Source organism: Acipenser ruthenus, chromosome 6 (assembly GCF_902713425.1).
Source record: "Acipenser ruthenus chromosome 6, fAciRut3.2 maternal haplotype, whole genome shotgun sequence".
NCBI lineage: Eukaryota > Metazoa > Chordata > Actinopteri > Acipenseriformes > Acipenseridae > Acipenser > Acipenser ruthenus.
Window position 1 is genome coordinate 17,719,868 of NC_081194.1, and position 71,140 is coordinate 17,791,007.

General features: G+C 37.5%; 6 protein-coding genes across 12 annotated transcripts in view; 4 read left to right on the top strand and 2 right to left on the bottom strand.

Moving 5' to 3' along the window:
* Positions 1-661: 661 nt before the first annotated feature.
* Positions 662-12,255, bottom strand: LOC117410558 (protein-L-isoaspartate(D-aspartate) O-methyltransferase-like). Of its 2 annotated transcripts, none has more exons than XM_034017181.3 (8): positions 11,804-12,255; positions 9,019-9,123; positions 7,951-7,982; positions 7,015-7,119; positions 6,336-6,456; positions 5,749-5,834; positions 3,559-3,784; positions 662-1,382 (listed from the first exon to the last, which is right to left on the bottom strand). In XM_034017181.3, the coding sequence occupies exons 1-7, from the start codon at positions 12,006-12,008 to the stop codon at positions 3,605-3,607; spliced, it is 834 nt and encodes a 277-aa protein (XP_033873072.2). In that variant the 5' UTR covers positions 12,009-12,255; the 3' UTR covers positions 662-1,382; positions 3,559-3,604. The 2 variants fall into 2 exon arrangements, with proteins under 2 accessions (XP_033873072.2, XP_033873071.2); XM_034017180.3 differs by having other exon boundaries at positions 665-1,382; positions 3,615-3,784; positions 11,804-12,254.
* A 765-nt stretch (positions 12,256-13,020) lies between these two features.
* On the top strand, positions 13,021-20,459 carry nup43 (nucleoporin 43). The gene is made up of 8 exons (XM_034017736.3): positions 13,021-13,254; positions 13,739-13,852; positions 15,151-15,228; positions 15,569-15,731; positions 18,817-18,952; positions 19,204-19,355; positions 19,651-19,767; positions 19,953-20,459. Exons 1-8 carry the CDS (start codon positions 13,135-13,137, stop codon positions 20,180-20,182), a joined length of 1,110 nt encoding a protein of 369 aa, XP_033873627.1. The 5' UTR covers positions 13,021-13,134; the 3' UTR covers positions 20,183-20,459.
* Positions 20,460-21,098: 639 nt separating this feature from the next.
* On the top strand, positions 21,099-34,132 carry LOC117411477 (serine/threonine-protein kinase LATS1-like). Of its 5 annotated transcripts, none has more exons than XM_059025150.1 (8): positions 21,106-21,395; positions 24,033-24,522; positions 25,932-26,082; positions 26,412-27,886; positions 30,462-31,044; positions 31,456-31,638; positions 31,806-31,912; positions 32,093-34,132. In XM_059025150.1, the coding sequence occupies exons 2-8, from the start codon at positions 24,166-24,168 to the stop codon at positions 32,609-32,611; spliced, it is 3,375 nt and encodes a 1,124-aa protein (XP_058881133.1). In that variant the 5' UTR covers positions 21,106-21,395; positions 24,033-24,165; the 3' UTR covers positions 32,612-34,132. The 5 variants fall into 5 exon arrangements, 3 of the variants coding, with proteins under 3 accessions (XP_058881133.1, XP_058881135.1, XP_058881134.1); XM_059025152.1 differs by lacking the exon at positions 21,106-21,395 and adding an exon at positions 21,440-21,561; XM_059025151.1 differs by lacking the exon at positions 21,106-21,395 and adding an exon at positions 21,595-21,909.
* Positions 34,133-35,988: 1,856 nt separating this feature from the next.
* LOC117410721 (katanin p60 ATPase-containing subunit A1-like) lies at positions 35,989-44,764 on the top strand. Its single transcript, XM_034017486.3, has 11 exons — positions 35,989-36,186; positions 37,097-37,277; positions 37,695-37,831; positions 38,989-39,178; positions 39,443-39,570; positions 39,777-39,882; positions 40,338-40,496; positions 43,346-43,472; positions 43,684-43,818; positions 44,071-44,197; positions 44,292-44,764. Exons 2-11 carry the CDS (start codon positions 37,116-37,118, stop codon positions 44,488-44,490), a joined length of 1,470 nt encoding a protein of 489 aa, XP_033873377.3. The 5' UTR covers positions 35,989-36,186; positions 37,097-37,115; the 3' UTR covers positions 44,491-44,764.
* Positions 44,765-45,910: 1,146 nt separating this feature from the next.
* Positions 45,911-54,324, bottom strand: ginm1 (glycoprotein integral membrane 1). 2 transcript variants are annotated; one of them, XM_034017144.3, is made up of 8 exons: positions 53,934-54,324; positions 53,318-53,377; positions 50,625-50,724; positions 49,854-50,005; positions 49,588-49,747; positions 47,982-48,202; positions 47,501-47,664; positions 45,911-47,195 (listed from the first exon to the last, which is right to left on the bottom strand). In XM_034017144.3, exons 1-8 carry the CDS (start codon positions 54,024-54,026, stop codon positions 47,078-47,080), a joined length of 1,068 nt encoding a protein of 355 aa, XP_033873035.1. In that variant the 5' UTR covers positions 54,027-54,324; the 3' UTR covers positions 45,911-47,077. The 2 variants fall into 2 exon arrangements, with proteins under 2 accessions (XP_033873035.1, XP_033873034.1); XM_034017143.3 differs by having other exon boundaries at positions 47,982-48,205; positions 53,934-54,284.
* A 6,734-nt stretch (positions 54,325-61,058) lies between these two features.
* Positions 61,059-71,140, top strand: part of ppil4 (peptidylprolyl isomerase (cyclophilin)-like 4) — a 14,199-nt gene continuing 4,117 nt past the window's right edge. The window contains exons 1-7 of the mRNA XM_034017489.3: positions 61,059-61,189; positions 61,684-61,751; positions 62,736-62,800; positions 64,830-64,947; positions 65,543-65,685; positions 66,791-66,887; positions 69,524-69,640. Coding sequence (XP_033873380.3) covers positions 61,120-61,189; positions 61,684-61,751; positions 62,736-62,800; positions 64,830-64,947; positions 65,543-65,685; positions 66,791-66,887; positions 69,524-69,640 — 678 coding nt within the window. The 5' untranslated portion in view covers positions 61,059-61,119. The remainder of the gene's footprint in view (positions 61,190-61,683; positions 61,752-62,735; positions 62,801-64,829; positions 64,948-65,542; positions 65,686-66,790; positions 66,888-69,523; positions 69,641-71,140) is intronic.

The window sequence follows — 71,140 nt, forward strand, 5'->3', positions numbered from 1 at the left end:
GCATTTGTATTACTTTATCTCTAACTTCTGTAGAATGCTCTTTGCTCATTTTCCTTCAGATTCACAGCCTGACCAATGATCCTTCAACAGTGGGGTTTTTATCCAGAAAATGTGACAGCAACTTTAATGGTTCACAGGTAGAGGCCAATGGTAAGGTAATTGTGTCCTCGTTAGGGCAATTTCTTTCATCGGTGTAAACTGGGAGCATCCACAGCACGGATTGAATACTTATGCAAGCAAGATATTTCAGTTTTTTCTTAAAAATACTTCCCAACATAAAACCAATGTCACCTTACAATAATTGATTCTGAGTTTCAGTGTTTTAAAATAAAATATCAAACAGAACGAGAGTTCAATGTACCATTTGTAATTCAGTAATATGAGAGAATTGGTCAGGGGTCTGAATACTTTTGCAAGGCACTGTATATATATATATATATATATATATATATATATATATATATATATATATATATATATATATATATATATATATATATATATACACACACACACACTGTAAAGTGACTGTCAAGAAAGTCTTCCACTTCCACAGAGGCTTCCTAACATTACATTTTCTTGACAACAAATAAAAAGCAGTAGCCATACACCATTTGCTTTGCTTTCAAATTTATTTGGCAAAGCAGCACAGCATTAAACTGCCAGCAACTGATACACAGCATGTTACACTGTAGCAATACACATTATATATATATATATATATATATATATATATATATATATATATATATATATATATATATATATATATAAAATCACAGTGGCAGCAAATTTAATACTGAAAAAAAATATGTCAAATCTGTACAGGAGATATTACAGACAACTATAGCAACATTCCATATACTGTCTGGTATTGCATTTTAAACAAACAGCAAAACATCAGTTACAGAAAGAAAACAATATCAGCTGTTTTATGTTACGTGTTGCTCTGCATGAAAAAAGCTTGAAAGAAATGCAGTAAAAGTTTCTTACTGTTGAGCATAGCAATATAGATGACTGCATACAGAAATCTTATGCATGTAGTGTCATAAGTGGCACATTAGCTATTTATAATAAAGGCTTTACACAGTCACTGCACCAAAACAGTCCAGTTAAAAATATTTGTCCAAATCAATTTAAATGGAAAATCGATGAATGAGAAATTATTATTATTATTATTATTATTATTATTATTATTATTATTATTATTTTAGCCACAACCCCAGAAAAGTGAAATACAATGCTCCATGCCATTTAAAAAAAAAAAAATCCAAAACAAGTTGCAATGCTGTAATTTATAGTTGTTTAGATCTGGAGAAATCCACTGAGTTAACACTATAAAGCAGGACAAGGACACACTGATGGTGCTTCACAGTTCATCCCTGCAAGAAGAAAGATTAAAGGTATGTCAGAGTAAGCCCCACAAATTACACTGTAATACCATAGTCACTGTTACCATGCAGAAACAAGGTCCTACAGCCAACTGGCATCACATGGCACAAGCATTAAAGCACAGCAGCGTTAAAGTTGCCTTCATAGACAATCAATTGCAGCAGCATTTTTGTATTTATTCAACCGTGCAGACCTGCATGCGTGCGTATGTATATTTTTATGTATATATATATATATATATATATATATATATATATATATATATACATACATATACATATACAGACGTGCTCAAATTTGTTGGTACCCTTACAGCTCATTGAAATAATGCTTCATTCCTCCTGAAAAGTGATGAAATTAAAAGCTATTTTATCATGTATACTTGCATGCCTTTGGTATGTCATAGAATAAAGCAAAGAAGCTGTGAAAAGAGATGAATTATTGCTTATTCTACAAAGATATTCTAAAATGGCCTGGACACATTTGTTGGTACCCCTTAGAAAAGATAATAAATAATTGGATTATAGTGATATTTCAAACTAATTCGTTTCTTTAATTAGTATCACACATGTCTCCAATCTTGTAATCAGTCATTCAGCCTATTTAAATGGAGAAAAGTAGTCACTGTGCTGTTTGGTATCATTGTGTGCACCACACTGAACATGGACCAGAGAAAGCAAAGGAGAGAGTTGTCTGAGGAGATCAGAAAGAAAATAATAGACAAGCATGGTAAAGGTAAAGGCTAAATATTAATGGTTTAGTATTCATTTCAAGGTCCTGCTTTTAACTTCTAAAGCTTTAAATGGCCTTGCTCCCCTATATCTAAAAGATTTGCTGACCCCATATGTCCCTAATCGCTCTCTTAAGCCCCTTTCACACAGGCACTCCAACCCAGGTCTCGACCCAGGTTCTGGCTACCCAGGTCACAATCCCACGTAATGTGAAACCATGTACCTGGGTCGTACCCGGGTTGACCTAGGTCACTGCGACCCACCTCAGGATGTGGGTCGCCATGCTTTGACCCGGGTTGAGCAAGACAAAATGCACGACGGCCGTTCGTAAGCCGACGAAATAACAAACAGCCATGCGTGAAGGTTTCACTTCCACAATGAACATTTCTGTTTAGCCACATTTTTGTTGATTGAGACACACATGAGCCAGATTGCAACAGGGATGAAGAAACATTTGCTCTAATCAACATTTGGGCCGACAGTTCAATCCAGAGAAGCTTGGATGGAAGCGTCAGTATCAAGCTGCTCCCGGGGCATTGATACGTGCATTGTGTACTTGTGTCTGTCACCCAGATCAACCCTGCTTTATCAAAAGCAGTGTGAAATCGTGTACCCGACCCGCATGACACCGGGTCCTGACCCGGGTACAGCATGCCAGTGTGAAAGGGGCTTTAGATCACAGGACAAAGTTTTACTTAGTATTCCACGGACACAGATAAAAGGCAGGTGGGAGAGCACTAAAGTTATGGAATGATCTGCCACGACTTGTAAGGGAGGCACACATTTTTATAATTCAGCATTTGTATTTTAAAAAGTAAAACTTTATCAGCCTATTTTTTGCTACTTATTTTTATTTTAATCACTTATTGTTAATTATTGTTTTTTTAAGTAATAATTTAAATGACTTGTTTTACAACTTTACTGTATGTAATTTAAGGGGGTATTTGTATTTTTTCATTTTATCTGTTGTTTTGTATGTTATTCATTTTTGTTATTTTGATCTGTAAAGCGCTTTGAGGCAATCTATCGCAAAAGGAGCTATAGAAGTAATAAAGATTGATTGATTGATTTGTAATGTTATAAAGTTTAAAACCACTCAGAAGTCCACGTTTAAATATCAAAAAAATTATTTTGTCCATGAGAAGAATCCTTAAACAATTTACCACTGCAAGGCAGCCAACACTGCAAATCCAGGATATAAATTAAAAAATAAACAGCATACCCTCAAACACCCATGTTAAGCATTTGACGCAGTTTAGTTTCCTGATCCTTCTTTAATGATATGTACTACGTTTTTGGGGTACCATTTCCCCCAGAAAAATGTTAAACTCAAAAAGTGCAGCCCGTTGCCATGGTATGGACTGGCAAAAAACGATAACAAGCAGCAAATGCAGCTCTTGTAATCCATTATCTGCTCCATTCCACACCATTTCACCTTTTGTCAACTTTCTGCAGAAGAAGAAGAATAATTGGGTAGTAAGTCACTTCCACCTGGACCACTGCTTGTCTTTGTCTGTCAAAGGCACATAGATCACCCCCATGAGAGGCTTCATTTTGGTGCTGCCGTCTTCCAGCTTATCGTACTGTTCTAGCATCTGGTTTCCACCTGGTGGGCCCACTGGGAGGATCAACCTGCCACCAGGCTTCAACTGGTCTAGGAGCTGAGGCAGAGAGAGCAGTATTGAAATATACAGCACCTTCTAGCAACAGATAACCTTATTATTATTATTATTATTATAACAACAATATAAATACACATTTATTTTAGAAACATTTCTGAAAACAATCAGAAAAAAAATGAAAAAGAAAAGCATCGGATTATAAAATACGCTAAAATATCTATTACAAAAGGAATATATGATTGACTATTAATCTTAGTCTGGAATACAATCAATACAGTAGGAATATGTTTTTTGTTTTTAAATCCGCTACTGTTTACCGATCATGTCGGAAGTGAATTATTAGGGTGTTATTGATAAGACAATACACGTTGTATTATTGTACCTTTTATTAGGCAGCATAAATATAAAATCATAATAAAGTTGTCTAAAACTTGAATATAAATAAAAGTGATTCTTCACTGACAGTGAAGAAAACAACCCTAATACAAGTTATGATGGCAAGCTTTATCTATTTTTCTTGATTTATATTACGTTTATATTACGTTTTAGCTGCATACAAAGCTATTTTTTAAGTTTGCCAGTTATGTGCGAGCTATGCGGAACATTCTCAACATGACATACATGAATGAGAGAGACCGGGGTACAACATTACCCCAGAGCATCACGTGGTGTCTCATTTGTTAAAACATCACTTTCCTTTTTTAACACAGTTGTACATCTTATTGTTATTATGAATTAACACAGTGGTACTGACATTAAGTCACTTTGCTCTTAGTAAATACAAGAAAAATAAAATAAACATTATGCACGGTTGCACTTGCACACACTAAGGAAGTGGCAATAAAGAAAAAACCTACACTAATGTACAAGACGGTAGTGAAAATTCATGCACCACTATTATCTATACCAGGGGTGGCCAAACTTCTTGACCCTACGAGCTGCATACCATTCCATTATTTCTGTATTATGCACTTTAAATAAAATATATTCAGTTATGATGCAAAATACAATAACTGACCCAATTTCACCAAAAACACCACATAAAGACACATTTGTGTAAGGATTCTTTTTGACAAGCTCTTCCCTTGCTCTGAATGCTGGAGTTAAAAAAAAAAAAAATTTAAAAAAGAATTTAAAAAAAAGTATGAAATAGCTTTGTGGATGACAAATGCACTGTATTTATTTTGAAAGAGATTACAGTACCTGCTCATGAAGAGACGTAACATATGTAAATATAATATTAATTTTAGACCTGCACTATAACATTTAAACATGCATTCTCTAGTCTAGCGCCAACAATTCAATTTTATAAAAATATTAATTAATCTGAATAAGATTTGGAACGAGCGATATTCCATGCTTGCCATACAAAACTCGCTTAAGTCGTTAAATCAGTTTCTTTAGTAATGAACACGGACAGGAGCATCTGCCTTAAGTCTGATCCAGGAGGACATTCAGATGAAAATGTTTTGTGATTTGTTTCATAATGACGTTTGAGGTTGCTCGCCTTGTACAGACTACAGTGTGTAAGCGATTTGGTTGCAGATGAGACACAGGTTTACCACTGTTTTCAGTGAAAGCAAACTCTTTCTCCTAGTCTGGTTTAAAGCCTCATACGTTCATTTGTTACTCGTGGAAGGTTTGCTCAATGCCATTGTCTCCACGAAGCGAACAAGCACTTGATTAAAAATGATGAAATTTACTTTCAACTGCACATCCGGCTTTCACTAGGTGATTGAAATACGCATGTGCCATCAAGCGGTGTTGAAAGTCAACAAGTGATGAAATATCATTGCAGTGAACATGCAGGCTCAAAGAAACAGGAGAGAGAACGAGATAGAAGAAATAATAAACACGAATGAATACAGAGAACAAAAATAATAAACTTCTTGTGTTTATTTTTACTTTCTCTCTTTTCACTTTTGTTTATTATACCGCACTTGAACTGCCCAAGAGCCATGGTTTGGCCACCTCTTATCTATACCATCAAAGAAACAACTTACTGCTTGCGGCACAGTTGGTGCTGCAGCACCGACATGAATCGCATCATAGGGAGCTTCCTCTGTGTTTCCCATTCGGCCATCACCCACTGAAAAAAAACACAGTCTGTCAAACTAAACACAGTTCGAAATTCCATCAACACTAGTTCAACTGTGTCCTGATTGCCTATGAAGGAGAAGTCAGCTTTCCCCAATGCAATGAAATTCACATAATGTTTTGGTGAAATGTATTCCTACATAAGGAAGTTTATTCTTGACATACTAAACACAGTTCCCTGTGCCGCATTTCCTGCAGTGCACAGGACTCCTACTTAGCAAGCATCTTAGTTACATTATATACCCAGAGTAATTCTCAAGGGAGAATAGCATTCAAGCCAGCCAACTAGAATAACAAAATGTATTAAAGATATACTATATCTTTACATTTCAACACCATTATTGATGTCATAACCCCTCCTCCACCTACTTAGATCCAAAGTCTAATCATCTTAGTAATAACCCAATTGTTGACCAATTGGGTCCTCAATACTGACCAAAAACTAAGGGCAATAACAATATTATACATGAGTGTTCTACTAAAAAAAACTTACCAATCAGTTTTACCCTTCCTGATGTTATCAAACTGGGGTCATCTTTCTTCACATTGTTTACTGAATCATCAACCAGTTCTTTGATATGATCAATTCCTATGACTTTTCCCTCAGGGCCAACCTGTAAACCAGAACACACTGTATGAATATAAATTGTTGCTTTTTTTCTATGGATGCAGCATTCGCACTGCAAAGCATTTACTCCTACCCTCCAGTGTGTAATGCTTTTAAAATTCCACTCTGTTTGCATCTGAATGATTCACGAATTCAAAAACACCCACTAAAATGTAAATCTAACCACACAAACTGGTCCAAGATGAGTGATAATTGCACCGACAGGATGTTACTCCCTACTCAAATCTGTGTAGGTCTCAATCATCTGACATGCCTTTGTAAGAAACAGTTTGTGCATTTAACTGCATTTGAATTTAAAAGTAAAGTTACATGTATGTAACAAACACTAATTATCTACTAACTCCACAGTATTAGGATATTTATTCTGGGTGTCAGGAGAGGTATTCCACAGGTAGGACTTTGAAATACAGCCCAAACATACTTTGCAACCTTTGGGAATGCACTACCCTGTACAGAGAGAATAGATATGGGCTACGGGTGTTGCATGATTTTACATTCAATTACTAAAAAACAGTTGAATGAAAATGTGTTAATACCGCCTTACCATCCGTGCAAAGCAAACAGAAAGAATTCCACTTCCAGATCCAACATCCAGTGCCTTAGCCCCTTCATATAACTGATCGTGGAGAAGCTCCAAAGCATATGCATGCTAGAGAATACACAGAAACGAAACAAACCACTGTGAATGATTTACTGTTCATCTCTTCAAACCGTCTTCAAGTAGAAGTGATACCGCACTGCAAAACACATTTAACATATTGCTGCCAGTTTAAATTTCACTGTATTAAAAACCTGGAAATTCCACCTTCAGGTGTTAAAGATAACTAAGCTTAGGCTCCACTGCAAAGTTGTTGTGTTTTTTTTTTCTAAATGGAATAAAATATAAAATGTTATTTGTTTTTTAAAGTAGAAATAAAAAAGCTCTGGATATTTTTTATAGGACCTACACCAAAAGCCTCAAACCTGTCTCCTTATATGTATGAGTTAAGAGATACAATATTTATTTAATTCTGTTTTTGCTGAAACAAGCAACTTTTATAAACAAATTGGCTTTTTTCACATTTCATTTGCTCCAGTATTTTCCAATGTTTGCAAAAATTCTGAGTTGTTCTGGCTCCACTCAGAATAACTAAAAAAACACCATAAAATAGTACATTAAATGTCACAAAGAATTTAAAGTAACATTTTAATATACTTACTCTTTAATAATTGATGGAATATTATACAATTAGGAAACACATAACACTTTTTTACTAACTAGAACACGTCATTACCTCTTTATATAGATTTAAACATATGGTTTCGCAGCCCCTTTAACTGTGCTGATCTTGGACAATCGTACTGGGTATTTTTTACTAACATTTGGAAATATGTCGTACACATCTCATAAACCCTAACCCTAAGACTGTGGTGAATACATTGAGATTAACAAAAGCCATACTACATTTTTCTTTCATTTAATGTATGCATTTGAGCTTACCATGTGTGGAGCACTGATAGTTGCCTGGTAACCTGTAAAACAAAACAGACAACTGATTTTGCATGGACCAAAAACATACAAGTACATTTGTAAGACAGACAGTCTGTCAATCATTTCGAACAATTTTTTGGGATGAGTTTGTATTGTGGCAGCTAAAATCAGTATGACTATTTCCACAGCACTGATCAAGTTGACTAAGTTATGTTAGTCAGTTATGGTGAATATATACATATATATATATATATTTGATTGATATATATATATATATATATATTTTTTTTTTTTAAATACTTTCTATTTCGCTTGACGGTGTAGGATCCTACAATCAATTGGTATTGTGGTAATAACCATATAAATTGTTTGCGGTTTTAGTACCCTGGATAGCCCAACAGAGTTGGTACTACACCCAGTTTTACAGCTAGAAAGATAGACACCATAAATAAAATGAGGACATTTTCAAAAAAGATATATTGTTTGTTCCAGTTTAACAGTTCTTCGCCACAGTGGTGAGGACATTACACACACATACACACATTTTTCTTAAAAATATTTCCCAACATAAAACCAATGTCATCTTACAATAATTGATTTTGAGTTTCAGTGTTTTAAAATAAAATATCAAACAGAACGAAATTTCAATGTACCATTTGTAATTCAGTAATATGAGAGAATTGGTCAGGGGTCTGAATACTTTTGCAAGGCACTGTATATATATATATATATATATATATATATATATATATATATATATATATATATACACACACACACATATATTATATATATATATATATATATATACATACATATATATGTGTGTGTGTGTGTGTGTGTGTGTGTGTATATATATATATATATGCATAGGCTACCCATCATAGAAGTCTATAACAGTGAAAAGGTTTTGAATCTCAGGCCAGCCACAGATTAAACTTGGTTTCTGCTTGCTTTAATGTCGAACTGTAACTAGGTCCTGGCAGGGAAGATGGTGCTGAACCTTAGGGAGGTTATCAACAGTAATTCAGGTCTTCTGGAACAAGTGCAATTACATACATGCATATTCATACTTACCTAATGACTGAGGGGAATCCATGTATGGGTTACATTTTGAAAAGTGTGCACGGTCTGTGGCCAACATGACTTCAAAAACCTTGTCTGATTTAATAATCCCATTTTCTGAAAACAAAAGAAAAAGAACATGCATTACTATATTACAGTACAGTGGCAATGGTTAAACATATTTCTGGTATAAGTCTTAATACCACTAACATATCAACTTGCTTCCTAATTCAAATATGAATAATTATATTTAATAATATGCAAGTGTAAATGTGCTTGCAGGCTAAAAACCTGAGCCAGTTAGTGATGCTATCCAGTGAATACACCCATTACAGGTTTTGCCACAATATCCATTGTACATCCCACAGGTATTAACAGTGGCTGGTCTAAATACGTAAACAAATCACTACTGTGCGAGAGAATTGTCAGTACTATTAAAAAAAAGTATGTCCACAGCATGCAGAACAGAACAGTATCTCATAAGTGCAGCAGTGTGGAGTAGTGGTTAGGGCTCTGGACTCTTGACCGGAGGGTTGTGGGTTCAGTCCCAGGTGGGGGACACTGCTGCTGTACCCTTGAGCAAGGTACTTTTGATTGCTCCAGTAAAAACCCAACTGTATAAGTGGATAATTGTATGTAAAAATAATGTGATATCTTGTAACAATTGTAAGTCGCCCTGGATAAGGGTGTCTGCTAAGAAATAAATAATAAATAAGTTTCTTCAGATTCAAGAAAGAGTGTCAACACTGTTTAACAGTAGAGCAATGTGACCTTGATTTTTCTCTATGTGGAATAACTTACTGAAGAGTTACTTTTTGATTAAAGTTGGCAAAATAATTAAAGTATGACATACATACAGACAGCTCTACTACACCCCCAGAGATTCTTCCCCCACAGGTCATATTGTTTTCCAGTGCAGGTTACCTGCTCCATTGAGCTGTGTATTCCAAATCCTGTTATCCTGTGATAACAGGACACAGTCCAGAACTGATAAAAGAATCTTGAAGAGACATCATAACTAATACACTAATCACATGCTAAGTCTGGGTAAATACGACACAATGTCAGATAGGCAAGACTCTTCAAACACCCTAATATGACAAAACAAACAATATGAAAAACCGTCTGTTAAACAGGTAAAATGGATTATGAAGCATTGGTTAGCACTCCTTTAAACCCAAAACTTGTGTACTGGATATACCTGGAACAAATAATTAGCTGTTACACTTGAGGTTTTGAGAAACTTGCCAAATAAAAGCTATACAACATATATAAATGAATGACTAAAAAAAGATAAGAAATCTTTTACATACAAAGTTTGTGCTACTGTTAAAAAAATCTACTATAACTGTCAGCTACTGCATGCTTGACAGCACAAAACACAAACTTTCATATGCAGTGAACAAGACATGGCTGTAATACATATATATAGCACACTGATGATTTGGAGCCAAAGCTGGCACGGAGAATCAAGTATGAGTTACAGGCTTCTTACTTTATATAGAGAACATGCTGATCTCTGACGCACTTTGATGTCTTCCAGCCAAAACTGGAGACCCTACTGCTGCAGAGGTTCATTAGGTAATAACGCGATGCAGCATCTGCTTGTTAGAACTCTTTCCAACAAAACTCATCATTTTGTTTGTTAACAAACTGCCAGGGAACTTCTTGCATGGCTTTGCAGCTAACAGAAACAAATATTTTCCTGTAGTTGATTAGTTTAATCAAAGAGGTTCCAGAACCAAATCAATTAAACCTGAGAGCAGGTGGTATGGTTTGAAGAGTGGCAGTGCTGAGTAAGTAGCCTAGCTGTGTGCATTGCAGTGTCTGCTGGCCACATGACAAACATTGGGGTTGTGTTCTGGAACCCTGGTCAGCTTACTGCATGAGTAGCCTATGCGAGTCAAAACACTAAACCGTGCTTTCTGCTGTTTGCAAGAGTAGCTTTTGTATTAACATTTTATTGTAGTGAATAAAAAGCATTCCTGTCATACCAAAATACATAATCGTCTCATCATTTAAAGATGCAGCTATGCCTCTAATAACAAATCCTCAACTTAGTTTCAGTGCATTTTTTGTTTCTAGTTATTACTGCCAATCCAGTGCACCTACTACAGTACTTAGAATAAAGTGTGTACAAATGGTAAAAACGAATTAAGTTAGCTCCTAAATATCAATATTATTAGATGTCTGAAAAACAAAATTAATAATTAAACAAATACATATGTGTTTTCTCACATTGCAGCATATGTTTAATACAAAATTATGGTATTATTCCAAATACAAATAATAATTCGTAAATCTGTTGAAATGGGGCAACAAACAGATCAAATACCGTGAATTAGTGGCTGACTAGTACTCTGACATGAGAATTCAGCTGCCACTGCCAAACTGGAGCCAATCACTTTTGCAAGCTATGTTGCCTTGTGCAGTTAATTGTGACAACCTGACGCTCCCAACAGACCAAGCACATGCTTTTCAAAATACCACTACATTACTGTAACCGCAATATTGTGGTTTCATTGCGTCATAATCGTGGTGCAGGACACTTCTACAGACAAGACGCGTGACTTTGAAATTAATGCATGAAAATAAACGCTAGTACAGTTTTGAGAGCTGACACGCCCCTCATAATCTAAGTATCCACGAAAACGTGAGCTTTGTTTCTTCCAAGTTGGCGGTGAAAGAATAATAAAACGATACTCCATCAATTCTGAACCTACACACTTCACTCACATATATGCTAAAGCTGTGTTACTCGCTTATTTCGGATTCCCCACTCTGTGGAAAAACTTACTGCGGAGGTTGTTCACGAGCTCAGCTTGGCTTGATCCTCCTGATTTCCAGGCCATCGTTAAACAAACTCTGCGGATCAGGTAGAGAGCGGCTGTCAGCGCCGCGCCTGCGCAAACCGCCTTGCCCACAACACTGACAACCTCCAATGCTGTAGCGCCTACGTCACCAGCCTCGCGTGACACAGCACCCCCTGCACTGCGCTGCATCGCGGCGGGGGAGTGCAGACTGCAAAGCCAGACACCCTATTGACAATCACTGCTTGCGGTTTCGAGTAATTTAATGTTCTGGAAACACATACACAATTTGGTGTAAACAATAATAAAAACAACGTCTAGTCAAAAATAAATAAATAAAACCGTCTAGTCTAGTGGTGATACTGAGGGTACTAGCTAAAAGTCATATCCTGCGCAATTTAAAGACAAGGTGGTATGGTCCAAATCGTAGCTCTCCTGATGTCTGTCTGCAGGCGGAGTTGCTTGTGTGGATGTGCAGTGGTGTGGTTGCATTGGAAGGCATGTGATGTGACATAATTACGGGTGGGATTCTAGAACGACACAGAAGCGCCTTCTGTCTTTAAGACATCATAATATTACCAAAGTACTGTTTTTGTTGTTAGCAAGGGACGCATTTGCAATACAGGACAATGTACTATGAGATAATATATTTAGTTATTATAAGGTGTGATGAAAGGGTGGTACAAATGAATTAACCACACAGATATTTTACAATTACACAGATAATTAATGAACGGCTTTTTAACACATTGTTCATAGTTTAGCCTTCTAGACATTGTAGGTAAATCAGGTTGTTTATCCCAAAGACACCAGCTTCACCCATCCTTGAAGTGAAATGTGCTCGCCACAAATGCTGCACGACACCTTCCATGCCAGCTGTGTAATGCTGGCTAGAAATCAACATTTATTTATTTATTTATGTTTTACAGGAGAGTTAACATTAAATACATATATGCGATCAAGGCTTTCTCAAAAGTAGAAAAATATACATTTATATTTTTAGAAATATGTATTTTATTCTTCCATTTTACAAAAAAAGAAATCATAAATAACGTAACATATGTTGTATGACCACCCCATCCAAATTACAATATTTCTCTCTTGTTTCTTAGTTTCAACAAGCTTACTGAACAATACTACTCGCGTTTTCCAAAATGAATTTTGTTACTGTAGAGACGCCGTTATTTATGACTCTAGCCAATCAGATGACAAAGATGTGAATCGGAAGAGGAGGAACCGGCGGGATCAAGGCAAAGAGAATCTCACAGAACGTGATAACATTTTGAATATTGTAACGTACTAAAGGAAAAGCGTGTTTATGGAGTACATCAATGCCAAGTTCGTGTCTCAGAAAATCAGTAAGACGCGATGGAGACCTATCTCTTCTACATCTCTGCAACAGCCTGAAGTTTTTGCTACTGGATCTTGGGATAATGAGGTATGGACAGCCAAACATGGTCTGAAGAACAAGATTGTTACGTTTCAGGCTAAACCATGAAAATCATTTGACTAACTAAGTACTTACACGTGTGTTGGCAAATAACAACCCCAACAAATACATTTACGTTTAACATACACAATTCATTATAATTATAGGTCTCTACAGATAAACCGACATGAATAAGTAATTTATTTGTAGGTTTATTAACTACAAACTATTGTAGTAACAGAACCTAGAACTGTTTCTTGTAATGTTTTTGTCGGTACACGAACAGTCCACATGACAATTTCTAAACGGGCTGAATGGCTTCTGCCTTCTGTACTATATTAGAATCTCCAATCAAATTGAATGCACGGAATGATAAACTGATGTGTTAAATAAGTCGTGTAAAATCGAATCATGATAATAGGATGGAAACGCTATATAATAATCTAGTGGGAGGGCTATGGAGTCTGGGACTTACCATTTCTGTTCCCCACAGGACAACAAAGTTTCCATCTGGTCTGTCGCAGAGCAAGGGATGCAAGATGATTATGAAGGAGATCCTCAATTGCTGTGTGAATACAAACACGATGGCGATGTCATGGATCTTCAAGTAAGTGTTGTAATTCATTTGTATTGAGTATAGGGACGTTTGCTATTCATTAAAAACAGTAATGGCAGAATGTCTAGCTTGTGATAACAACTTTGTAACACAAGTGAGGATGGTCTGAAAAATAGCAGTTATTAGGCCTACATGCTGAACCATGTAGTTCTTTTTCATATAACATGTGAGCTGTTTCTTAGGTAGCATTATAAAACACACAAGCTGCTCATTTATCTTTTAGATTATTTCTAAAAGTTGCATAAAACTGCTAGAAGTTGAACACAATATTCTAGACACTGAGCTATATCTTACACATGGTTTAATTTCGTATTTATAATTAAATTATGTATTACTGTAGTTATAACTGCATTGCAGTGTATGACCAAAATCAATGCATAGCTACTTGTAGTCCACAAAATGGTTCTTGAATGATAAATGTGATTTATAGTTTCTACCAATACATGATCTTCATTTAAGTTTTGTCTTTTAACAAAATAGTTCATCATTAATGATCATTTCATCTTATTCCTCCTCATACCCATCAGGACCATCACAAGTATATGGGTGAAAGACAAATAAGGTTTTCAAAATTGAAAACAATCAAAGTTTTAAAAAACATCATAACTAAGTCTTACCTTCCTGAACGTACATTTGTCCACACCAGATCCAATTCATTTTCACATTTTTTTTGCAGGATTTAGTTCATTTGTGGCCTAAAAATGGCCTATGGTATGACGATAACATTTTCTTTAGAAAAATTGATATATAATGATGGTTGGGGAGACTTAAAAAATGTAACTGTCAAATCTATATGTATAACTGTTGTTACCTTGGCCAAAACCACTCCCCCCCCCCCCCCCCCATTTTTGAAAATCTTATAAATGAGACTTGTGGTCTAACGGTAATCAGTTTTGCCATAGCTGACTCCTGTCTGTTGATTTAAGCATAAAAGATTAACTTATTTAGCATTTTTTATTACTACACACCATTGGGGACAGTCAAGCCATAGGACATTTTTACTGTTAAGTGATAAAAGTCAAACATGAGAATCAATTTTTGCTAAAAATGAAGGTGTAAGTTAGTCCATAGTGAATAGTTTTATGAAATGGATAATTACATTTTTCAGCATTTCACTGAGTATCACTTATTTTGCAAGGACATGAAAATAGTAGCATCTTGTCTCTGAACCATATACCTGCTTCTCGTCATACATATTGTAATGTCCTTAGTGTAATGTTATACCTGTACAGGCAACATCGAGTGTAGTACATTTTTTTTGTTTTAAATTTAATTACATTTCTTTTTAGTTTCTGGATCAGGAGAGAATTGTTACAGCTTCATCCACAGGGAGTGTGACCATATTTCGTCACTATCAGAACAGCCAGGTAACACATTTGTATTTTCTTTTTTTGCTGTTAAAGCTGATACAACCTGGCAACCAAGCCTAAAACCAGTTATGAATGAGCCTTGTTTCCCATGTGTTTTTCCTGGTCAGGCATTTCAGTCATAAAAACCGAGACAAAAAAACAACCCCCCACTTTACTCTGTGTTTGTATTACGCTTGCACATTGTAATGTACAGGATGCATATTATAGTCATTTTTAATACATAGCAATTAAATGCATTAAACGTCAGAGAATCCCCTTCTTGTCACAAACAAATTTTGCAGACACCACTTTCATATCATCAGGATAATTGTGTAAATTTGAAGTATTGTGTTTGTAGACCTTGTCTGTAAACCAGCGGTGGGAGCGAGCACACTACCATTCTTGTGACAATGCCCCCTGCACCGGGGTTGTCTGCAACAGCCCAGAAATCGTCACAGTGGGGGAGGATGGGCGGATCAACCTGTTGAGAGTGGATCACAAAGGCATTGTGCGCACTATAGGTACGTCCAACAGATTTTAGGTTGATTCTAATTTGTATGTCGAATTGTTCTTTAAGAAGATAGAGACTTGTATTGGTTGCCAGCAGGCCCATATTATACATAAACGTTTTATAAATCCCCCAGGTCGTCCTGTTGTATCAGGTAAGGAATCACTTGTGGAGCCTTTATCTCAGTATGTAAATTTTTTCTTAAAATCACATGTTTGTCAGTTACAATCTTATATTCGAGACTCTGCTAATTTAATTACTAAGTTACTTCTGAAGTGTGGCTAGTCACATTAGATATTGAGTCACTTTATACAAATATCCCACAGGATGAAGCTATAGATGTTATTTTTCAGACTTTAGAATTACGTCCAGGGCCCAAAACACCACCTTCTGAGTTTATAGTTCAATTGGCAAATTTAGCTTTAAAGAATCATTTATTTTGTTTTGAGGATTCATTTTATCTACAAATCAAGGGAACAGCTATGGGTTGTACAATGGCCCCTGACATTGCAAATTTATATGTTGAGAATTTTGAGAATCAGTTTGTGTTGAATTCAAACAAAAATGGTTTATTTTCTAAAATATTGATATGGTACAGGTATATTGATTATGTGTTTTTGACATGGAAAGGGACTGAAATAGAACTTAAGGAATTTCACCAAATTCTCAATCAGTGGCGTTCCCATTTGAAATTCACCCTTTAACACATTTTTTGGTCATTAAAATATCTAAAAGTGATTTGGGTTATAAGACGACAATTTACAGAAAAATAACTGACAGAAATACTCTTCTTCTGGCATCCAGTTTCCACCCTAAGATGTTGAAGGATAATTTACCTGTAAGCCAATTCTTTAGACTTCGGTGCCTCTACTACAGTAAGGAAGAATACATAGATAAAGCAAAGGAAATGCAGGCAAGGTTTATAGAGAGGTTATAGAAAATGAATTGTTAAAAAAGCTTTGAAGAGGGCACTGTATCCACACAGAGAACATTTACTACATCCGAAAAACAAAAGAAAAAAAATTAGTTTGTTGTCACAAATACTCAAGTTTATCGTATAAAATCAGGTGTATTATTCAGACACTGGCATGTTTTAGAATTACACACTATTTTTCAAGTTCGTCCATTTTTGCATTTAGACATAAAAAAAACATTAAAGATTTTGAACAGAAACAGAAGTAAACCTTTTTTGGTTCCGCGCCACAGGGACATCCCCATGTGGGAGATGCTCCTGCTGCGCAAACACTTGCACAACTTCTTTTCAAAATCCCAACACAGGTAAATGTATTATATTGAGAGATTTTACTACATGTTCTTCTATGAATGTTGTCTGTCATACAATGCCCTTGTTTGTTCATTATGTATGTCGGTAAAAAACACGGCCCTTGAAGACCTGTATTAATAAACACAAAAGTACTATACAGAGAAGTGATACCAGCTATCCTTTAGCTGTACGTTTTAATAAAAAACAACATTCCATATTTGATCTGGTATTTTGGGCTTTGAAAAAAATGGTTTTAGAGGTGGCTCAGTTGACAAACAACTCTTGAGAAGGGGAACTTTTTGGATATATTTTTTTTTAATTCAGTTGCACCACATGGCCTTAATGAAGACTTTAACTATGGGTCGTCTTTGTAGAATGTGTGTTTGTCTGTATATATACCTCTGTGCATTATTCAAGTTGCAGAGAAAAAAGTAACTTCGTAAAAGAATATCTAGTGGTATAAAAAGTGGTGTTGACGTACAGATGAGTGTTTATAAAAAAAAGTATGGTCTTTTGGTTTTTGATTCTGTATCTAATTACTCATTATTATTTTCAGTTGTGTTTTATTGTTTTAATTGTCAGTAGGTGGTTTGTGGCGCAGTGATTAATCACCTGTGGAAAATTGAGTGTATAAAAAAAAAGGGTGTTCCTCTATCAAATGAAGTCTACTCATGATTAAGACTCTGTCGAAACACGTTGAGATTTTGTTTGTGCTTTTTTGTTTTCTGAAAAATGTGAAGAGAAAAGCTAAAATAAAAAAGAATAATGGAAATAATTTGTTAAAGTCTTTTTCACTCGAATCAATGAATTGTTCTTTAAAACATTAAACAGTATTTAGGAAATCATCTTAGTTGTCCATATTGAACTTTAATTTGATGGTTCATTATTACAATATAGTGCTTGAACTAACACAGTGAGAAATAAGTAGCTGTCAGTAATTGGTATTACAGAAGGTCTTTTATTTGCTTTATCAACATGTTATTATTATTATTTATTTGATTGGCAGACGCCTTTATCCAAGGCAACTTACAGGTGTTACAGGGCAGTAAAGGGTTACAATGCAAGTTTAATAACATTTCAAACTGATACTTCAGCAGTTGCAGACCAAGGGAATACACTGAACACGTCACACATGCGTCCTTCCAGCTCAAGTGGTAAAGTGGTTCAAGTGGTTGTTTTCTCCAGATGTGGTTGATGGCATATAAACATAAGCAGTGCGTGTATGCAAAAGAAGAACTGTATAGCTCATGCCCAACAGAGAAGGTGTCTATTTTGGTTACTTTTGCCTTTTTTCTTAGTCCGCGAGACCTAGCTTATTTTTTGAGCTTTCCAACACGCCTGATCACCTTAAGAACTTGAGCTACAGAATGTCCTTTTGTAATTTTATCAGAATTAGATATACAGATAAGTGTGGCATGCAGACAGACAGAAATACCTTTATTGACCCTCATATTCTGATACAATCAATAATCTGTGATAGAATGTATTTAGAAAATATTATCAGTTGTACAAGTGGTTCTGTAAAACTGTAAGTCTGACATCCAGACAAGACAACTGGACAGCCTCCATATACCTTGATAGTATGATACACTAAATAACTTATGCCAAAGAAAGCCCTTCACAGTAGGAATAGCAGTTCTCTAGAAATATGCAAACATCTAAAGTGTGACATATTTTATATTTATACAGGTACACCTGCCTCCATTTCCCAATATATCCATCTGCAGGGATAATAAAAGGGAAGAGAATTGTTGTGATTGTTAGAGCTTGTAAAGATTGTATTTAAATGTTTCCCCTGTCCAGTATCATTTGCTTAATTGTATTCTGTTTGCAGACAATGCTGACAGCAGCACAATCCATGCTGTGACTTTTTTGAGGACAACAGAGATCCTGACTGTCAATTCTATCGGGCACCTAAAAATGTGGGATTTCCGACAGCAGGGAAATGAGCCATCACAGATTTTATCCCTGTGAGTTATTGAGTTGAACTTGTAATTGTCAATAAAGTTTAGCATGTTAACTTTTTACATAGATCTTGCAGTCTTGGTTCAAATGAAAATCAAGATACCTAAAAAAATATAAGATAGTGTATTTCCTCTTGCTCTCTGACTTTTGCCATCTGGAAGACTGTTCTCTCCTCATACTGTGCCTTGTAGTTGTTTTAAAAAAGTAGAATTTGCCAAGTACCTGTCCTCATGATTCTGTTATGCACCTTTCCTAGGACTGGAGACCGAGTGCCTCTGCACTGCGTGGACAGGCACCCAAATCAACAGCACATTGTGGCAACAGGGGGTCAGGATGGCATGCTGTGCATCTGGGATGTCAGGCAGGGCAACATGCCTTACTCTCTCATGGAAGCACATTCAGCTGAAAGTGAGTGATAATGATTTTCAATACCCTAATTTACTCTACCTACTGATTTCCATTATGCAGGTACCTGTAATGTAGTATTTATATCCTTGTCTAGGGATATGAAGGTTACTAACATTTAATGGCACACATTTTGTACCATAATGCATTTTTTATTTGATGTTTAGTAATGTATTGTGTTTGTTCTCTATCATTCCCTGTTGTTCCAGTCTTACAAACAAAGGCTCATTTTGCACAGTTGTGATTTATGCCCCTAAAAACTGCCACCTACAAATAAATGCTGTGTTTCATTTCCTAGTGTGGGAGGTCCATTTCCATCCTTCTAGCCCAGACCACCTGTTCACATGCTCTGAAGATGGCTCTCTCTGGCATTGGGAGAACTATACTACCACTGACACCCCATCTTTCCTACAAGGTAAGGAAAACAGTTTAAAAAAAATAAAAACAATTGTGTTTAAAAAAAAAAAAAAAAAAAGAATTAAAAATGTGCACTGTTAACATTGCAACCTTTACACAAGATGTACACATAGGGTGTGCACTGAACATATCCTGATATAATAACTATTACAAATGGAAAAATGTATGTATTTTATTTTTAAGGTGGAAGAAATACTACCATCATGTCACGCAGCACAATTGCCCCAGCAAGCAGTAATCAGTCCTTGATAAGTTCATGGTTAACCTCAGATTCTTCTAAAGGACGCCTGGAGACAACCAACATGCTTCCGAGCCAGACCATGTCTGTGAACAGTTTGGATGTGCTGGGCCAGTGCCTGGTCTGTGGAACAGATGGGGAGGCTATTTATGTCACTAAACAGGTGCCAATGTAAAGAAGAACCAACACAAACATTTTTTGTGTGATTTTACTTCTCTAGTCTTGAGTTGTGTACAGAACTGACTCTTTGTTTAAATGGCCTAAATTACAATAAATGTACTGTCAAAATAAATAAATAAATGTATGTATCAGCACTATCAAACATTTTTAATAAATCTTTTTGCAAAAAAAAGTTTATTTTTCTTTTCTAAATGTGGTATAAATGGTGTATGATGTATAAACCTGTTGTGTTGTCATTTTATAACAAAATAAACTGCATTGAGAAACTTCTAGTCAGTATGTTTGTCTAAGTTTTTTGTTTTAATATTTCTAAAATTTTGCACAATTGGGTGTTTTATAGTTATGGATGATCATATTTTATTCAACATGTACCTACAGCTAACATTTATTTCTATATCTATTTTCAAGAAAGCTTTCCTTCCAAGCTTCATAATTTACCACTATCATTAAAAATTGTAAATATTAAGTACAGTGACATTTAAACTCTTGATAGCAGTACAGTTAACTTTGTGTTTAAAAAAAAATATTGATATCCTTGGAAAGAAAGTTTCACCAAATAGATGTAGAGGCACTGGTCCATTTTGAATTAATAAATATAATTATATATGCAGAAGTGAACTGTTTAGAAATAAAAAGTCAATATATATTTAGCAAGGGATTTTATTCTAACTCAGTTTTAAAGAGCCCAGGTATACAAGATACAAACAGACCTTGTGGAAAAGCTGTCTTGCAATAGTTATTGTGCAGGTAATACTTCCCAACTAAGCTTACAAACTTGTATGAACAAAAAAGCTCTAATACCATGTTTTGTATAGTTGCACTGTATGATCGTAACTTTCTTTTAGTCAAAAGGAAGGAGTCGTCACCAGGGGACCTTCAGTATTAGAGAATTGCTGCTTACAGTACGACGGCCCAAATCGTTTCAATTGTAAGGCTAACATCACTGCACCACAGCTTCTTTTTATCCACGTTAGGCTCACATAGTGATTGCTGAGCTTGCTGGGAAATGGGGAAAAAGCTTCACATCCGGGCAACCACAAGAGTGGAATCCTGGCGTCGCGGGAACAAAAAATAAAAAGACGGTAAAAGTGAACGCTGGAAGAGTGTTATCTAAATACGGTAACGGCGAGGACAGTGTTATAAACAGTCGTAACCACTTTGTCTTGGAATAGAGTACCCCCGTGTAAGCTGGACGCCGGAGAAACTAGGTGAGTGTTGGTATTCTTTGTGAAGTATCGGCTTGCACTGGCCCCGGTTGCTGTCGGTGTTGTAGTGGAAGTAGCTGCGGTTTGCGACTCCGTGTAGTTTTGAGATTGGGGTCTTCTGGAGGAGGGGTTAATGGGGCATAACTGCATCGAGAACACGGGACACATTGTATGTTATTGTTGAGGGGATACGACTCAAGTGTGAGACATGTCATTTTTGTTTTAAGGAATGTACGTGTTGGGAGGGTTCTCTTATTAATGGCCACACCTTAGCCAGGCCCAGAGAAAGGCCTGAGAAAAGATGGGAAGCCTGGGAATGTCCTAATTGAGGCCGACCTGCTCAGCGAGTAGGCAGTGTATTTTTCATAAATGGCAAGAGTTTATTGTTTTTTGTTTGTTAAACTATGTAGATGTCTCCGGAGATGCCTAATGTGTAACAGATCAGAACGATAAATATCAAAGCGGCTTGTTCAAACATACCTGTGTCTGTAATCCGTCCTCTTGTCTGTGTCTACCGGTAGGTAGATTTTAAAGAATTGTATTGTCAGTTTTATTTTGCGCTTAATAACACGTTTGTTACTTGTGTGTCAGACATCCTGAATGGTGGTACTATTCTTTATTGTGATTTGTTTAAATTTGCTCTCAGGAAGGTTTTTGTAGTGACCGTTAAATCCGGTATATTAAAGTACAGCTGCATCTCATGCGCGCTACTTCCACACCACCGGTTGTATTTGTTTGGACGGGTATGATAAATGGAGAAAAAGCTGTAAAAGAAAAAAAGTGTATTTGCAACTCGGAAATTGCCACATTATTAAAATTGGTATAGCCTAAATCTATTTTGAACCCATTGGTTCACCACTGTACCTTTTCTGGTCCTTTTTTCCCACAAAAGTAGCACTTTAGTTGAAAAGGTTTTCTGTTTTTGTTTTTTTGTTTTTTAACATTTTGTTGCAGTGCAAAGTCTCAGTTCTGTATTTGGCATGAATTTGAATTCCCCACATTTAAAATAAATAATACATGTGCTTAATATCAAAATGTATAAATCATTAAAAACACCAGCTAATCAATTGCTGATCCTGTCAAAATGATTCTCAAGTGTTGTGAAATTGCTAGAGGCAGACCTCATTCAGACAATTTCAAAACTTGCTCAGTGGCTTGCATTCTTCTACTTCTGATTCCTTTCACTGTACGTTACCTTCCATTTGCCTGCTGTATAGAGCGAGATCACCAGTGTAATTGGCTGTACATCACCATTTTATGTTTCAAGACTATATGGTCATGAGTCTGTATGCCACTTTGAATGTTGCTTTTGTGGGGGGGGGGTATTCCATCCAAGAATGCTTTCCACCAAAGGTGTTGAATCACTTGTGTGACCTCCAGAAAATTTTATTTTCCAGTCAAGGCTTCTCAGAGAAAAGATCCTATGTAAAGGGTGCAATTACTCTTGTAGGTGTCAGCTACACAGTCCTTTGTGACCAGTGGTGGTGGTGGTTCTAGAATCTTGTTGCCCATTATTTGGTACAGTCATCTGACATTTGAATTGTACAGCTTTGAACTGTTCTTCCAAAACAGCTTTGCACAATTAAAAGAAAAATGTCGTTATAATAAATCCGGCCCGTGGATGCCTCCTGGCAGGGCTGTATCAAGGGCTGAGCAAAAGCGGAACTTCATTTTAATATTACTGCAAGGGGGCTGACATGGGGGATTCTCTGTATGACCTTCATATATTTCTTGCAAGTAGTAGAAATTAAGTGTTTTGCAATATCGATTCTAAAGTACAGTACTTGCTGATTGTGATGATACCTTTTATGCCTCGCTATGGTACTGGAATCCTCATATGATAGACAGGAACACAGAATGACATCAAACAAAATTCAAAAGTAGCATACATTTTTATTTTAAATGCTTCATTGCGTTATGACAAATTTAATGAGAAAAATAGCACTTTCGTTCTGCGATCAGCTTTAGAACCCCAGGTGTGACAGACATGATGGCGATAAGCAGACAGTCCGCCAAAGATTCTTGTGTGTTTGCCTGTTTCGTACATCCGTTTAATATTGCATTCATTGTGGAATAAGCCGCTTCATATGTGTAAATCGATCCAAACATGGAGAGCACAAACGGAGCCAGCGGTAGTTGTCTGGACATATATAGGCGGACCACAATGATTCTAGATTTGCTTTGTTAATTAATTCAGTTTTCAGCAACGACCATGCATGCAAATATACTAATAGGTCTAGTTGCTGCTTCGTCGATTGTGGGAAGCACTTTGCATGGGACGAGAAATAACCATCGGGTTGATTGATAACGGACAAAAACGATACATACCTAGTAATGCTGCAGTTGTCAAAGCGAGCACTGAAATTATTTTTCAGCTGTACAATAGTCTGTCATCGTTAGGAGTCATTTTGAATTACGTTTCAGTTACAGCATATGGGAATGTTAAACTAAACTAATTCGTCTCTTAATAGATAAAACACAGATGCTGTATTATTTTACTAATATTTATTTGGAGGTTACAAAGACATACTATCACAATTGTTACTTCTTTGCCTGCAGTCAAATTTAATTGCCGACCACTGCTCTAGTCTATGTACAGCATGTGTGTAATTCTGTACTAAAGCTTCTTTTTTATTTCAGATGTAACATTTTCTGGAACACCAAATGTGACACGTTGCCAAGAAAAACTGATTTTTGTGACCATCAGTGACATTCAGTTGCTGACCTGTGTGGAGGTCTCCTTGCTAGAGGTTGCTCACGTACATGTTTTTTCATGAAGAGGGGGGAGAAACCCGAAGGATACAGACAGATGAGGCCGAAAACCTTCCCTGCGAGCAACTACACCGGCAACAGCCGGCAAATGTTGCAGGAGATCCGGGAGAGCTTGCGCAACTTGTCTAGGCCGTCCGAGTCTGCCAAAACGGAGCAGGGCTCTGGTAAAGGAGTGACTGAGGACCCCAGGCAGCAGGGCCGAAACAGCAACCCCAAGTTTGTCACCTACCACAAAGCCCTTCAGGAGATCCGCAACTCGCTCCTTCCCTTTGCGAACGAGACCAGCTCATCTGGAAGAGGAGGCTCAGAAGTCAACAGACAGATGCTACAGGATTTGCAAGCAGCTGGGTTTGAGGAAGTGAGTCCTATTTCATATCATTATTGGATTACAAGCATATACAGTGCCTTGCAAAAGTATTCAGACCCCTGACCAATTCTCTCATATTACTGATTTACAAATGGTACATTGAAATTTCGTTCTGTTTTTGATATTTTATTTTAAAATACTGAAACTCAAAATCAATTATTGTAAGGTGACATTGATTTTATGTTGGGAAATATTTTAAGAAAAACAAAAAACTGAAATATCTTGCTTGCACACGGTGCTCTTTTTCATTTGCCATTTTTTGAAACTCATGCAAATTCTGGTGATGATAAATAAGTGCAAGGTATTTTTGTCATTTGTAGCGAATATGAACATCTGATTTTTGTCCCAGCACTTTACAATAACAACAACAGTGCTGCCTGTTTTAATATTCCTGATGACAGGGATATGTGGAAGCACTGTGTATGTATGAGCAACTTACATTTACGTACAAGCTGTTGAAGGTATCAGTATCTAGGTCATGGTGACCTACTTTTAAATTAGTTCTGATCTCTTATTAGTTGGGCTATATCTTCCGAAGCTCTGACCAGAATTTGATGTGACATTTTTATTGGTCATTTGTTGTTAAAAAATATTGCACATTCTGTGAAAGTACAGTGACTCAAAGTATTCAACCACCCCTGCTGGTTTGTGGTGCCTGGGATGGGACACTTATTAGACATTTTACCCTTATAAGACCGCTTGCTTATTAAATGTCTTGGCTAAATCCTAAAAAGTGTTTATTTTTGCGTGGCCCACTGAGTATGCATATCCCGGGCAGTAGGGCTACAGTGAAGCTAGCCAAACAAACCTCTGTATGTATCTAAAGAACCAATTGTGAATATTTATTTGTTAATTTTTATTATTATGTACAGTAATCCGTCACATATCCGATTGCGGTGGGACCAAAGGGCGGGTATGTAAAAAGTCGGATAAATTAATCCTGTTTTAAATACCATTACACAGCCGTAACAATTACTGTTTTCACACAATTATTGTTTTGAGGTTCAGCTTTTATCGAGGAGTTTTACCTATAATCCCTTGTTTAGAAGGGTACAGGGTATTAGCTTGTGACAGGGTAACCATATGGATGCGTACATTTGCTGCTGAGTGACAGGTAGGAGATGGAGACGGAGGTTGAAGTTGATATGCCTCGCAGGCGAACAGGATTTATTTACGTAACACACAGAACAGCTCACGTGACACTGCCAGCAATGGTAGCGTACAGACTACATATAACACAGTGTACGAAAACTTTGGTAGGATCTACAATCTGTCTTCTCTGTTCAGTAATAAACTAACTTTGCTGAAGAGCTTGATCGGGCGGATACGTGACGGATTACTGTATGTGTGATATTATTTATGTTTTAATTTCTTACCTAATTCTGTGTTTTTATTTTCAGGAGATGGTCATTCGCGCTCTGAAACAAACCAATTGTCGAAGTTTGGAGGCAGCCATTGAGTATATCAGTAAAATGAGCTACCAGGACCCTTGGAGGGAGCAGATGGTGGCTGCTGCTGCAAGGCCAGTCAATGCAGGGATGAAAGCACCAGGTAGATTATCACTAACCAGATCGAGTTGCACAGTCTGTGTATACTTGATATCTGCTGTGAGACAAAATAAATGAAGCATGGAGTTTTGATAACCTACAAATTACAATCTATTTTTAAATTCAGATGACTGTGTTCAGTAGTCTACAAAGCTGACTCGTTCTGTCATTATGAAACTATATTTACTTGTTATGTGTAAGGCAATCTTTCTAGGTTCAGAATTTGAGGGTCAGTTTTTTATGTAAACATAACTCAGGTTTGAGTATGTTGCTAGTCTCAAGTTTCTATTAATAAAATGGCATGTCGTTTTTTTAATGCAATTCCTTAAACAGGTTCATGCCATGTCCAGCAGCCGATCAACCGCAAGCAGAGCTGGAAGGGTTCGAAGGAGTCTTTGGTTCAGAGACACGGGCCTCCCCTAATGGAGGGAGTGATGTACCGCTCTGATAGCCCTGGCCCACCGTCTGAAATGGGTGTGCGGCCCCTGTCAGGTTCAGGACTGACAGCTTTCTCCCAGGTTCACCAGGGAAATGGGCAGCGTGTCAACCCTCCCCCGCCTCCACAAGTGCGGAGCATCACACCTCCTCCTCCTCCACCCAGGGGCACCACACCACCCCCAACTTCCTGGGACACCAACCCCTCGACCAAGCGCTTTTCAGGCAACATGGAGTACCTGGTGCCTCGCATCTCTCCAGGCCCCCAGGGGGCCTGGTCAGAGAGTTACCCAGCTCCCCCTCCACCAGGTCAGCGAGGCATCAGCTCTGTGCCCTTGGGCCGGCAGCCTATCATCATGCAGAGCTCTGGGGGGACTAAGTTTAGCTTCCCACCTGGCTGGTCTCAGAATGGGACAGGCCAGCCAGACTTCCTAGGCCCCCCGCCACCTTACCCTATGTCCCAGGGCAGCCGACAGAGCCCCCCTGCCTCACAGATGCAGGCTGGAGGACCAGTCTCCTCCCCCACCTATGCCAATGGTAGCAACCTCCCCCAGTCAATGATGGTGTCCAACAGGAACAGTCACAACCTGGACCTTTACAATATCGCTGGTATCCCCTCCTCGTGGCCCCAGCCTCCTCCCCCCAGCCAGCCTCAATCCTCCCCAGGTAACAGCGGGCACGCTACCTCCTGGCAACACAAACTTCCCGTACGCTCCAACTCCTTTACAAACCCCCAACTGAGTGGCCGTCCGAGCCACCCAGCCAGCTCCCAACCCTCAGCCACCACTGTGACTGCTATCACCCAGGCGCCCATCCTTCAACCTGTCAAGAGCATGCGGGTACAAAAGCCTGAGCTACAGACAGCCGTAGCACCCACTCACCCCCCCTGGATGCAGCAGCCACCCCCACCATCTGGCTCATACCAGGAGTCTCCTCCTTCCCTAGGGTCGTCTCCTGTGGTTGCCGAAGTCCCCAGTTACCAGGGCCCCCCACCACCCTACCCCAAACACCTCCTCCAGCAGCCCAATCAGCCCTATGACTCATCTGCCAAGTCAGGCAGCAGCAAAGAAGACCAGGTTGGTGGAGCTGGAAGAAAGGAGCAAGAGGAGGAGAGCAGCAGTGGGAGCTCTAATGAAAGGGCAGAGGTCACCGAAGGAGCAATAGTGGTGTCTGCTGGATCAGCAGACAAGGAGAAGAAGCAGATCACTACATCGCCGGTGCCAGTCAGGAGAAACAAGAAGGATGAGTCGCGCATTCAGATCTACTCTCCGCAAGCCTTCAAGTTCTTTATGGAACAGCACGTGGAGAACATCCTAAAGAATCACCAACAGAGGCTACGACGCAAAAAGCAGCTTGAGAGCGAGATGCAGCGAGTAAGAAAGTTTATTTTATTTTTATTTTTTTAAAACTGTTTAGCTCTTAAAGATGTACATAGGAAGGTGAAGTTTCCTAAATTGCTAGGAACTTGCAAGGTGGAAGACCCTTTGTTGAAGGGGTGGGGGGCAGTGTAAGGTCGGTATATGATATTCTTATTTGGCCTCTGATGAAATTATGCAGGATATGCGGTCAGCAGCAAGGCATGTACAAATCAAAGTCAGTGAGGGGAAGTGCCTTTCTCAAATTTAGATAAAACTATATATAAAATCTGGAATGTCCTTTTCAGAACCTGGAGATCCATAGAGTACGCAGGACCTCCACTTGCAATGAGATGTTTACAATTTGACTATTCTGGCAAAGATGAAAGAATAAGTAGTTTTTAAGACAGATGTCAATGATAACTCAATAGTGGAGAAACAGAACACTAAAATTGATGTGTAACATCGTAAAAAAGTGGGAAATATAAAAAAAATAAATGAAGCTACTTAATTCTCTTTAAAAGTTGAGTCAGTTGAGAAAAGAGGAAATAATTCCTGTGTGTTAGTCACATCATGTAGAACAGTTGAGACCATTTCAAACTGACATTGTTTCCATTGACTTGTCATTTTCTCAAGGCTGGATCCAAATCTTTAGAGTTCTTTGTTGTTAAGCTAGCTTTGTTACTAGCACAACATAAACATGAAATATGTTTGCTAGAGAAGCACATATTCAGTTGTGACGCAGTTTGATTAGGTAATTCTTAAGTAACAGAATCTGGGGGTAGGCCTACATGGAGGCATTTCTATGAATGTAATTGTTTACATGAGTATATAGTGGAAGTCATGATCCATTTTTTCATGTTATTGAAAAAACAAGTCCTATTTTGTGTCTTAACAGTCTTCATGAGGGAGGTATGTCTATAGGTCCATCTTTTCTTCATGCACACATGGTTCTCTCTTGGAATGGCACACCCACATGAAAATATGTTCTACGTCATCTTCACTGTATCTTCTCTTCAACATGCTCCTTATGTAAGCCTTTTTCTTCTAAAGCACTGTCTCTAAGTTGTTGTTTTTTTAATTCTTTTTTCTGTCTCTGAGCTTTTCTTCCTTTCTCTTCACTCTCACTAACAGCTGGTTTAGATCGTAAATGTGTCCTGAAGCGCTGTGACCTGAATAGCATCCACAATTCTCTGGGCAAGTAATCTGCTGTTGCCATGAGCCTGTTTTATTAACCGCATGAAACTTGCTCCCCCTTTGCATGGTCGTGTACACTATTATTATTATTTGTTTATTTAGCAGACGCCTAGACTAGGGTGTGTGAACTATGCATCAGCTGCAGAGTCACTTACAACTAAGCCTCACCCGAAAGACGGCGCACAAGGAGGTTAAGTGACTCAGGGTCACGCAATGAGTCAGTGGCTGAGGTGGGATTTGAACCAGGGACATCCTGGTTACAAGCCCTTTTCTTTAACCACACAGCCTCCTATAGGAATCCAAAGGAATAGCATGTCAACGAGGAAGAATGGATAGATCTCTTGCACCATGTATGTTTGCACAATGCACATAACTTGTAATTAGTATCTGATGTAATACCCACTAATAGACTAGTCTTTCAATCCTTATGGATGTATCAATGAATCATGATATTTTCTTTACATGCTACATTGTATCGTAATAGAAGTATGTATCGTTTGTATTGTGATACAAGACCAAAACCACAGCATAATTTTGTTATTCACCAAATAGTTTTGAATGAAGAACAAGTTTTTTTTTTTTTTTCCTTGTTGCTATGAATACATATTCTATCATTTGTTTTTTTTCTCTCTCAACAAAATAGTCCATCATTAAATGATTATCATGTGTATTGTGCATACCGCGAAACATCTGGTACTGTGACATTAATGGATTGTTACAGCCCTAGTAATCTTTGAGGAGGATGCTGATTTCAGTTCTGGTCAACCTGCTGCCTAGTTGTATGTAGCTTACAGAACAAGTTACTGTACATTCCTTTTTGGTTACTTAATAAAATTCATGATTATGAAAACTCTTAACTGGAGGGTAAAGCCGTTACTTAAATATAAAAAAGACTTGATTGTGTCATCAACATAATGTCAATAATGTAATGTCAATAAATGCATATAAAATATGACCATGCAGTTTTAAATATTAAGCTCAAGTGTCTTTTATAGCTGTAAAGTATGTTTAGTTTTTTGCATACCCTCCTGTGACTTTACATATAATGTAGCCACACTAAACCTATCACAACAATAATTTGTATGGGCTTGCCTTGGATAAGTTTAAGACATTTATGTACATTGTGCTGTAAGGAATCTTCTATAAGTCACATATCAGTTAACACTTATTTTAACCCTTTAACAAACCAAGGATTTGCTAATCACCATGAATAACCTGAAAAAGTTTAGCACTTGTTCACAATATTGTCTTGCTTACTGTAAAAGCCAGCATCATTTTGTCTTCAAAAAGCATGCAAAACAAAACATTTGTCCTTGAGTTAGGAATATGGAACAAGACTATTTCATTTTAGTGCTGCTGCAGATTCCTAACAGTCTTTGCTTCTTGTGTTATTCAGGTGGGTCTCTCCGAAGATGCTCAAGAGCAGATGCGGATGATGCTTTGCCAGAAGGAGTCCAATTACATCCGGCTAAAAAGAGCTAAGATGGATAAGTGCATGTTTGTGAAGATCAAGACCCTGGGCATTGGGGCCTTTGGGGAGGTGTGCCTAGCCAAAAAGGTTGACACCAACGCCCTGTACGCCATGAAGACCCTGCGCAAGAAGGACGTGTTGTTGAGGAACCAGGTGGCCCACGTGAAGGCTGAGCGGGACATCTTGGCCGAGGCTGATAACGAGTGGGTAGTGCGACTCTACTACTCCTTCCAGGACAAGGACAACCTTTACTTTGTCATGGACTACATCCCTGGTGGGGACATGATGAGCCTGCTGATTCGTATGAGTATCTTTCCTGAGGAGTTGGCCCAGTTCTACATTGCAGAGCTCACCTGTGCTGTAGAGAGCGTGCACAAGATGGGCTTCATCCACCGCGACATCAAGCCAGACAACATTCTCATCGACCGTGACGGGCACATCAAGCTCACTGACTTTGGCCTCTGCACAGGCTTCCGCTGGACCCATGACTCCAAGTACTACCAGAGCGGTAAGTGTTCGATCCACAATTTGTTTTATTGGTTTGTTTAGTTGAGTACACTCTTGAATACAAAAATCAAGGTATATTCTACATAAATTAATTACAGTGGTTTGTTTGGATGTTCATCAACTAAACAATTATGATAGGTGGCCGAGACTCTATTTTCAAAGTCCAGAAATCTAATAAGCAAGTGATTGGGTGCATATTGGTAAAACCCTTGTTACAAGGATTCATTAAATATTTTTCATTTAAATCTGTGCCTGAGTAGATTATTTTGTTTATAAAACTAGGTCTAACTATTGCATCCCCCAAGAGAATACATTTTATTTTTATTTCATGTAATCATTACATGTGTCTGCTGCCTTGTGAGTTTTCAAGGCCACAACTCTGAACTGCAGTGACACTCTGCTCTCTTCTAAGGTGACCATGTGCGACAGGATAGTATGGACTTCAGTAAAGAATGGGAAGACCCAACAAACTGCCGCTGCGGGGACAGACTTAAACCTCTGGAGCGACGAGCAGCCCGACAGCACCAGCGATGTCTAGCACACTCCTTAGTCGGGACACCAAACTACATTGCACCAGAGGTCTTGTTGAGGACAGGTAAATTGTCGAATGTGAGGCTGGGTTTTCAGAAATAAGCGCAAACATTAAGTATCAAGTTTAATTGGGATTGCTTGTTTTTGAAGTTTAACAGTTACGGGGTTGAAGATGCTTCAGAATGTCCACAAGAAACACTTAATAAAAAAACGATTTTTGTTTTCTTTCAGGCTACACCCAGCTGTGTGATTGGTGGAGTGTTGGTGTCATTCTTTATGAAATGTTAGTGGGACAGCCCCCATTCCTGGCATCAGCTCCATTGGAAACACAACTAAAGGTAACAGAAAAATACAAATTGCTGGATAATTGAGGTTACATTGTCATTCACAGCAAAATCCTGGAGGATATGAGGCTGGAATAATATTTTAGTATTCTAAGATAAATAATACAGTTAATTCCTAAATACCAAAATCACAGTCCTCTTTGCTTTCACAATGGACACTTTTGTTTATTGCAGGTGATCAACTGGCAGACAAGCCTTCACATCCCTCCTCAGGCCAAGCTGAGCCCAGAGGCATCAGACTTGATCATCAAGCTGTGCCGGGGACCTGAGGACCGTCTGGGAAAGAATGGGGCCGATGAGATCAAAGTCCAACCCTTCTTCAAGACCATTGACTTCTCAACCGACCTGCGCCAACAGGAGCGGCCTGCTCCCTACATACCCAAGATCACACACTCCACAGACACCTCCAACTTTGATCCTGTGGACCCAGACAAGCTGTGGAGCAGCGGTGACGATGGCGAGGGTAATCTCAACGACACTCTAAACGGCTGGTACAAGAAAGGCAAGCACCCCGAACACGCCTTCTACGAGTTCACCTTCCGACGCTTTTTTGATGACAATGGACACCCCTACAGCTATCCCAAACCCATAGAGTATGATGGCTATGACCCAGAGGACCCAGACTCAGAGCAACATGGGAGGGAGGATGGATCCAGCCAGACAGGACAGAGTCGGGATTTAGTATATGTGTAGATTAAGTGAAAGCTACCCTGCACAAACACACCCCACTGCCAGCTCCTTTGTCTGCTGGCAAAGAAGGAGGGTGAAAATTCCATTGTTGTGTTTTTTTTTTTGTTTTTTTGTTTTTTTTTTAATAGGATTGTAGGGAGGTTGCATCACCTGATGAAGCATTACACTGTCTGGCTCTGGGGAGCCTAGACTGGGATGTCGGAAACTGATTGAAGCACTATAGAGAAGGCTCCGTGAACTGGCTTCTGTTTGTGTCGTAGCTGTATATATAAGGGGGGCTGTTTGAACAAATATGTTCAAATAGTTTAAAGGCAACTAATGCTAAAAAAAAATATATATATATATACTTTATTTAAATCACTGTTTTTCAGAATAGAACCCCCATTCAGCCTTAATTTATTTAAAATATTATAAACTGGTGGTAATGGAAGCATATTCAGGATGAACACTAAAGTATTTACTCCATTTAAGATCTATTATTCCCTTTGCAAAATTACTTAAATTATATTTACATATAATTTACTGTCTCAGTTACACTGGAAGTCAGTGGGGTTAATTTCCAGTGGATTTTGTAAATATGCCAAGCCTTTGAAAGTAAATGGACATTACAGTGCCTTTCTGATGAAATTTCTGTTTGCTTTTACCAAATATATGAAAATGTGAATCACCCTGGCATGTTAATTTCTTTTTTTTTTTACTTTCCGGAGGTAAGATTTAGGAGTCATTATTAGCAGTTTTTTTTTCTTCTTTTAATTTATGCATATAAATGTATTTATAAATTATGTTGTATAAAGAGTTTAATCTGGATGTAAATACCTTTTCTTACCTATCCTGTTGGTTTCAGCGGCAAGCAATGTTAGGGCAGGCCCTCTTTCTTTTCTTTTAATTTTCTCAATGTAGCTTCTCATTCTTGCTCACTCTTAATAGAATCAATGTGTATGGCTCTGAATCTTGTTTCCTAAGATTAATGAGAAAAAGACCATAATACAATATGTCATTCCAGTTTTGGGGGGAGGAAGAATGGGTGGTTTCCAGGGTTGTTTTGGCCACCCCTCTTAATGTCAACCATGGAACGTGCCTTCTACAATACAGACAATGGTCTTTCCTTTAACCAAAGTACTGCAAAATATTTAATATACCTTCCCCATGATGGGAAAGACAGAATAGACATTTTTCTCTGGAGCTGGGAGCAGGGGCCTCTGACAGTTTTCTGTTCAGGGGAAAATGGACATTAGCAGATAAGGGCCAAATGTACCTGCACCTATTCCAACCAAAACTCTCCCCATAGGGCTTGCCTATGTTGGAGTTCAAGCTAAGCGAAACATATTTGACACTACATTTCATAAGACTGAATTAAACATTTTTTTTTTATTATTTTGGTTTAATTCTTTAAATATTTCTGTTGGTCTGAATGTGGCTCTGAAGTTTGATCAATGACATTCCTGCTGTGTGTTTTGTTTTTAGAGTAATCAAGTTTTAGTATAACATTTCTGATGGGGGGAGAATAAAAAACCTAAAGCACAATTTTTGCTTTCAGTGTTGTTATTACCTCTTTGTCTTTTAGAATAAAAAATGCAACTACTCAGTAGAGTAATTAAGTTAAAATATGGCAGTTCTACTGATAATGTAGTATGTAAAGTATTTTGTAAGTACCAGCACTTTAAAAGCAACTCCCCCAAATATTTTATTCAGTGACCTATTGAGAGTTCCAAACAGTATACTGTATATGGTAATAGTGTATTAGCTGTGTTCAGAATTTCAATTTGGCGACATAGATTTGTTACTGATTCCCTTGCAGTAAATGGGAGGGGAGAGCTCACCAGTTGTGATGGAACATCATTACAGTTATTGACAGTATTAGCATTGTCACATTGGTCATTCCATAAAACATCAGCCCAAAAATGTTGCATTTAAAAATCTAGCTCTTTACAATTTGTACCAAACTTGGTGCTTGGGGTTGTTCCAAGCAAAAAAAAATAACAAATTCAGTCTGATCAGTTCATGGGCTCAAAGGTTATAGAATGTTCAAAAAGCTGCAGCCAGCTGGCGAATGTTGGCTGGTTGCAGTTGTCTCCTGTGGATGGCACTGGTGATTTGGGCCAACAGATGTTCTATTGGACTCGGGTCAGAAAAAGCTGGCCACGGCAAGGCCTCAACATTGTTTTCTTGAAGTCATGCAACTAATCCTAGCACTGCGTCGTCTTGCATTGTCCTGCTGGAAAATCGACACTTCCGGATTGGCTTGCAGGAACAGAAAAACTGTTGCCTCAAGGACTTTGTCAATGTATCGCTGAGCAGTAAGGTTGCCCTCAATCTGCACCAAAGGTGTTCTTGTGTTAAAGGAGTTTCCTCCCCACATCATCACACTTCCACCCCACCTGTTGGTTGAACAACTCAACAGTCAGTATAACACTCACCACGACATCTCCACACACCTTGTCTGTCGTCAGCCCTGTCAAGGGCAAAACAGCACTCATTGGGGAACAAAACACTCCACCACTCTCTCTGCCGCCACCTCAGATGTTCTCTGGCCCACATAAGATGGCAATTTCGTCTCTCAGCTGTCAACGTTACCCCTGAATGGCCTCCGAGCATGCAAATCATTTTCATGCAGATGGCGAGCTACAGTCATTCTGCTGATGCATGGGTTATTTCTTCCTGGAATTTCTTGTGCTGTAGCTATATATATATATATATATATATATATATATATATATATATATATATATATATATATATATAATTACATACAGCTGTGCAAAAGTCTTAGACATGTTGCATTGTTGTACTTTGATGCATTGAGCATCAACAATTTACTCAAAGCCTTCACTAGTATATTCTACTATTATAACAACCTTGACTTGCATAAAGAAGGAAAAACATTGAGTGAAATAGCTTGCATCACTTGATTTTCAAGGTGTGGTACCTGAAGCATAATCAACAAGATAATATCCTTAAGGAATAGAAAGAAGACAAGTGTTGAATTGACAACAGAACTGGCAGAATGCACAGGTGTCGTTATAGACATACATTATATATTATTGTATCACTCATCTACTGACATAAAACATGGCATCATATCTTGAAGTTTTAAGTCTAGAAGTCTTAAAACTTGAATTCACAGTGTACCACTAAGATGTGGATTGGCTTACCAGGAAGCATGTGGCTAATAACCTATTCACAGTTCACAGTTCAACTCATGTTGATAGTGCATTGTATAGGTAGTGTAAATACAGTATACTGTATAGGTAGTGTAAATACTGTAAAAGATAAGTTTGTTACTAGACAGCGACTAATTGTACAGCAGACTAAATGTGGCATGATTGATTGAAAGTTGTCAATCTGCAGACGCAAAAAAAATGCAAGTCAGTCCTAGTTACGTCTCCAGGAAGTGACGCCTTCATTTTTTACTTCAAACACAGACAGAGGCGGGGTGAGAGCGCTGATAAGGATAGAACTTAACTTTAAAAACGCATTAACTAATTACAGGACATTGTTTTGTGTTCAGATTAATATTATACTGCTGGAAGTTTGTTGTTTTCTCAATTTATTTTGCATCGTGTAGGCAACTTCAACAGGTAAATTTCTGGTTACTTCCTCTTCTAATCCTTTTTAAAATGGTGCATGTTGAATCAACAGTGTTTGTTGATAAAACTTGCGACCGTCTTTGTAAACCGATTGATTCATCGCTGACTTTTGATTGAGCCATATGTCGAAAATATTATAATTTGTCTACTTTATATATTTTAAAGTTCGTCCATGTTTTTGCAACAAACTTTTCAAATGCATTGTTCGGATTTTGTTTTGAATCCTTCCAGGATACCTTTGTTCAGAACATGAGCAGGATCAAGGTGTGATTAAAATGAAACTGTTCTCGATCTTGTTGTGTTAACATTTATTTTACTTACTGTTTAGATAACGTACACTTTTTTGTTCTTGCATCTCAGCACATGTATTGGTCGGAGTGGTTTTACAGTCGCCCTTGACCCCACTTTATAAACTTATATGACACATGGATATTATATTTTTTAAATTACATATAATGGTTATAAACGATATATGCTTAATATATTAATATGTCATTATTTATATTTTAGTTATTTTTAATCGACAAGACAGCACAGGAATATGATTCAGTTGCTGACACAAATGTAATCGAAATTTGTTTGTGGCCACCCCTGATCCTTAGATTAGTGTGTTAATTATGTGTCTTGGACATTCGCCTAAAATAACTAATGCACGTTTATAATACTGTACAACGTGTCTTTTTAGTACTACAAAATCAGTCATGAATCTGGCTTGAGTGTTAAATTCTTATGGATGACCAACGTATGTAATAGTATGCATTGTTACAGCATTAAGTGCTGCAGTGATTGTTATACAGTGTTCTGTATAATCTAGCAAGTCTGATCTGCAGATTCCATGGTAAATATCAGCAAGTGTGGTTATTTAACAACAATAATAATGATGTGCTCCTGTTTTCCACAGGCAGTAGGCAGTGTTGAAAATGAGTCTCCTTGAAATCAGTGAAAATGTGAAACTTGCCCGAGAATATGCCTTACTTGGGAATTACAACTCTGCCATTGTCTATTACCAAGGAGTGCTTGAACAAATGAGGAAATATCTGTTTTCTGTTAAAGACCCTTTATTACAACAGAAATGGCAACAGGTAATACAATGATACAAAAAAATGTATTTGCATATGAAAATGATGTGATCATTTTACATTGTCCATAACAATTAGCAAGCTACAGAGTTTACATGTGGATGTAGTTTGTTTGCCATAAAAATGTGCTAAAAGTATAGTGTCAACATAAGCTTTGTGGTGCTGAACTTGACAAAAGCAGCCTTGCTGAAAAAAGTACAGGCTGTAAAGGTTTAAATGTTTGTTAAACTAATAAAATCTTCTTAAGTGGCATGGTAGTTTAACCAAAAATTCAATGACTAATCATTTTTATTATAATGAATTGTAAACATCAACCCACATTGAAGCCTTACAGGTAAGATGAAACAGCACAATAAATGGCATATATATTTTTTCTTTTTAAATATGGTAATACATTAGGTCCACTTATTTTTTTGGCAGGTCTGGCAAGAAATAAGTGAAGAAAATAAACATGTCAAGGAAATTATGGCAACCCTGGATGGCTTTAAAGTAGAAAGCACTCCTGCTAAACCAGTGAGTCAAGATGGAGACATTTGGCCAGTGCAAGTTGAACGCAGGTACTCTCGTTTTCAAAGCTAGTTTTGGTTCACTGGCATATGATGATGCAGATTGAATATTATTGAGTAATTATTATTGATCTATCAGAGTTCTCTTTCAAGGTGGTGTGGTCCATCAGTAACAGTAATGGTATAGACATTTCTAAGTAGCAGCATGACCTTTGAACTAGCACCCTTTGATTTAGTTTAATAAGCAGTTAATTGCCTGCTCAATGTCCATCTGATACAATCCATGAATAACAAAGTCCACTTTCTCAGAACATGTGACTAAAAAGTACAGTACTTTTTAAATATCGCATTCAGGAACACATTTGAATAGTTAAATGTGTTACAGGGAACAGCTATTTCTTTGTTTGAACAAAATAACTTCAGCATTAAACCATGTGACCAGATTTTATCCACCGGCAGTGTGATAATCTCAAATTACCTAAGTAGCATAGGGAGATAACAAATGACAAGGGAAAGTAAAGGGCCTTTTAAGTCCCCATTGGAAACCATTGGCAACAATTACAATTATAATTTCACTTAGACTTTAGATCTCGCACTACAACGACAAAGCATTCTAAACGTTTAAACCACAATATGTTCTATGTACTGTAAACGGAACATAAAACATATTGTGTAAACGGATAGTGTTAATATTGGGTTGGGTTTTGTCTTTTTTTTAATTTAGATTTAATTTATTATTATTTATTTATTTAGCAGACGCCTTTATCAAAGGTGACTTACAGAGACTAGGGTGTGTGAATGATGCATCAGCTGCAGAGTCACTTACAACTACGTCTCACCCGAAAGACGGAGCGCAAAGAGGTTAAGTGACTTGCTCAGGGTCACACAATGAGTCAGTGGCTGAGGGGGGATTTCAACCGGGGACCTCCTGGTTACAAGCCCTTTTCTTTAACCACTGGACCACACACCCATAATAACATAATATGGTTAGAAGTGTTCGGTGGCTACTCTAATACAGCTGACTGTACTTTCTCTTGCACTTTGTATGACGGACTGAACTCGATTTGGTAAAGAGCGTGCAAGAAATACACTTAGAGGTAGTCACCGAACACTTCTAAACATACAGTAAATGTATTCCTCAAAGATGAAACTATGAAAGAGTTGTATCACTAATGCTGTTCGCATTTTCTTCCTTATTTTATTTAAAGGCCATCTCCCTGTCCTGTAAGACGACAGCCAGTTCAATACAATGATGCCAAACCTCACCACAACAACAGATTAAGTGTTGCTCAGAAAGGCCAACATTGGCAATCCCCACGGAGTGTAAACAGTGACCGAGTGAGACCTGTCAGGGGAAAAGAGAGAAAGGAGGCGCAGGGCAAAGCGAAAGAGGATAAGGTAAATGGTGTTAGGAATCAAATAGTGTGATATTCATTAACTTCTTGTCATCTTCTCTAACAGCAGTCCAAACCAGTTTAATTATTCTTGCATTTTATTTATTTATTCATTGAAAAAAAGATTATTTTAAATAACTTTAGTATTTGTGAGTCCCAGTAAATGGGGGGCAGGGGTATAGTCTAAACTTTCCAAAGCGCTTATGGATCAGATCATGTTTATAGTAAACAGGTAACCCTAATGAATGTTTGTTTTTTTTTATTGCAGAGAAAATCTGCTGCTTCTGCTGAAGTTTCAGAATCTGAAATTAAGAAATTTGATGGGACCGGATATGATAAAGACTTGGTAGAGGCCCTGGAAAGAGATATAATATCGCAAAATCCAAACGTTAAATGGTAAATGCATTGTTTCATTTCATCTTTTACTTTCAGCATAGTGGGGCAAGGAACTGGATTACTTTGTAAGGGGTCTGTCTATCTAAGTAGTGAAATGTCCACTCTACATTTTTGTTGTGTTGACTCCCAGTTCATTCTCTGCCAAATGGCCATTGGATTTTCTTACGTGCATAGCTGGTGGTCTTAATAATGTAAATCTTTTGCAGGGATGATATTGCAGACTTGGGAGAGGCAAAAAAACTGCTAAAAGAAGCTGTGGTTTTGCCCATGTGGATGCCGGAGTTCTTCAAAGGAATTAGACGACCATGGAAGGTAATGGAGGGGTGAAGGCATGCTGGTAAAATAGTCACAATTTTACGTATTCTTTACATTTTTTCAGTCCACAGTATTTGTTTCTGACATTATATATCCTATTAGAATAAAATAACCGTAGTTTGATCTACTGTCAGAACCTGTTCTACCTAATTTTATATATGATATACAAGTAACAGACTTTATTTAACCTAGTGTACTGTATTAACATTTTAAAATAAAATACATGTTTGATAATGTGTATCTAGGAAAACAGCAACTGATTTATGGTTTATGTAATTATTGGTTTTAAAGGAGCAAGCGGCTCTTAAATGGATATCTGCAGTATACAAAGGTTTGTTACAAGTTGTTTTGTTGTTGGTTATTTTCCCAGTTAATTTTAAATAGATCATGGGTTGGGATTGTTAAAGTTGCTCACTGATTACAATATTTGTTATATAATCTTATTTTTACAGGGAGTGTTGATGGTTGGCCCTCCTGGAACAGGAAAAACACTGCTGGCCAAAGCTGTAGCCACTGAATGTAAAACAACCTTTTTCAATGTTTCTTCTTCAACACTCACTTCCAAGTACAGAGGGGAGTCTGAGAAATTAGTGCGTCTCTTATTTGAAATGGTAAAGACTAATATTTTATTGGTACATTTTGTTTTGAAGGTTAATGATGAAGTGAAAAATAATAAATACAAAATGGCAAGTCCTTAATGTTTAACTAAGAGAAATGTAAATGGGAATAAGGAGCTATGTAATTTTTTTTTTTTAAACTTTTCCTCTTTACTGCTGTAATCCATTTAATGAATGCCCACCCCCCAAAATAGGAGTAGATATTAAAGTTTGTAATAAAAGTCCTGTTTTATACTAAATTGAAATATGATCATTTGAAAGCACATGTACTGCAATGTATTTTATTGTATTGGTGTGTGTGTGTTTAAAAAAAAAAAAAAAATAGCTATAACCAGGTTTTACTGTCTAAAGCAGTGGTTCTCAAGGGGGCGCCCCCTTGGGGAGGCTCGGACTGTATCCTGGGGGGGGGGGCATTAGAAGGTTCAGGGATGTTGTTTTTTTTTTTTTTTAATTTTCCTTTCTATTAAGAATAAAATCAATCCCCATTTTATATATATATATATGTATATGTATATATATATGTATATATGTGTGTGTGTAACAAATTAATGCACTTACCCGTCACGTGATTTCTGACTTGGTCATCAGTTTTGATACAAAGCCCATCTCTACATTGTTACAGTTTATCTGAATATCTGTCAAAGCCTGTGGTTGTTTTTGTTTTTTTTTAAATTCTCTCTAATGCCAAATCAGTCTGTCTTGTATTGTGCAGTTACATAGCGCTTCCTCCAGTTTCACCTGACGAAAATGCAGCCAAAATGAGACAAGCTAGGGTAATGTAACAGTTAATCAGTAAACAGTTTTAAATACTGTGATGTGTTTTATCTGCAACCTTTTGTTGCTTTTGTGCATTTTCATTTGCAAGTGAACTGTGACATTAGGGCCTTATCAAGCACTATATTCTGCAATTTTGAATACTAACTTTGGATACTGTTAATTCTGGAAACCTTTTTTTTTTTTTTTTTTAATCTTTTGATTTTGCTAAATTGCACTGCTTTTTACGTTTTACGCAGTTCTGCGCATGGATAACATTTAGATTTCATTTTGCTGTTGGGTCGTTAATGGGAAATTTTACATACCGCTATTATACGTACCGGATTTAAAAGTATGTACTGTATTACAGTTAACGTGTCATCTCTTTAGTTTTGGAGAATCATATCGTTCTGAATTAAAATATTACTTCTGTTAAATATAGTACTGTACCAACAAAACCAATACACTACATCTAAATGGAAGCCTACTTCTTTTGAAACAGTCCTTTCAGATATGTATTTTTGATATTGTCAGGTTTTTCAGGGAACACAAAGATACACGGGTTGGAATGGGCAAAAATGAAATAATCAGATATGCGTCACACGCTTTTAACCATCGCTGTAGTCAATGTTATAGGGTCGGATATGTGAGTGCTGACTCAGTTTATTTTTAATTTTTAATTACAGCACACATCATAACCTAGCCTATATCGTATAACAGCGGATACTTTATTTGGGCTTTATTGGCTATTTTGATTGGCTTGCCACCAATCTGAGGGTTGCTTACAGTACTCATAGCGATCCCGCCCTCTGTCAGACTGGTATACAGAACATGTTAAAGAAGCGCTGGACAGGAGGAATAATGTGTTGGATATCAAAGTGGATATGAGACTGGCAGTGATGAAGCCAATTTGCTTAAACATTAAAAGTAGACATTTCTATTTAAAACATCTGGAATTGATGAATGCGGTCAGAAACCCAGAGGCAGTGTAAACGTGCCTGCTACTATAGTAGGACTGTTGTTTTCTATGTTAAACATTTTTGTGTGGTGTGGTTTGTTTTTTAACAAGGGTTTAATTAAGTAACAGCCAAAATTGTTTGTGTCAGACTTGTTGAAAGTCTAACAAAATGGTTGATTGTTATTGTTGATATGTTGTAGATACGACTATTAATGCAGGCATCGTGCAGGTATCGCAAAGTCCGGAAGCAAAACAAAATGTTAAAACGTTTGCACCGTATAAAACTGAGCTGATTTTGCCAGTGTTTGCTAGTCTATTAAAAAGTTTAAAATGATTTCGAAGCAAATAAAAGCATTTTCATTTTGGCTTTATTGTTAAAGTTTTCATACATGGCAATACCGCCCTACAATTACTGCATGGTAGTACTGTGTTCGTTCCACTGTGTTATGTTGTGAACCATAGTTTTAAAACTGAGAGATACCAAATGCTTATCATAAAACTTTACTGGTTCTTAAAATTAAGGGCCATATAAGAGTGATAAATACTATAACTGATTAGAAGGCCTTCTTTTTGTTCTCCAAGTTGCTGCAGTGACATTGTAGATGCTATAACGAGTTACTGTAAATGAGATACTGTTTTAGCAGACATATTTAATAAGTAAACATTTATTTAAATGTTTTTGGAATTAAAATTATAAATGCAATACTGTGACTTTTTTTGTGAACATGCCATGAAAAAAATCCCCCAATGTATAAATCCGCCGAATTTAACACCAGCCAAAATCTCCCGTTGTTATAGGTTATATTCAGTTAAAACAAATCTTTATGCTGACACTTCCGGGGAGGGGAGGGCGTCAAGTACCGCAGACAAGAGGAAGTCGGGTGCGGCCCAAAATCTCTACAATGCACCCTTGAAAAGATGTTGCATCTCCTTGTGTCATATATATACAAAAATTTGAGCTGGTGGTTACAGTATGTCCCTTAGCTATTTTTTCAACTTGTTAAAATCAGATTGCAAAATTTCTGTTACATTTACCCACAGCTGTTTATTTGTAATTAGCAGCTGGGTCATTTATAGAGAATTATGATTACTGATGGAGGGTTACTTAGTTCTCTATTTATCGTTTCACTAGGCAAGATTCTACGCTCCTACTACAATATTCGTTGATGAGATTGACTCGATCTGCAGCCGCAGAGGGACGTCAGAAGAGCATGAAGCCAGCAGAAGGGTGAAAGCAGAGCTATTAGTTCAGATGGATGGTGAATATAACTGATATTTATTTGCCTTACTTTTTTTTTTTTTTTTTTTTTTTAAACAAAATATTCAGTCATTTGACATCCTTTTTGGCCAACACTTCTGCTACTGGAGAATGTATTAAGCTCATGAAATAGTTTTCAGTTAAGCTAAATATATGTTCTGTGAAACGAACTCTGTGCTCGTGAGCAGGTGTCATGTAGTTCTGTGTTGCAGGTGTTGGAGGGGCATCTGACAATGAAGATCCTTCAAAAATGGTTATGGTTCTGGGAGCCACCAACTTTCCCTGGGACATAGATGAGGCTCTTAAAAGACGATTAGAAAAAAGGATTTACATCCCCTTGCCTTCAGGTATTCATTGAATATTTCAAAAACCTTTACTTGCACAAATATCACACTTTAACCTACTAGTTATGACAGATTTATCTTTACTAAGATCAAAGTAATTCTAGAAAAATTGTTAATACTTGAGTGTTGAAGCACAGTGAGCTGGGAGGAATCAGACTAGGTAGATTTTGGTAGTTAAAACTGTGCAGTATTGTTTTTGGAAGTGAACTCTGTTTTTCATTTAAATATATACTAAATTGCTTGTTTTGTTTTCAGCTGAAGGCAGGGAAGAACTCCTAAAAATAAACCTGAAAGAGCTAGAATTGGCGAGTGATGTTGATCTAACTAAAATAGCAGAGCAGATGGATGGTTACTCTGGTGCCGACATTACAAATGTGTGCCGGTGGGTACCTACGTTGTGATCACTTAATGTATAAAACTGACACACTTGAGTATTTGTTTGTTCTAATTTTTTTTTTTTTTTTTTTTCTCTCCAGGGATGCCTCGCTGATGGCAATGCGACGTCGTATTGAAGGTTTGATGCCAGAAGAAATCCGAAACATTTCCAAAGAGGAAATGCACATGCCAACCACCATGAAAGATTTTGAAAGCTCTTTAAAAAAGGTCTCTAAATCGGTGTCTGCTACAGACATTGAAAAATATGAGGAGTGGATTGCAGAATTTGGGTCCTGTTGAGACTGTTCAACAAAACCAAAAAAGTTAACAAAATCCTGCCTTGGTCTTTAATAAGCTCAGAAGATCAAGTTGCAGCTAATATTGAGAGAGATATATGTGTAGTGTTACTTGAGAAATGGTTGACTCCCACTCCTATAAATAACATTTTAAAAAGTAAAACTGGGCATCTTGAGGCTGACTCATGGTACCTCTGTAAAAGTACTTAATAAAATATGAAACTAGATGTGTGGAATTTAATAAAGATTTAATAAAGTTATTTAAAAACACAAAAAAACACTGTTTATACTTTTTAACCAATTTAACAAAATGTGTAGCTTTTGAGCCTGACTGAACTGTTATTCTTAAAAGTGATTTTATTATACATGTGCCTTTTGCTTTCAGAATTTTTAGCACTGAAATATTTTTAGAAACAACTTTAAACAGCACTAAAGCCAGAACATGTCATGACCCAGATAATCTCTTCACACAAAAGAAAGTGTAAACTAAATGTAATACTAAAATAGAATTAACTACCCCTTATGTAAATATAGTGTGTTTGTGGCACATCTCTACCTCATTGAATCTGTAACACTGACATGAATTTTATTCTTGTGTGCATAGGATTAGATTATGTAATACACACCCACTCGATATATCGCGGGTGTCGGGGTCCAATATAAATCTGCTATATATTGAGGGCCGCGATATAGTGAGAGACCCATAGAAAAACAAATAGAAAAACAATTACTGTACAACCAGTCCATCGTTTTTTTCGGGGGCGTCAGGGTCCAATATAAGTACTCTACGCAACCCGCTTTTTCTCATTTTTCTTATATAAAAAGCAGCACACCGTTTTAATTCATACTGAGGGTAATTGCTTCTCATCATCTTAAGTCTCCAATAAATTTCATGAGTCTTCTCCTCCTTTCTCAAATGCACAAACCCGCTGCATTGAAATAATCCCATTCTAAACATAGGAGGCTTGTTGATAGGGAGCTGACATCACTGCCGTGTGGCTTTTGCTAGAGCATTGCTGCCACAAGTGAACACCTCGTTGGCTAAAATAAAAACCGCTTCAGCAAGTAGATATTTAATTTGCTTTGTGTTATTGTGCAGTGCGTGCGTATATAACTATGATATTAATGCTTTGTTTTTATTTGTTTTGTATATTTTTGTTTGATGTGCAGTACGAAATAAAACGAACAGTAATTCTAAGTGCAATTACCTAGTATGTATATTGCAGCTAAGGCATGCGCAGTTAGACTGTAAGAATGGGGAGCCAACTCCAGGACTGCGATACATCCGAATCCACAGTATAACGAGGGGTGGGTGTATTTGAACAAATTTCATGACTTTGTAGCTCCCACCCACCACAGTTTTTCTGTAGCCTCTGAAACTTAAAAATGTAATTTCATCAAAGATAATCCAATATACAAAACACTTCAATAAGAAGTTTTATTCTTTTGTGAGCAGTAGCGAATGTTACACCATTGAATACATTTTGGTCATCTTAATTTTCAACAAAACATTTGCAGAAATGTCACACACTATGCCATGCTTCCATTCCATTAACATTACACAAATTAATGGTTCTGGAAAGATATGAAAAGGGCACACTATAAGCATTAAGAACATAACAATGGGTCAAATTTAATTTACATTAACAGCAACACAAAAAAGTGCTATCATAACAAAATATGGCCATGATTCCCAATACTTCACCTTTCATTTAGTCTGTGAATTTGAGGGGAAACACCAGTGTTGACATGAAACTTAAGTAATGAAAGACTTTTTGCATGATCATAAAAGAAAATGGAACATAATCTAAAATTATTTGGAAAGCTGGATAAATCATTGCATCTTTAGTTATATATCCTCTTGTAACCCCCACACCTACCTGCCTATGAAATGCATTTTGTAGAGTGCAATGTACTGTATGCTGCTACTGTACAGGGGATTGCACGAGGAGGTACAGATACATACACGTACTATGTGTAGTTTGTGCACTAAAGTAAAGGTATTAAAGAATGAACTTCTTACTAAGTATAAGGTTATTTGGCTGTTTTATTTTCCCCAAACGATGTTATCAGGTATATCATACTGACAAAAAAAAATAATAATGATAAATTGTGTTTCATCTGGTGTCAACAGTGCAACCATCTTGTGCAGATGTGGTCTATACCATTTCTACAGGTAAGAATGTCTTTCATGGTTGCATTTTGAAAGTGATTTCTGTGATGGAGTAGTTATTCGATAATAATGTATTGGGTGTGATAAACATTGGTATGCAAAACCCATACAGCTTGTTATAATTAGCATTAAGGCATTTTGTACTCTGTACATTGTACTAAATAAATACGGCCATATGATGTATTAAGCTAACTTACCATCAATATTTATTTAAAAACGTATAATAAATCAGAACTGGGAATTAAATGTCGAGAAACTAAAAAAATAACACTGTTCTCTAATTAAATTAATTATCCACATTGTAATTAATGAGATTATTCTGAGTTGGTGGTCCAAGTGTTTCTGTAACAAAAGATCCACTGAAATTATTGACAAAGCTATTTGTTGGTATTGTTGACCAGTACTTGAAATGTGCTCTTTAAGGGCTTGTAATTTCTTCATCTGTTTCCATCTCCAAGTGATCCAGAAGTAATGGTTTACACTCCACAGGCAATTCCAACGGCACCATTGTAACCGGATCAAGTTTTAAAACTCCCCTTTAAGAAAAGACAATGTCAGCATCAGATTTAGGATTAGTGTTATTTAAAAATATATATATTATATATCACAAAGAGATTCTATGTTAAAAATGTACAGAATCATAACAGATGTCAAGAAAAAGTCTCCACTGTTCAGCATGCTGTCAATGTTGGCAGTCACAAGGATAATGCAAAGTTTAATCAAATACAGGCAAGCAGTTGCAAAAATATAGCCTAGAGTACAAAGATTGGTTTGTTTCCATGTTTTAGGTTATATATATATATATATATATATATATATATATCAGACTTCAAATACTCACTTGTGCTCGCAGGTTGGGAAAATAAGGTCGAGGACTTTAACAATGACAGCTGACCCAACAACACCCACCACCACCACCCACATGACCAGGAAGAACAATGGGAGGGATTCAGTCCAGAATCGACGCAGCCTTTCTCTCAGCTGCTCCACCCACCGACACATTGCCTGGAAAGACAAAGACAACCCCAAGTCATTTCATGCCCAGCAAGTCAACATCTTACAAATTATTTATCCTATTCTCCAGTCAGTGGCGGGTTACCTGATTGATAGATAAGTCTCTTTAAAAAATGTATGTTATTGTGTTTCACTTCCCTGTCTCTCCATTTATTTCTTGCTGCTGTATGATAAAATACTGTAAATGTGTATTTGTTTTTGGTTAGGACACTTCTTGTTCAATTGCATACAATTAGCTGCTTTACATTTGTTTATAAGAAATGCTGCATTTAGCAGTCTTGACAGCTCACTTATCTGTGAGTAATTACATTATAGGAAGATAGTGGCTGTGATCTCAGGGGGATCTCTGGCAGTTTGCCAGAAGGTCCATGTTCATCTGCTGTTGTTTCTTCATCATACAAGAAGTCAGGTGCCAGTCTCAATGGAGTCTCGGGTAGCTTGCCAGGAGCTGCCTCTTCTTCCACGGTGGTTTCATCTTGTTTTATGGGGTAATGACTAGTTGTCATTGTTTGAGCAGGACTTTGATCATCTACTGCAAACACACATACATTAATGAATTAATTATTATTAATGATACAAACAAAATAACAACCAACAAGAAATGGGAGTTTTTGTGAACAAAAACAGCATCCCCTGTAGACTAATCAAGGGGTATATCACATGAGATTAAATGGTTTATAAACATGAAGTATGGAAATGTGAAAATCTGTATCATTGATATGTAAAAAGGTTAAAAAAAAAGTGGCAGTGAAAAGGTTATTTTCTATTAAACACCGCCTGTAAAAGACTTCTTGAGAGGATCATAAAATGCAGCTTGTAAATTTCAAAACAAAAAAACTACCTTTCCCTCACATTACAATTGAGTACCAATCAATGGAAATTAATTCTGCATGGAGTGATTTAAAAGCAGCTTGAAAGCAAATTTTCCTTTCACCGGGGGCGCTGACATTTTTACTGACGTACTGCCATACCGAGGATGGAAACTAAACATAAAACTAACAAATACAACTTCATTCACGTGACCTTTCCTTAGACCGACCACTGTACATACTGGGATATGTATTTCTGTCAAGTTAAATCAGATCTTGCCCAGGACTACAATCCCACAATTCACTGCAAAGATTATGCAATAAGGATAAAAATAAGGTCAGATAAATAAATCGCAAGATAAAATACGAGTGTTTTTTGTTTGATCACGACAGGTTCTATATTAAAAACATGTTTCATTCCATTAATATCTAAGAAGTTAAAACATCTTAAAGGGTGTTACACAGAAAATTCAAGTATCTGCACACCCCTAGTCTATCATCTAGAAAACCAAAAAGTCACACCAACATTGCAGCCATCTTGGGTCACAGGTCAAAGTGAACAGTGCCATTAGATTTTGCACATAGAGTTTCCATAACACTGAAAATGTGAAGGTGCCAGGTTCACCAGAGCTGCAATGGCAGGAACTGCTGGGTTATATACCATAGGGGTTGATTAATAAGGTGACAGCCAGTGGGCTCTACTCTATTTTGTATTCTTGGGCTGCATTAGAACATTCTCACCAATTATATTTGCTGCCTCCTATGTACTGGGTTGCTGCATTTATTATTATTCTTTATTTTTCGTAAAATACAAACATAATTGTTGAATACATAGCTGGTAGCAAAAGTAATTATACCAGCATTAGTGGGCAGTCATGTATAATTCTTTGTCCAAGAAAAACACATTATCAGCCCTACAGCAACACTTTGTTATTTACTCCCGTTTCAGATAGAACACATTTCAATTAATTTTGCTTCCTATATCCTTAAAATGACATCAAAGAAATCTTAAATGAGAGTGTACCATGGTCAGGTTGGAAAAGCACATATCATAAATGTATTGTTTGCATTTCTTTTCCAGAAATAACTGCTGCCTGGTTTGTACCTTTTTCCGGAGGGTTTGGAACCGTAAATACGACATCGTTGTCCCTGGGAATGCTGTATAACATGCTTTCCTTCATAGGGTAGGAGTAGCTGGATTCCCTAAGCTTCTGGAATTCCTTATTCATCAAGATATTCACTTCATACATGTCTGTCTGCTGCACCTGTGGAACAAAATGCATGTATATGTTATATGCCAGTACAGAGCATGGGATTTAAGTATATACCCTTTAATGTATTTTTCCCTGCTGCAGAAACAAATGCGTTTACCTGTTTTCCTTCTACTTCAGTCACCTCTTCATTAAACACAAGGAGCTGCACAGCAGACTCGCCTTCTAAAGGCCATTGGCGAACCAGCACACGAACACCGATCATCACAAAACGACCTGGTTCATCTGCCTTACTGCAGTTTCCACCTTCCACTGAAAAGGCAAGGGGAACATAATGCTGGAACTTGAAGACAATGAAATACACAAACTACTATATAAAATACAGCAATAACATTTTGTATTAACATAGAACATAATATTGAGTGTGTGTTTCAAACTATGATCATAATATTAAGTGACTCAATGGTCCTTCCAGGAGAGAACCACATAGTTTGCATCTCATTTTCAAGGGGGATGTCAAATGATATATTAAGCAGAACACTTGGAGCTGGTTTTGACTACCTAATGTTACTTTCATCCACTGGTGCTAATCAGGATCTGTGAAACCAGCCTTTGATTATTGTTTTGCTGTTAATCTTTGTTTTTAAGACTATATGTTCAGTTTGACTTAGGAGAAACTCATATTTTCTGCCACAAAGCTAGAAATTAACTTCCTGATGAAAGGATTCCACCTAAACCATACACCTGCATTTTACAGGAACCACATATGCAGGTGGTAAGTGAAGTCCTATTACTTGTAAGACAGTAAAAGTGAAAATAAAGTTAAAAAAAACAAAAAAAAAAACACAACAACTGACATGCTAACTAAAGATTTAAAAAAATAATAATAATAAAATTAAAAAAGAAGATGGGAGTTTACAGGTATACTCACAAAGCTGCGCCCTGCAGTTTAATCTTGTGACCCCAGAAAGCTTGACTGGTATGTTGTTCACATAGACTTGGTCGTCAACTGCCGAGATGTTAAAGTTAATCTAAATTTAAGATGAGTTATGTGTAAGTTGTATAAGTGGAATCTTTGAAGAAAATCATTGCATGCATTCATTACACTTTCAGCATAAAGACCATAGGTCGACTTGACTTGTGTAGCTGAGCTGCTGTGTCATTTCTTACTTGTCATTTAGGCAGGTTTACATTTCGTAACCTTTTGTTGTGCAAAGAAAACACTTTCTTTGGTATCACAGGATTATCATATCATAGTATAAAACATACAATGCACAACTACTAATCCTGTACTTTACAGAGTACTGTACTGTAATCTGCCACAAGTGTTATTCAATCTGTAGTATTTTGCACTTAATCGTAATCTGATGTAACTATCACTGACACTTATCTGCTCCAATATTGAATCGTATTTTGTCATATACTTGTACTTACTAGAACTGAAGTCATTGTATTTTATCTTGCTCTTAATTGTACTAATACTTGTACTGTGATTCTTGAAATGTATTTTTTGTTTACGACAGTAAGTCGCCCTGGGTAAGGGCGTCTGCTAAGAAATAAATAATAAAAATAATAATAATAATACCACCATAACAAATGGTAACAAAGTCAGAGCACTCAGGTCGCAAAAGGAGCTATATTTCAACTACTGCAGGTTGGCTTAAAGAAAATTAAAGAACGTATCGAAGAACACAGCTAAGCACCATTACAGATGTTTGTTTAACAATGTGTTCACCTTTAACACCCAGTCTTAAGTGGCATTACAAAGAGACTAGCATTAACTGACACATCAATGGAGTACCACAAGTTTCAACTAATATACTTAATTACAGAGACATCTTATACATAAAATAACGTGCGCCGTTTCTGTATGTTACAGATACAATAAGAGGCAATGGCTCATTTCCTGAAAGGTCAGTATGACTGGAATAGTTGAGTTGTGGCCAGGGTGGCTGCTTTACAAACAGCTGCTACTTATTCCAGGGGGCTAGTGGCTGCTGTGTGCTCAAATGGCAACCTATTTGTATGCATTGTGTGATCAAGAATGACAGTGTCTGCTTGGTTATTGGGTTGCAGTCTGCTTATTTGTCATTTAAAGCACAGAATATTACAGAACATGAAAGACCTTTTCAACCCACCTAACAAACAGCCATCACAAAAAAAGAGGCAGCATGGTCTAAACTAAGTAAACAAAAGCACTCATTCAGGATGTGGTAGAAAGGTGTGTCCCAACATCCTGTGTAACTTCCTGCACAATGTTCTGGTGATAACAGTACTCATGCCAACTGATTTAAAGTGTTACTGAACAGGCTGTATGGTTTAAAACATTACTTTCCCTAGTTCCTGCTTTGTTGTACCTATTCCTGCAATATCTTTTTCAACTTAACTGCAATGGTTTTTATATTTGTATTAACATATCCCTGGTCAAAATGTCTTCTGAAGTCACAACATGGGCTCCTGGAATCCAGCCTGTTCAGTCAGAAACATTTAACTGGTTCCCGACTCCTCTCCCAAAGTTCAGCAATTTGACTGGTTCATCTGTCCTACCTGCTTGCTCTGGTACAGGTTCAGAGGGGCAGAGCAGGTTTCTGAATATGCATCACAAGCCCTGTATAATCATAACATCCACTTTACAGACCCCCGTCCAGTTAGAGCGAATATGTAATATGTACAGGTGAACTTCCAACCATGTGAAAATATGTTTGTACTCAAAATGTGCATAAGACACTGGCACATAAAGATTTTATAACCTATGCAGTGAAATCTACCGTCTGTCTAAACGGGGTTGTGTTGCTTAGCATGGCAAATTCTTGCTTAAGGTTTTATTACTGGTTTTCATTCCATCCTAACTCACCAAAATTATTTATTCATTGCTATTATACAGGGCTTGTCATGCATATTCATAAACCTGTTCCCTCTCCTCTGAACCTGTGCCAGAGCGAGCAGGTCAGACAGATGGACCAATCAAAATGCTGAACTTTGCGAGGAGTCGAGAACCAATTAAATGTTTCTGATTGAAGCCTCCGGTGTTGTGAATTTTGATGGGAAGACCCGCTGCATAACCAATGTGAAATGAAAATAACGGGTCAAAACTGATTTGTGACCAGGCATATGTTAATGGAAATATCAAAACAATTAGGATTATGATGGGATACATACAACAAAGCAGAAAGCTAAGGAAAGCAATGCATTGTGTTGTAAACCCAACAGCCTGTTCAGTAACACTGTTTAACACTGAATTGAAGACGTCCTCTCTTCTCCACTTCTAGGGTAAAATATATCAAATGAGCTTTCCTGGAAGAGGTACAGGACTATGGAACGGCCAAACTTACTCCAACAAGAAGAGGCAGAAGTATTCAAATTATACAGTGGTTTCTGACAAAAAAGACACATTTACATCTTCAGGATTGGCCTGGAATGTTTGTCGCAGTCTGGCTTTTAATAGTTTTGTATGCCCAATAACACTAGCATCAATTAGCACTAATCTTTGATTAGCTACAGTATTGTTACCTTAGGTAATGCTAATTACCTTAATAATATGAAATATTTAATTCAACATAGTTTTTGTTGTAAAATACTGGCTATATAAAGCCCATTTTGGGATATAGATGGTTAATGGCATACCTGTAGGACATTGGCTGCTTCTGTTTCTCCCACTGTTGTCACATTGATCATTATACTCTCCTGCAAATTTCAAGAAACAGAAACACTACATCTACAACTGCATTACAAACATCCATCAATAACCACAAGGATAATACATATTGATAAAATGGATCCCTGGAAATAAAACGTGTGTATTCATTTGGTGCGTTTCATCTCACTGAGATGACAATCTATTTTGCACATTAGATTTATCAATAGTGTAAGTTTGAAACCGTCAGTGTATATACGTGAATCAATTGAAGAACACAACCCTTGGGTAAGAGAAACTCCACCTCCCAATTATAATGTATAAAGAAAAACTGTAGTGCTAAAAATCTTCGAGTATTCCATTGGAACGAGATCCTGAGACGGTTATTCCTATGCTGTTAAAATAATCTTCATACTGTATGCTGCAAACGTGTTTATATATTAGCGAAATACAGTTCATAAGGTATTGTTTTATTAGGGAAAGTACAACATTGTGCAATCTATCCACATTGTTCAACGTCTTATCGGTCAATAGCATAATGGCAATAGTGACTAAAATTTAATACCGTTACAAAAATAAAGCAGTTTAAAATGTTTTTATACTTACCCTATCGAGTTCTATTGCCGCTGCATCTTTGAAAATAACTAAAATAAACACAACATAGGCAGCTAAACAGAGCTGCATCAGTCCCTTCTCCATCTTGCCTGTGTGAGTATTTACATCCTGGCTGAAGCACCCTGGGTATAATCCAAAACTTTAAAGGGGCAGTAAAGCATTTAAAGCAATGTGTGTTTTTATTTTTTCAGTTGGCAGTATATTGTACCACAACCTATGGAGCCTAATTATGCTGCATAAATGTTGTTTATTGTTTAAAGTAGGCTGCCTCAGTGAGCAATAAATGAGTTTAATGTACATGTGTGTTTGTCACAATGACATTCTTATGAAAGAAACAAACAAAGAAATAAACTTACATTTAGAATAAAATATCAAACCAAGAACCAGAAACTATTTGGGAAGGTAGCAATGCAGTGGAGGCTCCTTAGAGGCGGCAAGGGAGGCAGTCACTGAAAAAAATGAGAGGGGGGGAGGGAGAGGGAGAGAGAGAGAGAGAGAGAGAGAGAGAGAGAGAGAGAGAGAGAGAGAGAGAGAGAGAGAGAGAGAGAGAGAGAGAGAGAGAGAGAGAGAGAGAGAGAGAGAGAGAGAGAGAGAGAGAGAGAGGGGGGGGCTTCAGTGAGTTACAGGAAAATAATTTCATCCAGGGCTTTTGTGACGTCATAAATTACGGGCCCAAATGTCGAGTAATTTATAAACTGTCACAGAAACCGGAGATGGAATTGTTTTCCTGTAATTCACCGAAGAGGCCCATCTATTATTGTTTATATATATATATATATATATATATATATATATATATATATATATATATATATATATATATATATATAATACATGTATAACCTTGTGATGTTATTATATTAAAGAAGACGAGGTTCAGCAGTAGTAAGGGTTTTTTTTTTTTTTAAATAATGTTTTTCAATGCTGTACAGGCGTTATCCGTTTAGTTTCTCAGAGATACGAATGTCACACAAGACATGAAGACAACTGTGACTTAGGAATTAGTGAAGTTGATAGCAATTGATATAAGACCTTTCGATTCCTTGCTTATTCACAATGTTTGATTAACATGGGTGCCAAATACGGTCAAATGGATTGTGGCAGAGGAAAAGCAAAAACTAATCTAAAAAGTTATAGGCACAGTGGGTGGAAGGGTTACCCTTGATCTGTGTACAGATGATTACAGAAAGGTTGCCTACTTGAGAGTAGCCATCCATTACGTTGAGCCGCAGCAGTTCAGAGTGGTAGAGCGGGTGCTTTGTGAGACTCAGTTTGACAGCAAGAAACAGAAAACTGCAGAGAACATTAGGTCGGCCATTATGCAAGCACTCAGAAGATTTGATATCCACAGCATTACCAGCTAGCTGGTTTTCATTACGGACTGGGGAGTGAACGTGATTGCAGCCCTCAAGTAACATACTTGAGCATACTACCAAACCAGGTAACCAGAAAGGCGAAGCAGTAACCGAATTCATTCACACAAGCCGACATCTCGTTTCTCACTTCAATAGATCTGGCCTTCAAAGCAGACTGCAAAAGTCTCTGAAAGGAGATGTGGAAATGCAATGGAACAGGAAACTGCTTATGTTTAAGACAATCAGCAAGCAGTGGGACAGAATATATGCAATTTTGATTGAGAAGCGAATACTCAGCTCCTAGACAACATTGACCACAACATCTTGAGCATCTTGATAGAGTTCCTGCAACCCTCAAGGAAGCTTCAGATGAGCTGGAGCAGTCATTCCAGCCCACTCTCCACTGTGCCCATTTGGTACAAAAAGCTGGAAAGGCATCGCCATCCTTCTACCACTGATCTAGATGGTCTAAGTCAACTCAAATCCAATGCATTGCAATGTCTTGTCCAAAAGTTTGAAGTCAAGCCTTTGCACAAAGTACAGGTTTTCCTGCACCCACGAACGAAGGGGCTGAAGGTTTTCACTGAAGATGAAAGACAGGAAGTTTATCAAGAGACCAACTGAATCTCCAACTGCTTTCGTCAGCTACACAGCCACCATTACCAAAGGAGAAGACCAAACTGTCACACAGACTTTGAAGATTCTGATAGTGAGTGTGACAGTGACGAAGATGAAGTGAAGTACATCGCTCTGAAGTTGACAAAGAATGAAAATGTCCAGCTGCTAGAGTGGTGGAGGAACCACAAGCATGAATTTCCCCTTCTGTCAAGTTGCACGATTTGTGTATTCCATACCTGCATCCAGTGCACCCTCCAAGAGAGTTTTCTCAGCCTCTGGTTACACAATAAATGAGACGCGTACTTCACTGAAGCCAGAAACTGTAGACGGCTTAATGTTTTTAATCAACAATATTTCAAAGGAAATCAGCTGTTCAGAGGAAGACATCTAAGATGAAATCCCAGGGCCGACGGTAGGCATAGTATGGGCAGCTGACTTTTGTTGTTGTAGCTGAGATTTGTGGATATTGAATTATATTATATGTTATAATAGTAGAAAACACTAGTAGAGGCTTTGAGTAAATTGTCGATGCTCATAATGCATCAGAGTAGAAAAATGCAACTTGTCTAAGACTTCTGCACAGCAGTATATATATATATATATATATATATATATATATATATATATATATATATATATATATGTGTGTGTGTGTGTGTGCAGTATATAGTAGCGATCTCGGTTAACGCATACAGACGCATCACACAGGGTGAGGCAATCCACACACAGGCGGAAAGCGGGAGCGAACCCGGGACCTCTCGCACTAAAGCATAGCACAGATACCGCTGTACAAAAGAGTCGGCTCCTTCGCAAGGAGCGTATATCGGGCTTATGTCTTTGTGTATGATTATGTCACCTACCAGCCCTGTGTATATATAGCCCTGTGTATATCTATCTATCTATCTATCTATCTATCTATCTATCTATCTATCTAGATAGATAGATAGATAGATAGATAGATAGATAGATAGATAGATAGATATTAACAATGGACCAGATTTTATGTTTAGCGTCAGAGGTTCAAAAGGGGTTTGGTCTTCTTTTTCTTTTTTTCTTCTTTGATCCCTAGCCAACGATAGGACGGGGTTTCCTCCAGAGCCCATACGCTGCTATGGGTGCCGCTGGATTTCGGACTTCGCTCAGAACACTTTTCCATGCTTCTCGATCCATGGCAATGGCCTTGGCATCACAGAGGGTGGATCGCCGCTTTTTCAGGTCTTCTTCGATTTGTTTTGACCATGTCTTCTTGGGCGCTGCTCTTTGAACTTTCCACTCTGTTGGACATTTTCGCCAGAGAAGCTGGTACGGTGTCCTGGTGATGCTCATTCTGCAGATGTGCCTGAACCATCGCAGTCTTCTTAGTTGGACCACTTCCACGACCGTTGGCTGGTGGTCGCATCTTATTCGGATGGTTTCATTTCGGATGCGGTCGCAGAGGGAGATACTAAGGATCTGCCGCAGACATCGCATTTGGAAGACCTCAAGCTTGTTTAGGTCTTGCTTCAGTAGAATCCATGTTTCTGACCCGTATAGGAGAATTGGCAGGATCAGTGTCCAGAAAAGGTGTATTTTGGTCTTAACGGAGATGTTGGCCCTTTTCCATAGGCACCACTTAAGCGAAACGAATGCCGCGATTGCTTGGCCGATTCTGCCGTGGACATCGGTTGAGGACGCCACTTTCTTCTCCTGCACCACGGATCCCAGGTACTTGAATTCCTGAACCTGTTCGATCTGGGCTCCGTCGAGGTGGACATTGGCCGGCGTTGATTTTGAGGCCATACGGCTCGGCGACGCGGGCGATGCTATAAAGAATGTCAGTAGCTTCGGCGTCAGTATCGGCGAAGATCGCGCTGTCGTCGGCGAACATCAGATCGGTCACGTAGGTGTTCTCGTCGCACTGAACTCCACGCCTTGCCTCGAATGCTTTTCTCATGACAGCGTCAATCACGGTGTTGAAGAGCAGAGGAGAGGCAACATCCCCTTGGCGGACTCCGGTTTGGATGGGATAGTTCGTTCCGTATCCGCACGCAACTGGTTGAGCCGTCGTATGACATTTTCAGGAGTCGAATGATCTTGTCGGGGACATGCTCGGTCTCCAATGCCCTCCATAGGGCTGTCCAGTGGACACAGTCGAACGCAGACTTGAAGTCTATAAAGACGATAATGGTGCGCTTCCCACATCTAATCCTTTCTTCCATCAGTTGGCGAATGGCGAAGATTTGATCACAGCATCCACGGTTCGGCCTAAATCCCGCCTGTTCTTCTCGACTGGTCTGTTCACGATGTTTCTGCAGCCTGGATTGGATGATCTTCATAAAAGCTTTGCCGGTAATGGACAGGAGGCTGATGCCGCGGTAGTTTTTGCACTCCCGATTGTCGCCTTTCTTCAGTATTGGCACTATCATGGCTTTTTTCCAAGCAGATGGTATTCGTTCGGAGTGCCAAATGAGTGACAAGAGTGCGTGAAGTCGGTGCAGCAGGACATCTCCTCCCGCCTTGATCGCCTCGGCGGTGACCTGATCGACTCCGGGTGCCTTTCCGTTCTTCAGTGATCTGACGGCGGTTTTCACTTTGTCAACTGTAGGTTCGTTGTCGAGGAATGGATTCGCTGGTGGGTCGATAGGCGATGGCTCTGCCGGTGGTACTTGAGGTGGATTGTGATTGTATAGTTCTTGGAAAAATTCTTTCCACCGTTGCAGGCGTTCGCTGGGAGACCTCACAAAGGTTCCATCCGCTTTCTTGATGTTGTCATTGGTCGACTTGGTCTTTCCACTCAGTCTCTTGAGTGTTTGGTACAGAGTCTGGTACTCGTGCCTGGATGCAGCTTCCTCGAGATCAGCTGCTATGTTATTCCAGTAGGCTTCTCGTTCTGTCTTCATCATCTGCCGAACTTCTTGGTTCAGGTGCCGGTATTGCTCAAGATCTACGTGTTTGGCTCGCTTTCGCTTGTCCACCAGGTTCAGGCATTCGTCCGAGATCCACGGCTGCATCCGGCAGCGATTTGGTGGGCAGAGAGGAGCTGCACTTTCTAGGATCGCTTGTGATATCTGCTGTTCTTCGTCGTCCAGATCATCCGACTGAGCTAGCGCTGCGAATTTGTTGGAGAGGGCGATTTGGAATTCTCGCTTGATTGCTGGGTCCATAAGACGCATCCATTTCGGCTTGGCTGGTGGTGGTGCCTTGCGCTTCGCCCGTTGGAGTCGCAGTTGCAGCTTGGCACGGACGAGATAGTGGTCAGATCCGCAGTCGGGTCCCCTCATTGCACGGACGTCCTTTAGCGATGATCGAAAGCGGGAGCTGATCAGAAAATAATCCAAGACAGCCGTGTCCTTGTCGGATGGATGGCGCCATGTAAGCTGGTGTTTGCGTGGATGTTGGAAATGGCTGTTTCCGATGATCAGGTTGTTGAATGCGGCAAAGGACAGTAGGCGTAGACCATTGTCGTTGTTTGTTCCCACGCCGAACCTGCCCAACGTCCCTTCCCATCCGGCCCTGTCCGTACCAACATGGGCATTGAAGTCGCCGGCAAGGATAACCAGATCACGTCCAGGGATCGTACCCAGCGCGTCTTGTAGCTGGGTGTAGAAGTCATCCTTCATGTCGTCAGGGCTGACGTCAATGGGTACATAGATGGAGACTATATGCGTCATGACTGTGCCGTCGATGGTCAGGATTGCCAGACGGTTTGAGAATGGTTGGAAGGCTATCACGCTTCGTGTCGTCCTGCTGATAGATAGATAGATAGATAGATAGATAGATAGATAGATAGATAGATAGATAGATAGATAGATAGATAGATATTAACAATGGACCAGATTTTATGTTTAGTGTCAGAGGTTCAAAAGGGGTTTGGTAACACACAGTAAACAGCAGCAGTGTTTTGGGATATTGAAAAGGCATATGATATGGTGTAGAGAGAAGGAGTATTGGTTAAAATGTTTAATATAGGGATAGTAGGTAGAATGTTTAGATGGTTGTCACTGCTCGATAGCGTGGGAAATCATATGACTGTTTAGTCCCCATTAAACTAGTTAATCGAAGCCAGCGTTGTTGACGTACGTGGATTATAGGAGGTCGTTTTACTCTGCATTTCTGCTGATTGGAAACGCCTTTCAGCGTGTACCAGATAAACTACTATTCCAAGAAGACACTGCGCGTCTGTATTTTGTGACAACGGTAGCGTTTTTATTTTTTTCTTCTCTGTTAGTGTTTGTTAGAAGTCGTATTTATATTGTTTTAGCCCTTCTCTATAGTATTTGTTCACTGTCTTTTCGCCAGTACGGTATAATTATTTTGTTGGTCATTTATTTAAGTTTATCAAATTAAGTCAATAGGATGTGCTCTTTTTTTTTCGCCTGCCTTACAACTTTGTTTAGAAAATATTGTATGCAAAGTATGTTAATGACGTGGTCTTGAAATCTAAGTGTGTAACAATTAAGTATAAATTACGATGGGCAACTGTCTTTTTTTCTTAGTGTTGGCTAGTGGAGAAATTGCGTTTAACAGCCGAACTGGGGTAAAACCTGTTTAGACTGCACTTGTTGCTCCACTGAACTTGCCTTGACCTACGCACCACATCACTGGATCCTCAGCTGATGCGCTATCCTTGCACTATTGCACTACTAATATGTCATTGTAGATATAACTTGTTGTAATCCTAACTTGTTGCATCCTAGCTCATATTGTATTTTAGTAGTATTATTTGCACTTACTCTAAACTGTACTGTATTTGCATATTAATCTTGCATTGTAACCCTGTACAGTACTGACCTGTAACACCTAGTCACCTTAGATAAAAGCGTCAGCCAAATTATAATAATAATATGAAAAGTTGTGTCAGTCAGAGCACAATAATAAGATTCTACTGCTGCTGGGGTCTTAAGGGGACCCCAAACACTCTGACTTTTTTCTGCCTCACCAATATATATATATATATATATATATATATATATATATATATATATATATATATATATATATATATATATATAGGCTACCAGCCGACAATGGCATCGGAATAGAAATCTCGTGGTACGTAACGTATAAATAACAAATATCTTCATGCGTTGCACTGACTAAAATAAAAAGGTACATATTTTGCCCAGAAGATGGCGCTCATAGATATGATAAGCGCCTTCAAGATATTGTCGCTTGCTGATGATGTAATTTTCAGGCCCGTATAGGAGTTTAGAGTCACTGTTAGGATGGCTGTATTATTAGAAACCACGTTAGGAGATATTGTTTTTGATTTATATACAGAGGAAAGACCGAGGGGTAAGAACATTTCTGAATAAAGTATATTGGATTGGCGTCGTAAACTATAACTAACCCAGTTAAAGTTATACTAGTCCTATATGTCATTTTGATTCTCGAGTGACTATGTAAACCTTCCAGTAGTAGGCAGATTACCTTATTGATATTGTGTCCTGTGTTGTTTAATGATGTCAGTTTAGCATTTCTAAACCAAGGCCGTGAGAGATACGTTAGAGTGGTTGAATATTGAATGTACCAAAGATGAGTGATGTATTAAAGGCACTGTTCACTACTATTACAAAATGTATTGGTAGTCAGTCGTACGTGTTTGTATACACGATATATCAAAAAGCAAACCAACAAAAACGTTAAGAATTGTCCGTGCGTTTGTAGTCCAAGACTGTTTTTAAAACTTGCATAGTCCTCACGTTTGCATTGAATCTGATTAATATTTGAATTTCTGTTTTTATCTATTTATTTATTTATTTATTTATTTATATTTTTTTTTTTTGCAGCTTCCTTGAACTTCCTTAAGTTGTGTAAAATCAAATTTTACAACTACTGTCTCATTCACAATGTTCAGGTAAATATTTATTTTAACAATATCGTGTTGCATTTGGATTTTTCAGAATTTAAAGAGCAGATAAGGATTACTTTGATCCAAAATACCAGGATTATTGTGATCCTACTGCGGAGGTGGATTCATCCTTTTTGAATTGTCAAAGCAAACACACACTATATGTCCAGTGTTAGAATATAATGTTTACATATTTATTTAATTTGTATCCTCAAGCAAAAATGAAAACAAGTATTTAGTGTTATAGCTTTAATATTTTTTTTTTTTTTTTTAAAAAGGCTATACGCATACACCTCTTAAACAGATGACAGTGATAAGTAAAAAAAAAAAAAAAAAAAAAAAAAAAAACCTGAAAAGTGGCATGAATCAGTTTTTAAAGAAATGCATCAAGTGGCCATATTGGTTTACAACAAGTCAGTTGTATTGATACAGGGATGATGCTTGTCAACTTTGGAGTTAATCAATTAAACTGTGTTCAACTGAAGCGGTTTTAAATTTAAGAACGAAACATTAAACGGTTTGGGATAAATAAAAATAACCATTATTTGCATGTGTTGTATGTGCATTAACATAAGTGATTTTGATTTTGTTAAAAAAATATATAAAATAAAGTTGTGTGTTAATCATTATTACCATGCTCTTATTTCTTTTGTCAGATTAGGTTATATCATAAATAAGGCCTCCTTTTAAAAATTAAAAATTAAAAATTAAAAAGTAACCTATTCAAAAACTGTATTTCATAATCGTGATTATTTGTTATCTGGATAAATGTAATCCAGCACTGATATTTTCTGAAAAGCCAGATCAAAATGATCCAGGGATAAGTAATCTTGATTACAAAATCTGGATCAAAGTAAGTTTTGAAAAAGCCAGCCCCTGGAGATCTGTAGTGATCTTTTGAAAAGTCATATAGGTTTGTTGAATCGTTAAGATAATGTAATGTCTACTGCCATACATTTTGTGCTAACTTGTTTTGCTCAATCTATCCAGAGAGATTTTATCATCCAGACTGGTGACCCCACAGGCACTGGCCGGGGAGGTGAATCTGTTTTCAGGTAGGTGTATCTTGAATCTTGTTGAAGCAAAGTTCTTGCAAAAGGATATATATATATATATATATATATATATATATATATATATATATATATATATATATATATATATAATATATATATATATATATATACACAGTGCCTTGCATAAGTATTCACCTCCTTGGACTTTTCCACATTTTGTAGTGTTACAACCTGGAATTAAAATGGATTTAATTGGGATTTTTACCATTTGATTTACACAACATACTTAACACTTTGAAGGTGTAAAATATTTTTTATTGTGACACAAAAGTTAATTAAACAAAATAAAATGGCATTTGTTGGTTGCATAATTATTCACCCCCCCCCCCCCCCCCCCCGAGTCAATACTTGGTAGAAGTACCTTTGGCAGCAATTACAGCTGTGAGTCTTTTTGGGTAAGTCTCTACCAGCTTTGCACATCTGGATCCTGCAATTTTTGCCCATTCTTCTTGGCAAAATTGCTCAAGCTCTGTCAAGTTAGATGGGGACCGTTGGTGAACAGCAATTTTCAAGTCTTGCCACAGATTCTCAGTCGGATTGAGGTCTGGGCTTTGAATGGGCCATTCTAAGACATTAAGGTTCTTGTTTTTAAACCACTCCAGTGTAGCTTTGGCTGTGTGTTTAGGGTCATTGTCCTGCTGGAAGGTGAACCTCCGCCCCAGTCCCAGGTCTCTTGCAGACTGAAACAGGTTTTCCTCTAGAATTTCCCTGTATTTGACTCCATCCATTTTGCCCTCAATCTTGACCAATTTCCCAGTCCCTGCCGATGAAAAGCATCCCCATAACATGATGCTGCCACCGCCATGCTTCACCGTGGGGATGGTGTTCTCAGGGTGATGAGCAGTGTTGGCTTTGTGCCACACATAGCGTTTTGCAAAAAAGTTCAATTTTGATCTCATCAGACCAGAGAACCTTTTTCCACATGTTTGCTGTGTCTCCCACATGCCTTTTGGCAAAATCCAAACGGGATATGATATTGTTTTTTTTCAGCAATGGCTTTCTTCGCGCCACTCTTCCATATAGCCCAGCTTTGTGGAGCGTCCGGGTTATAGTTGTCCCATGGACGGTTTCTTCTATCTCAGCTGTGGATCTCTCCAGCTCCTTCAGAGTTACCATTGGCTTCTTGGTTGCTTCTCTGACTAATGCCCTCCTTACCTGGTCACTGAGTTTTGGTGGACGGCCATATTCTTTCCATTTTTTAATAATGGATTTAACGGTGCTCCGGGGGATGTTCAAAGTTTGGGATATTTTTTTATAACCCAACCCTGATTGGTGCTTCTCAAGAACATTATCCCGGACTTGTTTTGATAGCTCCTTGGTCTTCATGATGCTGTTTGTTTAGATATGCTCTCTAACAAACTCTGGGGCCTTCCAGAAACAGGTGTTTTTAATCTGAGATCATGTGACACTTTAATTGTACACAGGTGGACTCCACTCAACTAATGTGACTTCTGAAGGCAATTGGTTGCACCAGAGCTTATATAGGGGTGTCACATGCAATCAAGACTTTTCATTTTTTTATTTGTAAATAATTTTGAAAAATATGTAGTTTTTCCCCCCCCAATTCGACATTAAGGACTATTTTGTGTAGATCAGTGACAAAAAATCCCAATTAAATCCATTTTAATTCCAACACTACAACACTAATTCCAACACTACAAATAACACTACAAAATGTGGAAAAGTCCAAGGGGGGTGAATACTTATGCAAGGCACACTGTATGTATATATATATATATATATATATATATATATATACACACACACGCACACTTATTTTATAATAAAACAACTGATAGAAATAATTGTAAACTTTCAAGTTGTACAGCTTTAAAGTTAAAATACCTTATGTTTGTGAGAATTTCTGTTAAAAAAAAAAAAAAAAAACCTGTTGGTGCAACACTTTGAATGTCTGTTACAATTCCAGGGGCCAAAAGGTTGGCAATCTATTCATTTTTTTCTGTTATAGCAATATTTTTTAACTCGTGTTCATAAATGTTTCTTACAGTAAATTGTATGGTGATCAAGCTAGGTTTTTTGAAGCAGAGAAAGTGCCCAGGATCAAGCACAAGAAAAAGGGGACAGTGTCTATGGTGAATAATGGCAACGACCAACATGGCTCTCAGGTAACATGTTTGTACAAGTGTCTCTTTCAGTGTCAGTTTCTCACTTGAAATGTTGTTTACCGCTACAACATTCACAAAATAAAGAAAAAACGCTCTCAGACGAGGTCCAGAAATGTATTTCATCATTTCAACTTTAGAAAACGAATGATGTTTCGACCACTAGGTTTTCATCAAATACTGCTACTTCTTAAAAGCTTTTTTTAAACAGTATTTTAGAACTAATAATCCCAATTTACCAAACTTTAAAAACATATTTAAAGTCACATTAAGTTTAACTTTTAATGAAATGGTACCCTGTTTTTTTTAAAAATGTTTTGAAATGTCCAATTTGATTGTCGCCTCGCCTGCAACCCACTTATATATCAGCAGTCTCTGTCTGCACTTGTTGGGCGCGTGAGCAGTAGGGGACGCCAGCAACTTGGCACAAGACTGTGTTGTAGTCTAGAACAGTTTAATGAATATCAGACTATTTTATCCACCAACAAAGCTTGGTTTGTTTAAACTACAACAGAATTTGTTACAGTAGATCATTTTACTTTTATTAATTTTGTTTTCTTCAGATTAATTTTATATATTTTTTTTCTTTCTTAATTAGTTCCTTATTACTACAGGGGAAACCCTGGATTATCTTGATGGGGTTCACACGGTGTTTGGGGAGGTAACTGAAGGCATGGATGTCCTGATGAAGATCAATGAGGCCTTTGTAGACAAGGATTTTCTCCCTTTCCAGGATATCAGGTGAGAGGCCTGCGACATCAAGCCATGTTGTGGAAACAGTTCTTAAGGACAACGACACTGAAAAATTTATATATATATATATATATATATATATATATATATATTTTGTGTGTGTGTGTCTGGACCACAATCTGCCATTTTATATGCACTGTTCATAGCTATTAAGCACTCCGTAGTTCTTTTAAAAAAAACTAACAAAAAAAACCGAATACCTCGTTTCCATAGTTAAGCCAACTCGAGTACACGCACTGATTGCCCCCACCCCCCCCCCCCCCCATGCTGCGTTTCCATGTTTTTGTAAAACTCGAGTCCAATTTGGGCGCATACCCAATTTCTTTGGTACCATTTCACTATGCAGGCTGGCCTGAATTAATTCGGGCCGAGCAGAAAATACGTCACTAATCATGGAATTCTGGGTCTTAGCAACAATCTCTAAGAAAGCCAGTGGCAGTGGCAAATTACGGTTAGAAAAAACATAATAATAGCATACCTGTAATTAATTCTGTAAAAAAAAAAAAAAAAAAAAAAAAATTTAAAAAACACAATTTAACTTGACAGCACATTATTCAACGTGGAATCATGATGAAACGTTATCACCGATTACTGTTTGGGGAAATCGGGTCATTCAAAGTCAGCTTGAGGGATCTTTTCGAAATCAAAAAGTTTTTCAAAATATTCAAGTTCTACTTTCTATGGGTGTGTGTAGGAATGCGCTCCAATGTAGGGAAAAATAAAAAATCAAGGACCACAACAACAAAAGCGGAAACAATCCCAAAATGTTCCGCTATTATGACAGATTAGATGCGATTTTAGGAAACTGTCCAATATCACAAGACCGTGTGCAGTGAATTTTCTGGAAAAATATCCATTGCCATGTTTGATGATAACAATGTTACATTGTCAATAACGACGATACAGTAATATGGTTACCTGTTTACTATCTGGCAACCTCTCGCAATAACATGAGTGAGACTTGTCCAGCTCATGTAATATATATATATATATATATTAGTGAAAACATTTGTAATTGAATATATTATGCTGCTTTTAGTATTTGTTTCTTTGTGAAGGGCATTGTATGTGAAGTATTTTCTTTCACATTCAGAATAAACCACACGGTGATCCTGGACGATCCCTTTGACGATCCACATGGCCTTCCAATACCTGATCGCTCTCCTGAACCAACAAAGGAACAGCTAGATGTGAGTACAGTCGTTATTCACAACACATTGTAAACACCCAAAAATCAGCTTTACTGAGATAATCTTTATAATAGTGGCTCCCAGCTACTTGATGGGAGCCACCAACCTAAAGGAAAAATGGACCAATTCATATTAGAGATTGCAAACAGATCAAATGGAGAGAAAAGCATACACTATACAACACATGTTATATATGTTACGGTTCATGTGTAAAACTGGTAATCTATAGATTAACCGGTAAATGCGTTGATTTACCAGCTCAGCAGTCAATGTATAAAATAACTAAGGAGATGGTAGTAAACAATCTCTTTTACTTGCATCCATGATCCCTGTCTGGCAACAATTCACAATACAAAATAATGTTTTGGTGGCAAAATGACGTAGCACACTACGTATGATTCTCCCTGAAATGCAAAACCTGCGTGCACTTCGATTATGCTTTTTTCTAAAAAAAGTTCAAATTAATACTAAATCACACTTGGTACAGGCATGAGTTTTGCTGAAGAGATGTCGTTATTACCATACCTAATGTTTGCCCTATGGTAAATTTTGATTTAAAATAAAACCGGGAAAGTGTTAAAGACAAAAGCAAAAGACAAGGGTGATAAAATCGTTAGAAATAAAACCAGAAAGCTGTCTCTAATCATGTCTGTATATAGGACAAAGCATTAATACATGGTCTCTGCTAAATACATAAATTATTATTATTAAATAATAATATTAATATTGCAAGAAGGGATGCAGTGTGGTTTAGAAATAATACAAAAAAATCCTAAGGCTGGAGTTTAAGAAAAATAAATAATAAATTAGTTAATTTACCCAAGTACGTAACATCTTACACAAATTTATTTATTTTTTTGCCATTAAGCTCCCGGACGTTACTTTATTCCGATTTCACCTCACATGCTGTAGCATGAACTACCATCTCCTTAGTTATTTTATTCATTGACCGTTGACCTGTTAAATCTACACATATACCAGTTATTTTATAGATTGGCCGGTGAGCTGCTTAATCTACACATTTATTATTATTATTATTATTATTATTATTATTATTATTATTTATTTCTTAGCAGACGCCCTTATCCAGGGCGACTTACAATTGTAAGCAAATACATTTCAAGTGTTACAATACAAGTAATACAATAAGAGCATTTACCGGTTAATCTAGATTTACAGATTTTACACATGAACCGTAACATATATAAGTAGGGGTTTTACTCAGTTAATCACACCTGTAGGCTTTGATTGATAAAAAAAATAACAGATCGATTAATCTGTTATTTTTTGTGCAGTATCAAAAAACGGTGCACGAAAAACAAATCTTGAAAAATGAGTACATACTGGAAGGTAGACCCAATATCTCAGAATGAAGAAAAAAAATTGCAAAATTTACTCATTATTGCTTTCCTTACACAGCAGTACTATATCAGACCCCCCCCCCCCCCCCCACCAGTACTACATCAGGCACACACCTTTATTTGCTTTTAAAAGTACTATACACTTTTTAACCCAACCTCAGCATCATTGATTCAAAAAGAAAACCCTCCAATTGTGTTGTCCCTCCCTCCCCTTCCAATGAAACATTCAAATTGTGAAACACCACACACAGCAATTACAAACTATGTTAATATCTGAAGTGACTCACTTTGGCTAACTTTAAATTACATGTCAGCAAATATTTTCAAACCGTCAAATTAAATGTAAGTAAATCTATGTATGTTAAATATTAACAGGCATTATGAGACGTTTGCAGTAAATAGTGTAAGTTACATATAAAAGCTAAATTCAAAATGTAGTCATTAAAACACAGTTTGTGTTAGTTGTATTACTGATTTATAATTAGGAATTGTACCCCGTCGGGCTTGGGTTGGGTATCAAGGCTCTGTATCACACTACATGTATGTAGGTCAAAGAGATCTGCTTTTCCATGATCCTCATAGCCAGGGGTTCACATAACTTTTATCATTAGATCCTCACGGGTGTACCAGCAGAAATGGTTTGGTACGCTGCGAAATTAGGGGTCATCATCCAAGTCGCTGTCTAGCTCCACCGACGGTTCAAACAATTGGGATGTCAAAGATCAGGGGTGCAAATTTGGAGCTAGATTTGATATTTATTAATGTTGTAAAAAAATATATAATATATAACACATGATAGAATAAATGTTCTAATATAACTAAGTCAACTACATTGGAAAATCATTGTTACGAACTGGAGTTTCCACCTATCACCCTCCATTTATTTTTTATAAAACCTTGAAGCAGTCAATGATAGCGCTAGCAATACGGGGACTGGTATTTAATTATGGTCTTCAGACTCAATGGAAAATCTGGAGGTTAGGCAGGTATGGGTCACAGCCAGATAGTATGCACCCTTGCTGCCTTTATGAAAAATGCTTTCCTGTTAAAAATGGACTGACGGTACGCCTTTTGCATTTTAAAAACAACATGGAAGTCTGCATGTTATTTTATTGGTGTGCATGCGTACCTGTATACCAGTTATGTGAACCCCTGCTCATAGAGCTAATTTTGTTTTTACAGTCATTTTGTAGGATGCACAGTATTTTACTAACATACTTGTTTATACATTGTATAGCGGTCATGCACACCTAACTAAGTACTCGTGGTTTGCAGAGTGGACGTATAGGAGCTGATGAAGACATTGATGACGCCAAAGGAAAGAGTTTGGAGGAAGTGGATGAAGTGATCAAAGAGAAAGAAGCAAAAACACAGGCCATACTTTTGGAGATGGTAAGACAATGCAATGATTTTAACTTGTTGAATAAATGATTCTACAGTTAATAAAACTCTTTAAGGTTGGTTGTAAAAGACGCATGTTCACTATATGCAAATACAGATGTTTGTTACACCCTTTATACATACAGAGGCTAATCCTGGCTAATGTAACAATTCAACAGTACAGTAGAACCCTTATTTATGGTAGATAATTGATTTGTAAATGTAAAATTGTTATGACTTTCCCAACCAAGAAACTACCAGAAATATAGTAATTCAACAAAACACTGTTACCTTTTAAATATGGAATGTATTGTATTGTACTGTACTGTAAATACTAGAGATAGTTGACTGGTAAGTGCATTTTCTCTCAAGTCAGAAGAGCATTGCACATGACATGATGTTCAGATAAACAAGAAGTTAGGGCAATCTAGGTTTGGTGTGTTATGGTTAGTGCTGGGACGAACACAGGATTTTCTGTGTTCGGATATTCGCTCATAATTTAAATATTTGTTCGTTTTCAAAAAGTAATAAGCCATTATATTGCTCAGAACGCAATGGCCGTGTGTGTGCCTGTGTTTTATGGCACGACGTTACAGTAACACGTCAAAGTAGAATAATATCACAGGAGTAAAGAATACATTGTGTAGGCCTTACTTTACCCCAGTGAAGTAATTACAAAACAAAGGATGTCAAATAGCAGTTCAAGTTAAACATTGTTTTGTTTATTCCCGAAATAAATAGTACATAAAGCTGACACCACATTTCAGAGGTCACGTTTGTGCAGAATTCTGTGTTATATACGCAGGACATTTTAATAAAACGCAAACAAATAACAGCAGTGCATTTCTAAACACAGATGTAAAAGACAACAGATCCCCTTTTCATCCCTATCCAATAATTGTGTTTATATAACGAAGTAGTATTATGCAATGCAACATGTAAAAATGGTTTCACTGCTCCCTCTCTTTTTAAAAAAAAAAAACAACACAAAAAACAGCAGAGGTCTCAGTATCCCATATAGCATTGCGCATGTCCCTGATATTAGAGCAACTCAATAATCTGTATCAGAGCATCTTAGCTGCTGACACTCCGCCAAGAAGTTTCTTGCTTTCACAAAACTTGCAGCAATTGCAATGACGATACCTGTATCTTGTGTACCAGCAGAACAGGGTTTTAGCTGTCAGAACAGAGTGCTGACCAGCAAACACTCTCATTTACATGAGGATCATCTAAAACATGACAATTTCAATGGAAGCTCCTGAGACTTCGATTTGGAAAGCGCACGACTCATTTTTTGACTTGGGTGCTAAAAGAAAAATTTAAAGAACTTTTAAACAGCGAAACTGTAAATAGTTATGATGTTGACAGCTACCGGCAGAGACACTGGTACATGTTATACAACACTGATTTTTATGCTGCGAATGGGGTTTTTTCAAAAGAAGATGTTTCATGTTAAGCTTGTCTTTATGTCTGTTTCTACCACCATTATTTATACTGTGTACTGTAAAATGA

Bases quoted from the DNA above. Each gene is read 5' to 3' on its own strand.
- LOC117410558 (XM_034017180.3), bottom strand. From the start codon at position 12,008: ATGCAGCGCAGTGCAGGGGGTGCTGTGTCACGCGAGGCTGGTGACGTA. The intron at 9,124-11,803 runs GTAAGTTTTTCC...TTTTGTTTTCAG, and splicing joins GCTCGTGAACAACCTCCGCA to AAAATGGGATTATTAAATCA. The intron at 6,457-7,014 runs GTAAGGCGGTAT...TCTGGTTTACAG, and splicing joins CTGTTTGCTTTGCACGGATG to GTTGGCCCTGAGGGAAAAGT.
- nup43 (XM_034017736.3), top strand. From the start codon at position 13,135: ATGGAGTACATCAATGCCAAGTTCGTGTCTCAGAAAATCAGTAAGACG. The intron at 13,853-15,150 runs GTAAGTGTTGTA...ATTTCTTTTTAG, and splicing joins GCGATGTCATGGATCTTCAA to TTTCTGGATCAGGAGAGAAT. The intron at 15,229-15,568 runs GTAACACATTTG...TTGTGTTTGTAG, and splicing joins GTCACTATCAGAACAGCCAG to ACCTTGTCTGTAAACCAGCG.
- LOC117411477 (XM_059025150.1), top strand. From the start codon at position 24,166: ATGAAGAGGGGGGAGAAACCCGAAGGATACAGACAGATGAGGCCGAAA. The intron at 27,887-30,461 runs GTAAGAAAGTTT...TGTGTTATTCAG, and splicing joins TTGAGAGCGAGATGCAGCGA to GTGGGTCTCTCCGAAGATGC. The intron at 31,045-31,455 runs GTAAGTGTTCGA...CTCTCTTCTAAG, and splicing joins CTCCAAGTACTACCAGAGCG to GTGACCATGTGCGACAGGAT.
- LOC117410721 (XM_034017486.3), top strand. From the start codon at position 37,116: ATGAGTCTCCTTGAAATCAGTGAAAATGTGAAACTTGCCCGAGAATAT. The intron at 39,179-39,442 runs GTAAATGGTGTT...TTTTTATTGCAG, and splicing joins GCAAAGCGAAAGAGGATAAG to AGAAAATCTGCTGCTTCTGC. The intron at 40,497-43,345 runs GTAAAGACTAAT...TCGTTTCACTAG, and splicing joins TGCGTCTCTTATTTGAAATG to GCAAGATTCTACGCTCCTAC.
- ginm1 (XM_034017143.3), bottom strand. From the start codon at position 54,026: ATGGAGAAGGGACTGATGCAGCTCTGTTTAGCTGCCTATGTTGTGTTT. The intron at 53,378-53,933 runs GTAAGTATAAAA...TGAAATTTGCAG, and splicing joins CGGCAATAGAACTCGATAGG to GAGAGTATAATGATCAATGT. The intron at 50,725-53,317 runs GTATGCCATTAA...TCTTAAATTTAG, and splicing joins AAGCAGCCAATGTCCTACAG to ATTAACTTTAACATCTCGGC.